This window comes from Lates calcarifer, linkage group LG18 (genome assembly GCF_001640805.2).
Source record: "Lates calcarifer isolate ASB-BC8 linkage group LG18, TLL_Latcal_v3, whole genome shotgun sequence".
NCBI lineage: Eukaryota > Metazoa > Chordata > Actinopteri > Centropomidae > Lates > Lates calcarifer.
Genome location: NC_066850.1, coordinates 9,647,805 through 9,716,805, shown reverse-complemented (window position 1 = coordinate 9,716,805; position 69,001 = coordinate 9,647,805). Strand labels below are relative to the sequence as shown.

General features: G+C 41.6%; 7 protein-coding genes across 11 annotated transcripts in view; 3 read left to right on the top strand and 4 right to left on the bottom strand.

Annotated features, from left to right (window-relative positions):
- LOC108886183 (homeodomain-interacting protein kinase 1) overlaps positions 1-3,004 on the bottom strand; it is a 3,277-nt gene extending 273 nt beyond the window's left edge. Inside the window, exons 1-9 of the mRNA XM_018680895.2 lie at positions 2,817-3,004; positions 2,296-2,486; positions 1,965-2,156; positions 1,614-1,795; positions 1,341-1,461; positions 1,099-1,218; positions 892-975; positions 613-782; positions 1-499 (exon numbers count right to left, since the gene is read on the bottom strand). The exon at positions 1-499 is cut by the window's left edge and continues 273 nt beyond it. Of these exons, the coding sequence (XP_018536411.2) occupies positions 121-499; positions 613-782; positions 892-975; positions 1,099-1,218; positions 1,341-1,461; positions 1,614-1,795; positions 1,965-2,156; positions 2,296-2,486; positions 2,817-2,982 (1,605 nt within the window). The 5' untranslated portion in view covers positions 2,983-3,004 and the 3' untranslated portion in view covers positions 1-120. The remainder of the gene's footprint in view (positions 500-612; positions 783-891; positions 976-1,098; positions 1,219-1,340; positions 1,462-1,613; positions 1,796-1,964; positions 2,157-2,295; positions 2,487-2,816) is intronic.
- A 24,330-nt stretch (positions 3,005-27,334) lies between these two features.
- On the top strand, positions 27,335-30,881 carry si:ch73-352p4.8 (cystine/glutamate transporter). Its single transcript, XM_018680899.2, has 12 exons — positions 27,335-28,034; positions 28,207-28,333; positions 28,418-28,533; positions 28,641-28,766; positions 28,924-29,023; positions 29,114-29,158; positions 29,260-29,383; positions 29,477-29,580; positions 29,670-29,766; positions 30,116-30,265; positions 30,368-30,545; positions 30,697-30,881. Exons 1-12 carry the CDS (start codon positions 27,806-27,808, stop codon positions 30,759-30,761), a joined length of 1,461 nt encoding a protein of 486 aa, XP_018536415.1. The 5' UTR covers positions 27,335-27,805; the 3' UTR covers positions 30,762-30,881.
- Positions 30,882-31,099: 218 nt separating this feature from the next.
- On the bottom strand, positions 31,100-37,313 carry foxm1 (forkhead box M1). 2 transcript variants are annotated; one of them, XM_018680896.2, is made up of 9 exons: positions 37,138-37,313; positions 35,787-36,280; positions 35,536-35,684; positions 35,066-35,257; positions 34,815-34,943; positions 34,618-34,677; positions 34,079-34,127; positions 33,742-33,914; positions 31,100-33,585 (listed from the first exon to the last, which is right to left on the bottom strand). In XM_018680896.2, exons 2-9 carry the CDS (start codon positions 36,241-36,243, stop codon positions 32,758-32,760), a joined length of 2,037 nt encoding a protein of 678 aa, XP_018536412.1. In that variant the 5' UTR covers positions 36,244-36,280; positions 37,138-37,313; the 3' UTR covers positions 31,100-32,757. The 2 variants fall into 2 exon arrangements, with proteins under 2 accessions (XP_018536412.1, XP_018536414.1); XM_018680898.2 differs by lacking the exon at positions 34,618-34,677.
- Positions 37,314-37,396: 83 nt separating this feature from the next.
- Positions 37,397-39,663, top strand: rhno1 (RAD9-HUS1-RAD1 interacting nuclear orphan 1). The gene is made up of 3 exons (XM_018680967.2): positions 37,397-37,551; positions 37,712-37,899; positions 38,130-39,663. Exons 2-3 carry the CDS (start codon positions 37,735-37,737, stop codon positions 38,865-38,867), a joined length of 903 nt encoding a protein of 300 aa, XP_018536483.1. The 5' UTR covers positions 37,397-37,551; positions 37,712-37,734; the 3' UTR covers positions 38,868-39,663.
- Positions 39,664-40,004: 341 nt separating this feature from the next.
- On the top strand, positions 40,005-59,829 carry tulp3 (TUB like protein 3). 4 transcript variants are annotated; one of them, XM_018680904.2, is made up of 14 exons: positions 40,005-40,120; positions 43,871-43,965; positions 45,324-45,464; positions 46,727-46,768; positions 48,971-49,022; positions 52,920-53,082; positions 53,866-54,120; positions 56,884-57,017; positions 57,127-57,318; positions 57,420-57,532; positions 57,957-58,074; positions 58,162-58,260; positions 58,394-58,565; positions 58,738-59,829. In XM_018680904.2, exons 2-14 carry the CDS (start codon positions 43,910-43,912, stop codon positions 58,869-58,871), a joined length of 1,671 nt encoding a protein of 556 aa, XP_018536420.1. In that variant the 5' UTR covers positions 40,005-40,120; positions 43,871-43,909; the 3' UTR covers positions 58,872-59,829. The 4 variants fall into 4 exon arrangements, with proteins under 4 accessions (XP_018536420.1, XP_018536417.1, XP_018536418.1 ...); XM_018680901.2 differs by lacking the exon at positions 45,324-45,464; XM_018680902.2 differs by lacking the exons at positions 43,871-43,965; positions 45,324-45,464 and having other exon boundaries at positions 40,007-40,120.
- Positions 59,830-60,836: 1,007 nt separating this feature from the next.
- LOC108886186 (protein mono-ADP-ribosyltransferase TIPARP) lies at positions 60,837-64,337 on the bottom strand. The gene is made up of 5 exons (XM_051077615.1): positions 62,593-64,337; positions 62,273-62,441; positions 61,972-62,159; positions 61,531-61,800; positions 60,837-61,435 (listed from the first exon to the last, which is right to left on the bottom strand). Exons 1-5 carry the CDS (start codon positions 63,438-63,440, stop codon positions 60,988-60,990), a joined length of 1,923 nt encoding a protein of 640 aa, XP_050933572.1. The 5' UTR covers positions 63,441-64,337; the 3' UTR covers positions 60,837-60,987.
- Positions 64,338-64,467: 130 nt separating this feature from the next.
- Positions 64,468-67,405, bottom strand: LOC108886189 (E3 ubiquitin-protein ligase TRIM35). Its single transcript, XM_018680905.1, has 7 exons — positions 67,319-67,405; positions 66,675-67,126; positions 66,391-66,486; positions 66,067-66,297; positions 65,940-65,962; positions 65,664-65,782; positions 64,468-65,488 (listed from the first exon to the last, which is right to left on the bottom strand). Exons 2-7 carry the CDS (start codon positions 67,098-67,100, stop codon positions 64,944-64,946), a joined length of 1,440 nt encoding a protein of 479 aa, XP_018536421.1. The 5' UTR covers positions 67,101-67,126; positions 67,319-67,405; the 3' UTR covers positions 64,468-64,943.
- Positions 67,406-69,001: the final 1,596 nt, after the last annotated feature.

The following is a 69,001-nucleotide window of genomic DNA, read 5'->3' as shown; positions in this document are numbered from 1 at the left end:
TAAGAGAGGGGGGGGGTAGCGGCGAGAGAGAGAGGTGAGGATGAGAGAGAGAGGGGTGGGGTGAGAGAGAGGGGTAAGGGGGAGGGGGTAGGAGATGGGGTGGGAGGTGTGGTGGGAGGGTTACTCACGTGTCCTCTTTCCAAACAAGGCCCTGATTGTCCTGCCAAAGAACTTGCGGATTCTCTTCATGCGGCTCATCTTGACTCTGGCAGGTGGAACCTCATCAGGTGACACGTCGTTGGTTGATGTCTCTGCTGGACATGCTGCACCTTGGCTAACAGCTGACCCAATGGCATCCATCGCTGCAGCAGGCTCTGCTCCATCAGGTGTGTCGAATACTATCTTTATAGAGAGAAGGCTGCTGCAAGACTGAGGACTGTCTGAGCCTGAGTCATCGTTTGATGGTAGTTTGACTGAAGGCTTCTGCAGTTCCTCCATCTCTCTGCTGTCCAAATTGTAATCCGGCACGATCATCATTTTTTCTGCGGAGTCGTCGGCACTGAATAACACAAGACAATAAATTAATGCATCACTCAGTCAGTAAACAAATTGGTCCATTAATCCAATCATGTATTGATCCAACCCTACTGAAACCAAAAGGTAGTCACTTACTATGAGCCGGTGTCGAGTTCTTTCCACAGGTGGTCCATTTCGACAAAAGGGTGTTTCAGAGCCTTCCCGGGAGTAATCCTGTTGTTGGGGTCGGAACGAAGGAGGCATTTCAGAAGGCTGACAAATGCTCTTCGGTCCTCTAGTTCAGCCTTCTCCATCTCTGGGCGGTGCTGGATTTAAAACAAAGCAGATGAAAGTTCAGTTTAACTGCTTTCTGTCTCTCACCAACAGAGCAAATTGGTATTAATTTGTCCTTTAGTCATGAAGTGGACCACTCACTATTATAAGGTCATCCAGGCATCTTAAGGGACTTTGCCATTTTTCAGGTTCAATGCCAGTTTCAAGTTGGTATTCCAATGGGGTCTATGGGAACAAAACACCTTTGTCAGATACTTCTTTCTCAATGTGTTAAACATTTAAAAAGGGTTGTTGTCAGATTTTTAAGAATTTTTTTTTTAAGTTAACAGTTCAACGAGGTTAAAATACCTTCATCCACCATCTTGGCTCGTCCCAGTAGTCATTCTCCTTGAAGAAAATCTGGGTGTAGTGCCCATCATTAAGGAGGTGGTCAGCAGGTTGGCCGAGCATTTCCACGATGCCTTTCATCTAGAAAGAGAATATAAAGAATTATATATCCCACATCCTGCATCAAGTCCATTGTTGGGTTTTGACATGTGCCTGAGGTACAACATCTTTGTATTTAAATTTAAATACACTGGTTCACTTACTGACTGGTACTCGCAGTCTGCAAACAGGTCTTGGCCATGGTACAAAAACCCAAGAAGACAGCCAAGACCCCACATGTCGATGGCCTCTGTGATGGGGAGGCCCAGGATGACCTCTGGTGCCCTGTATGTAGCATACAAGAATTACAAGAGCTATTGAGTACATTGTCAAATTCAGCATGCAAACTGGAGACTGGCACAACCATTGCTGGATCATCTAGCATAAACACTCAAATGCACACACGTTACAAATCATGCTTTGCAGATTGAACTTACCTGTAGCCCACAGGCTGAATGGTCATCCCCTGCATCTTTTCTGTGGTCTTGAAAGACACACCAAAATCTATTAACTTCACTCTGAAGGGCGTACTTGAGTGATTGACCAGCATCACGTTGTCTGGTTTTAGGTCTGAGTGGACAACACCAATGCCCTTCAGAGCGTCAAAGGCCGTCAGCAACTGTAGAGACAACACAATGTAGACGGTTAAGAAAAACATTTACCAGAGTGCAGGCTTAAACAGACTAGAAGAAATACAGTTATGTTACTTCAGTATCTAACTTCTTTCTCAGCTGGCTGAGAGTATTGGCCATTAATTGTTGACGGATTAAAGCCAAAATAGTTTTTACCTGGTGCACTACTGGCCGTATCTCATTGAGTGAGAGTGGTCTCCCCTCTCGTTCGACGAAGAAGTCGAAAAGACTCCTGTCTAGCTTTTCAAATACTAGACAGGTTTGTCCTTTGTGGTCGAACCTCTCAAAGAACTGAACCATGCTCTTTTTCACTGGGTCCAGGATCCTCACCACATCAAGCATTTTGATCTGTAAGGGAAATAGGAAAAATGACATAAGTACCTCAAGTGACATAGCATGGTATCAGCAGTTCATCTAATAAACAAAACATAAGCAAGAAAATGTGAAAAAAAAAAACTTGATCATCGAAGCAGATTAAATGATCTACCTCTCTGTCAGCAGTGTCCTCAGTTTTAAGGATCTTGAGGGCCACGTCCTGTGATGTGCTTAGATTCACAGCCTTTGCAATTTTGCCGAAGGAGCCCTCTCCAATAAAATCTTGAATGAGGTAGCGATTTGTGCTGCTGCACAGTATGTCGCTCTTGAGCACCTCATAGCTCCCTGGTTTGGTCTCGTCATCTGTGATCCAGGACAGAGAAGCAATACATAAAGAGAAAAGCAGAACATGTGAAGGTTACAACATGGAGTCAGCGGGGATCATTCAGTCAACACAACATGCACAAACGTAGCTGAAGAATTCATTGTACTAATGTAAATAAACATTTGATTCTGATTCTGCAACCACATAAAGAGGAATTATATGTCAGATTGAACAACAATAAGGAAAATATGATCAAATGCTTCACTGGTCTTCAGTGTACAGATCATTTACTTAAGTAAAAGAGGCAATACCAGTGTGAAAATACTCAATTACATGTAAAAGTTGAAGCATTTTTTCGACCTCTTTACCTTCCAAGCAGCTTGAAGCTTTACTTGATGGCAGTGCACTTGATGGCTTTTTGCCACCAAAATTGGTTTTCCAAATGTTCCACTCCTTCATTTTAAGTATATCAACTAACTCTGGTCTGTAAGACGGTGAACTAGGTGAACTAACCAAATGACCTGATACTATCATCTGATACTATTATAACAGAGCATTAGTTCTATTCCAAAAACAGTTCTGTTCCACACACAGTGTCATCACAAAGGCTGTTGTAGTCTAACCACAGTTCTATTCTAAAGACTGTTGGAGGATTCTATTAATTTTTTTATCGGAGAAATGAGGGACGATCACATGATTGACTGACAGTTTGTTAATTTGTGATTTATGCAGTTGACCTCTTTCTATGTAATATATATATAGGATAAGCATTCTTACATAGTCATACATACAAAATACACAAACACAGATACAGTGCCCATGTCAGACAATCTGTCTCCTCAGTAAATGGGTGACACTGTAATTGTGCCCCCTTAAAATAAAGGAAGGTTTTTATTTTTTCTCTCCCTTTTTTAACATTTGTTTCACACTTAGTTAAATAGTCAATCAATATTTAATTATATAATATGTGGCTATTATTTGCCTGTCTTCCTAGACTTTGGGCCTTTGAAATTATACTTGCCTTATTTTTAAATGTTTTTTACTGATATATATTTTCTTCAAATACAAATGATACATTAGTAGCCAAGGAATATGATCTCTTTACCATGCATTACTAACTTCTGCAATATTTTTTTCCTTAAAATGTCAGCAGGGGGGCTCTATAGACCTCAGCAACAGAAAGAAAAAAATATTATATTTTACTGTAAGATTTACAGTAGCTTGCTGTTTCCTCAGAGGCATCAACATTCACAGTATTCAACTGTATTTATGTAGAATGGTATGGTACAAAATTGTCTGCATTTCTACAGCAATTTGTTACAGCGTGCGGTGCAATACAAACACTTGGACATCCGTACACATATAAATAGCTCACAGCAGCTTCTCCTGTGCTCCAGGCAAAGTGCAATCCTTTATATCTCATAGAAAGATGTCATGCTGTGGTAAAACCCTCAACTGCTTGTGTCACAAGGTATAACCCACTGTAAAATTGAGTAGTTTTTTTCAAGTAGTTATAATAAGTGCTTTGTGAGTATAATTTAATCAAAATTTTTATTGGACTTACTGAGATTAAAACACTTGCGAATACTGGGCAAAATGGAACAATTTATGTTTTAATGATATAAGCAATAAGTTTTATTTGTCTATATGTTAAACAACTCCTAAGTCTGCAGGAATCTTATGACACATTTCTGTTTTTCCATGACCTCAATGACACTGGAGGACGAGGGAGCTATTCTATTATTTAAAAAACTAACTTAGATGAATGTGGAGCATGCTCTGAGCTACAGGGAGGTTAAGTGATGCAGTTCAGCTGATGAAAAAGCTGAGGGGCTTGTGGTGTGAATACCACATTTTTTCTTTCTATATATCACTTGATTCTTTAAAAGTGGATTATCAATTAAACTTCAGACCTAAGTGCAGCATACTGAGATACAACTTATCTTAGGTAAACATGAACTTATATTAGTTTAACTATATAAAACATATAGAAAATATACATTTAGAATATAAATATTTCTGACATTGTCACATAATCCAGAAAACAGATGCAGTGATGTACAGGTTTTTCAGAGATGTGGGAAGACCCAGTTAAAAAAAACCCACAGTCTCTTAGCAACATCAGTGCAGGTAGACCTTTAGAAAAATGAAGATCCATTGGTCTGCTCCACATGTAATTGTAATATATCATGTAGCACGCCCGATGAAGAGCCACTGTCATTGTGCTTAAGTGTAGTATGATGGAGAGAGGAACAGTACCACAGAGAAAGGAATATGTTGACTGGACTGAGAGGCAAATAAAACCTTAAAAAGGTAACAGAGAGAAAAATGTCATGACATTGGTCCTTAGAACAATGATGCATTACCTGTGTTCCTACAACCGGGCCATTAGCCAGTGGCCATGGTTGGAAATGATTCACACAGTGCAGGGACAGTTTCTCTAATGGTCGTCTTTACCGTCTTATCTACAGGTGCATTATCTAGAGCAAATGGCCTCAGGCTCTTATTTATTACCATAAGTCACAAATGAATTCTGCAGGGAGGTTTAGCCCTCCTCCTTGCTTTGCTTTCTGCTACTGTGCGTCACATCACCAATGAAAAGCAAGGCTACTTATGTGTACATGTATCACATCTATCGGGTGGGAAGAGCAGCAGAGGGATTCGCAGCTTCTCCTCCCTGCCTCTTTAGGACATAACAAGAGCTCTTTCATGAAGAAGGTTTGTGAAGGTTATGGGTTCCCCTAAAACTGCCCCTGTAAACAAAAGTTTGTTTGCCTGCCTCACTTGCTCAGTGGCAGGGCCCCAGCATCTGCTCTGCCCTTGAAGTGAATGACATTGAGGCACAATCAGCTGAATTGGAGGACGACTCAGTCTCTCTCTTTTATGTGTCAAGAAGAGGACTCCTGTTGCATCCAGTCCTGATTGGCCGAGCAGGGTCCCAGTTGCCAGGCAACCATCCAGCGGTGCATGGGCCCTAGCTGACAGACAGCTGCTAATGAAGCTGGGGCGGCGGGTAGAGGGAGCGTGCTACAGAAAAGGGCTGTCCGACCTCTTTTCTTATGCCTCACACGTTCTGGGGTCCTGCTACACTCAGGTATATGGGTGTAGCTCTACACCCCTACACACACCAGCACATTCACACAGACATTTAATTCCTTGCTGTGTGTGAAGTGTCCTCCCACAGGGACCAGAGTCAGCTTCTTGAATGCAATCATGTCTTAGACATCCCCCACCTCTTACACCATCACCATCCCCCTCATCACCCAGTGACTAATATTTACACAGCTAAGAAAGAAATGGCTTCTGTAAGTGCTATACATGTCAAGAAGGTTTCAGAGGGAGCAAGCAAGATCTCTTTTTTACTCCACTCTATCAGAGGTTTCGGAAAATGGAGGATTCAGAGGTGTAAAGACACAGATGGCATCCATGCAAACATGGCAACCACAGGGCGGAGTGTTGATTGCTGTGCATGAGTCACGCTCAGGTCACACATACAGATCCCTGCACATGCAGTGAGCATCCTGCTCAGCCTACTTGGACACCCTGGAAATTCAATGGGAACAGACACTCAAGACGAATACTATTTTATTTCCATGTTATAGTATTTCAAATCACAAATATTGGCCAAAGGGGATGTTTCCAGTAGAGTATGTATGTGTATGTTTTTCTATTTTTCTCTGTGTACAAATCCTACAGAGTGAGGACATTCTGGAAAAGTGAGGACATTTTGGCCCATCTTCAAAATCTTAAAGGCCCATTTGAGGATTAAGATTTGGTTTTATGGAACAGGTTAGACTTAGGTTAGGGTTAGGCACTCAGTTATGATGGTTAAGGTTAGGGTCAGGGGCTAAGGGCTGCATTATGGCAATGACGGGTCCCCACAAAGACAGGGGTACAAGGATATGTGTGTCAGTTTTCAGGGAGACTGGTGCTTGTAAGGCAAAACTTTTTACCCATGTGCTTTAAGCTTTGTGACACTTCATGCATGTAATGTTGCTATGATGATCCAGTGGTGTACTTTTGTACTCTTTATGGTCTGTCTCTGTGCTCTAGATGTTGCTATTGCACATCTCAGGGATGCCTGATAAAACACACCGTTCATGTGCTCTTAATGTAGCCTGACTATGTCCCTCTGCAGAGCACTTCAGCAGCCATTCTGTGCTGCCACTGAAACAGTGACACCAGGCTGCTGAGCCCCCAGTGACTCGCTGCCTCGGCTGTTTATGGTGCAAATGGATCAAAGCTCAGATCTCGGTAATTCTCACTTTGCCATAAAGTTTCCAAAAAATGTCAATGGAGGGAAGCGCTGGAAAGATGTCTAAGAGGTATTCAACAACCAGGCAACCTAATTTTTAAATGTTTTATAGGTCAAAACTCCGTACTTGCACTCTTTACATGAGCATGTGAGAGTCTTGTAAGACGGAGTTATCAGCATTTTGTAACCAACAATTATCTATGAAATGTGATGTTGTCTCCATTTTCAATCAGCTTTCAGCAGCATCTGAAAATTGCTTTTGTGAAACAGGCCCCAGGTTATAATTCCACTAAGGCAGGCATCATGCAGCTTTCCAGGGTTTGGATGTAACACATAGGCCATAATGGTTTTAGAGAAGAGAAAAATTTATAATTGAATTATTTTTTTTAGCAAAATATATCAAGAAATCTTAACTCATGGACCACTCACTGTAAAATTTTTCAACTGCATCTTTCAGTCTTCTTCTTTAGATGGAGTTTGCTCAGTTATGGTCAAGTGACCTGAGTGAGGAACTTTGGTGACTTCAGTAGCGATTGAGAAATGTAAATTTGTATTTCATCATTATAGAGTCTAAATGAAAGCACACAAAAAATAAATAAAAAATAACCTGTCACATAACCTGTGCTGTTTTTAATGCCTTCTTTTTTTTTTGAAAGGGGTGGTTCTACTCAGGTAACATTTATGAGGTTGACGCTTTTATTCCCATGCATTTGGATTGGGAGTGTTCTTGCTGCAGGCGTGACACAAGCAAAACATTTCGCAGGATAGCGCAAAAGTTTTTAGGGAGAATGCAAAAGTAAGCCTTTTTGGAGTCCCAATTAAACTATTTTCCTTCTATAGCAGAATTCCTTTGATCCTAAGGGTAGAAAATTCTGTAAAATATAATTAATATATTAATAGGCACTTTAATGCAACAAAAAATTAAGTAGAATACATAAATAAATGTGGTTAATGCCCTGATTTAGGTTACTTATTTGAACTATGCTGGCATCAAATCCTTCCAAAAACTCAGTTTCATCTCTCTCTCAGTTGTCATGACTCTATAGTGGCAAAATAGCTTCATAAATCCTTTGCTGTGTGTCCACCTGAGCCCTATTCCGTTTTTCAAAACCCGTGTCATAGACAGCCAGGATCAGCTCTTAGCATCATGTCTGACATCTTCCATATGCAATGAATCTTGTTATGTGGGATAAACAAGATCATCGGCTCTCTCGATAGAAAAGGGCCACCCCTCAAGGTCTTTCAGCACTTTCTCTCCAGGCGACAAGTGATTGATCGTACCCCATAAAGGTTTTATGAGGCCAGTGTCAAAGGGCCTTGTACTCTCACCTGCCGTGATTCCTGTGTTTCGGAGAAATGATGGACCACCTGTCTGGTTTATCATGGGAATACACAGCAAGGGAAGGAATACTTGAAGTCACGTTATATATTTCTGAGTAAGTGGAGGTATTTTTTTTATTCTCACTGTTTAAAATCAATGCAATATTTAGGTGTTTTAAATACACTACAATAGCCTTAGACTGCTTAAACTGCCTATGATTGCTTACCTAACTGACAGGAACTGACTTTTTCAACAGATGGCACTTATAAAATGCACAGCTGGCCCAACCCTGCTGTCTCCTGAACAATGCATTATTTCCTCCTGAATGTTTTGTGCTCTCTATTTCAAAGGCAAAGTGTCTTGGCCCTGCTGAGAGGCCAGATAGGCAGCAGACATTAATAATTCAAGCAGTAGCAAGGGCAGGATACACATAGGGTCCTGGGAGACTAGAAACCAGAACATTTCACCAGTGCAAGACTGGTTATTTAGGCTGATGCAGGGGAACGTCTTCCTCTGAGGCCTTTGAAGGGCTTTGACACAGGATGATTCTTGGGTTGAAAATAATACTGTGGAGAATCTCTGGAGTTTATTAATGGAAAAAGAGCTGTGCCTACAGCTGAGGCTGTAATTGGCTGGGGTTAAAGACCTGGATGGAGAATAAGCTTGGTACTACAAACAGAAAAAAGGAGCCTGCAGCGAGGTGATTACCTATGTGAGTGAAGAGTGCTCCTTGAGGGAGAAGAGGTGCAATATTTTTATGAGAAGCTTCCAGTTGCTGAAATGAACAGATATTTCTTTGTCCTGAGGGATGGATGAAAATAGTTTTAAATTAAGTAGGGTCAAGACATCAAAACATTCAAATGAGCTGGGCAGAGGCATCAGATGAAGATGAAATGAAGAAACACAAGAAACTAAGACTGATGGAGCGATGAATGAATCACTGAATTAATTAATGAGCTGATAATTATGACTCCGCTATAACGCAGGGGAAGCATTCCTCGAATCCTCTGCCAAGGAACTTCCATTCCCCTTCAATAGGCCTAAAATGTACATCCCTCCTACAGCATCAGCAGCACTGGACACTCTATATTTAGTACTCTCAGTGGAAGTCATAAATAACATGCCCAGGCAGGCTGATTAAGTCTTCTCAAGAGTGGAAAAGTTTAGAATTAAACAGAAAGGCTAATTAACCAAATCCTTCAGGCATGAAATGAGAGAGAAGCCCTGTAAAATGTGACTCAGTACATGCATGCATACAAAACTGCTGTCGACATGTAATCAAGAGATATTGCTGCAGAGGGTGATCAGCAGTGGCAGGAAGCAAACAAGCAAGTCAGTGCTCATTGATGTTTGATTTGTTGAGCCCTCAAGACTGTGAGGTGAAAATCAGACGTACTGTTCAATTTCATTTAATTTGGGATGTGAGAGTTCTTAAAGGGTCAGTTAATCCAAATTACAAGAACATATTTTATCACCTAACCCTTATTTGTTTGTGGCATTGAAACATGTCATTTTAAGAAGTTGTCACTGACCACCGCTTGAAATGAAAAAAATGCTCCATCCCCTTTGTATACAATATAATACAAAGGGGAATGCAAGCTCTATTGACTGTGACTAGTGATAGACTGAGCTTAAAAGATACTTCTTAACATTGAAACAGTCTTGTGGTCTTCATCATCAGTCTCTGCTGATGAAGACCACCAGACAGAAGACAGCAATATATATGCAATAGATTAATGTATGTAATGTTTGTTTTCATTAAAAAATGGCCATTATATGTTCGTTGCTAAAAGGTCAAAGTCCATTCGTTAGATTCCTCTAGAGTTTTCAGCCATATCTCATGCCGCTCATCAGCAAATGGCCCATGACTAGTTGTCATGGAGACAGTTAAATTGTCTTCACAGTAAGTAAGAGGTGGGTGTTCATGTACTTAAATGTTCAAAGTTTTATAAACTCATGAAAAAAATTAAACCATTTCCATGACAACTGAGCAAACTCCATCCACTTGACGTAGGTTGAAAGATTTGGTTGAAAATTACGCTGACCTTGATTTTAGATTTTGTGTTTTTGTTTTGTTTTCTTGTAGATGAAGTGCAACCCATGGAAGAACGACTATGTTCAAAGTCAAGAATGAATCTTCAAGCTCAACACAAGTTATTTAGAGACACTGTTGCTTGTGCAAATTTGAGGAAGCATTTAAATCATTCTTTAAGTTGTGAATTAAACAAAAACAAGACAACTGAAGATGAAATAATCAAAAAGCATCTTTGACTTTTATCTAAAAAAAAAGAAACATAAAAGCTTTTGTTGACTTTATGGATTTGCTTAACATTGTTTCTAGCAAATCACACTCTGAGGTAAGTGTGGTATGGTGTATTGTCTGCCGATAAATATTTATCTCTTAATAAATCGGGTAGATTAGAACAGTAAAACTGTTGTTGTGTAAAATATTTCTGTGAAAGCAGGAAGGATGTTATTCTCTCCATTGTTTCCCCAAATCTCATCATATACTGTAGCTGTCTGGCCGACTGTGATTCTGTCTCTCCAACTGTCTCCAGAGCTCTCATTGCTGTCTATGCCAAGAATCTGACAGATACCCTGGGCTTAGATTACTGCCAAGGACTCTATGCTATCAGTCACTTCCCAGTCTAAACCCCAGTGTCCCTCTGCCATCAGCCTGGCCTGGCTCCTCAGAAGAATTTCTGAGTTTGATTCAATAAGGGAAATTGACTTTGAGTTGCTATTCCCATCACAGTCACCTAGGACCAACTGTGTGATTTTTAAACCCTTTAAAATAGACACCTCACCAAAATACATCATTTAAACACGGCTGTGGGTGGGTGCAATAATTCAGAAGAAAGAGACAATTAAGCGGAGGATGACAGCAACAGCAGCTTGCATCTGATAGGTTCATTTTATGAGTGCATATGCATTCAAGCAATGTAACATAGCATGAACATTATATGCCATGATTAGGTGTAACCTCTCATACATTCACTACCTATGACACTTCCTTATGCACTTTTACCCTCCTCACGCAGCATTTCAATTCCCCACATTAAATTTAGTCTCGCCACCACAGGAGATACTTTTTCTGTCCCCTTTCCTTTCTCTTACCTGTGCAAGGATGTGGAAGGGGCTTGAGGCGTTGTTTTAAGAGCAAGTCAAGAAACCAAGATGGAGCCCACTTCTGTCTGCAGGCTTTGTTTTGCTTTGAAGAGGCTACAGTAACTTCACAAATATAAGTGCTTTGAAGGGCCACAAAAAGTCATTCCATCAAAACATGTTTGAAAAGTTTGATATTTTGGGAAGTATACTTTCTTAGCAAGAGTTAGATGAGAACATTGATACCACTCATATATGTGCATTATGGATGGTATGGATGGAGCCAGGAGAAATAGCTTAGCATAAAGAGGGGAAAGAGGCTAAAGTGGCTCTCCCCTGAGTTAAAAAACGCACCTAACACAACCTCCAAAGCAAACTAATAAAAACATATCTTGTTTGTTTAATACATACAAAAACAGAAATGTAAAAATGGCTGTTAGCTTAGCTTAGCCTAGCTTAGCACAAAGACTCAACCCCCTCCCATACAGGCCAGGATAGCTGTTTCTTGTCTTTACACACAGACATGACAATGAGAAACAAGTGTATTTCCCAGTAAAAAAAAAAAAAGTAATTCCAGATATTATGCTAATCCTCACTAAATGTATCTCTAATCCACAGAAGGCTGAGAAAAAGTTAATTAGAAACCAGGATGCTTCCATCTGAATAATGGGTGACAGCTTTCAACGCTATGCCTTGTCTCGATCAGGAATACTATGATTTCCAAGGATGGATTTAAAATTTCAAACTGAGGCCTAGCACCAAATCCTCAGGACAACATAGGCTTCAAAGTCATCTCCTCCAGAGGTACAAGGTCATTCAGTAGTTCTTCCCTTGAGAGTATCTAGGAACACAGCAGGAAGAAAGCTAAATGCATTTTAAAGCCCTGAACATTTCCCACTTAATCATGGCAGGTCAGACACTATCGACCCATGGCGGCATTCGACCAGAGTTGAGCTCCTTCTAGTGGATTTATACTTTGAGCTATTGCCTCCCACCCTATCCCACAGTGACCAGACTACATGACTGGATACAGATTGACATAGATAAAGGAGCTGTATATGTGGCTTAATGCCACATTTTATTGTCATGATTTTAAGATAGAGTTCATATATTAGGTCATATTTCAACAACTGACCATTGTCAGTAGCATAAATCTTATTTTACACCAAATCATTTAGTTTGGCCACAGATGATGTTAAGCTTTAAGCTTCCTGAACTCCTGTTCTAGCTGACAGAGATCCCTGACTGTGCGCTGATCCAAACAGTTGGCTGCAGTCCACCCTTTCAGGCCAATGTTATGCTGGGAATGCAGCTCACTGAGTGAAAACACATAGCTCTGGGAATGGGATGAAATCGACTTCCTCCTCATTAACAGCAGAATAACGTATGGAGAAGCAAAGGTCAGCTGCAGTGGCCAAGCTGAATGCCAATAACCCACCAGTGTGCCCTGGCCCCACATTGAAGCCCAGGGTGAAGCCTGTTAAAGACAGTCATACAGCACTCCTGGTGGGTCTGCCTCAGAGGGCACGACTGTAGCTTAAGAGCAAACTTTTAAAGGCAACTCTGCTCAATCAACCCGTCAAAGACGGTTCTGACCAGATGATCCCACTGAATCAAGAAGAACAAAACTGTAGTAGCCTTCTGGGAAAACTGTTCTGTGCTTGAAGCCTCTGAGTGTGTACAGTAGAAAAAGAGAAGTTAGCAGATCTGTTCACCTTTAGACGCCTGAGTCCTCATTTCAATTTTTCTTTCATGCTTTGCTGCCCCATGATTTATTCATGACTACTCTCTGGTTGGGCCATCCTCACAGGAAGGCCTTGAGGAGAATCAATAGAGGCTGGTGAGAAGAAAAGCTCTTCCTTTTCTCTCCAAATTTATTCCTTTTGCTTTTCTGTAGATGACTTATTCTATTATGTCAGCTATCAAATTCAGAATACCCTATCCTCCGCCTTTAAGTACTGTCTGGCCAATTTCATGAGAACTTTGTTTGGACTGGTTTCTCTGAACAACAGTCAAAAGTCTGAGTTTGATTTTGAGTCACAATTTTCTGAAAAATGCGAGTAAACTTTTGACTGTCATGGAGTACCTCACAGTAAACTAGACAGCAATAAATTACTAAAGAGAGGAACAAACCACCACAAATGGCAGTTTTATTACCCTATCTTGTATTATGATTTCTTTACATATTTTCTTCATGTTCCCTGGATATATACATTTTGAAATTCAAGATAAATACAGGTGAGTTCCCAGAAGACAAGAAACAATGATTGTATTTATTTGATAAAAACATAGTATTGTCTGATATAGTAACTGATATAACTGATATAACTATAACTACTGCTGTCAGTGTGCATTCATAGCAGCTATTTGATGCTTTAACATATTCTGCTGAGACCTAGGAAAATGTTGACTTTAGGAGTGATCAATTTGAGAGAAGAGGGAGCACAGTGAATCACTCTGAATCCATTGATAATTTCAACCTTTATAACAAAATTTAAAATGCAGAGCAGGAAAAACTAGTTAATCTTAAATAAGAAAAAGAGACTATATGTATTTTACTATAAGTTTGCAGCATTCCACAGGTTAGCTCTAAGATGAAACATCTGAAAACAATAAGTTGATCAAATCTGTTCCAACTGCCTGTACCTCACATTAAGTATTGATTGTGGATACATCTCGTCATTTGTCTACCAGTCCACACATGCTTTATTTTCCCAGACTGACACTCCAACACAGTGAAGATGGACAGGTAGACAGACAGACAGAGCGTCCATCAACCGAGGCAGAGCAGACAGGGATGGAGTTCAAAGAGCTGTGTTATTGATCTGAAACTATGAGGTTGGTGACAGCTTGTCAACTTGTGAGACCAAATCTGAGATGGGCAGCAAGGACACTCTATTTATGAATCTATGTGTGTGTTTGTGTGTGGATATAGGATGCTTGCCAGAGGCTGTCACATTAAAAATGTCCCTTTGAGCTACCCATCAACCCATATTTTCTTATCTTACATGATTATTTTTATGGAATTTTGTTGCACATTACTCCACGTATTATTCTAATATACATAAAACTACACTATTTTGTGTAAAAGTCACATTTTCTGTATGGAGATAGTGGTGATTTTATAACAGGGAGACTCTGTGAAAGAGTGAGTCAGCACACAGGGTCAGGGTAAGAAAGTAGGCTTTAATCTGTGTGGGCTGAGGGGCCAGGCAGAAAGAATTGGAGAGACATGACAAAACTGGAATTAGGAATGAGCTCTTGGCAGGATCACACCCAGTTCTACACAAATGGTGGTGAACCCTGAAGCGGTTTCATTTCTGATGCTGTGAAAGAAAAGAGACTTTACAGTATTAAAGGGGCTATATGTAAATATTTTAAATATTCATAAATTAACTAAGATTATCAACAGAATAAGAAGAAATGACAGTTTTGACATTATGTCAAAGATGTCTGTATTGTGATATCTACTGAAGCTACCATGCTAACCAGCTAGTCTCATCCTGTCTTGCAAAGCCACTTATACCTCAGGAGGCAATAGTTGGTCACTGTAGCATTCAGTTGGTCCTCAGTCCAACATGAAAGGAAGGGGAAATAACGTTGCTCAGAGTACGTTTGATGGTAAGCTTGCAACGTTTCCTCTAGAATGGTGAGTAAACAGCTGTTAATGCTAATATTGGCGATGTAGTGAAAACAAAAACGTACATATAGCGCCTTTAATGTTATACTTCTCAAGCACATGATTTATTAAATGTTTGTTTTTCTGAATTTTTCACATAAAGTTCATGAAGGTTGATTTTTTTCCAAAGCCCCTACTCCTTTTCTCTTTACCATGACAACATGCCTAACCCCAAATAACTTTAGCCACATCCCTAAAACTGGACTTTGGACTGGACCCTCAAACTGCCATTTGACGAGGTCCTCGCTTCCCAAAAAGTATGCTCACTCTCAAGGTGCAAAACTCCCCTCTCTCTACTAACTAAAACATTATGACTGAGTACATACTATGAGGTTCTCTCTACAGTCATATACTCACTTTTAAAACATTTGTTTTCCGCCCCTCGCAGGAACCAAAAATTACAACAAAAAAGTTAAACCCTTTGTCTATTGGAACAAACATAATGCTGTGTCCAACCACAACATGGCTCAATACTCCATTGATTGGCTCCGACAGATGATAACTACTGGGTTTGTCACCATGACCAATGCTTCTCACATATAGCCATTTAATCCATTGTTAATATAAAATATTAATTATAGCAGCTCTAATCAATAGCTACCAAACAACATAAAGGCCTAAATGCCATTTTCTCGTTGATTAATTGATAGTATTTCAGGGTGTTAGCAAAGATGAGGTGGACGACTTCGAGCGTAATTGTAGAAAGTGCTGTTGCTGTGAGCTTCACCACAGAGACTGTGATTTAATCTCTGTTATGAGGTGTGTGTTTGATAACGGTGATCTTTGGCTTTTATGAGCTCAGTCCTCTACATCACAAACATATTTCTCAAACAATCTCTGCTGTGCCTCAACCAAATAATAGATAATTCAACCTCTGTTGCTTGTTGATGTAATCAAGGCAGCTGCAGTGGGAATATAGTGGAAGTAAATATGACGTGTACTGCACACTATGTTCAAAGATCAATTGTTTGTCTTGTTTCGCTCTAATATGTGGTTGAATGTCGCTTGATCTACACTGTGGGCCCCACAGAAATATAACTGCGTTTAAGTGGGAAACAAAGAATAACAGCTTTTGGTCCCTCATATCAGTTAAATTACCTGAGAGCAGAGGGGAAGTGTGGTGATAGGAAACATCTGTTTCTTTGCAGAGTATGGCTGAATCAAGAGGTCACACGTACAGTGTGACGACAGCAACAGCCCACACATGCACTTCTGCATCTCCTCCTACTATACATATGCACTCTTTGGGCAAGCTGACTTCAGGACAGACTGCAGGAAAGCTTCTACTGCAGCTAATCCAGCAGAGACTGTTTGTTAGAGTAAACTACTGCGGCTTCACAGCACAGCTTGGCAACAGAAGAAACTGGTGCAGAGTATGAACACACAAATACAAAGATCTATTCAAAAAGATCTCAGACAGACAAGAACAAGTCACAGGAGATTTATGTGTGAGTGTATTAAGATGACAGTGAACAAAACTGCCACATTTTTAGACAAAACACTGTCAAACAAAACCATAAGTAAAGAGAATAATACATTTTCCCAGTGCAGCTGTGACAGATTCAGAAAACCAGCTAAATATCTGCTTTTTTAAAAATCAATTCATCATGCCTCAGGAAGCTATTAGTATTTAAATATGATGACCTTACCACATTTATACTAAGACATTAGAGATTTCACTATATTTTCATAAACAACAGAGAACAACAAGGAAAGTGGCTTTCCTCTGAGGGAAAAATACGACAGTGGATGTGAAACACAGTGGAAAAATAGTTTAGTCAAATTTTAATGTAACTGAACACATTCTTCCACTCATCAGGGTCAGGGTCACTGAAAAGGCATGTCATTGAATGATGTCCAACAAGCCAATGAAGTTAGGTTTCGCTCACACAATAAGTTTTGGGTTTTCTCCACGCTCCTTTGTGTCCATGCCACCCGTGCAGCTGTTGATAAATCGAGCTTCTAAATCCAGCAGAGAAAATAAATAAACATCTGTCAGGACATTGGTCTCGGCTCCAGATGTTTGCTTTCGCTTCTACTGCATCAAGTCGCGGGCGATTTGAACGCTTCACTTTGTGGCTCAACCCCGTCTTATTCCTGCCCAGCTACAGTGGACAGCCAGAAATTACTTGCAGCAGGGTTAACTTTTTGTTCGCAATTTTGCTACTTTTTTCCCCACTAAAAAACAAGCTAATATTTTAGTTTTGCAAAGGCCTAGTGCAGACATTTGTAACAGGTGTGAGACAGAGAGGATATTTCAGCTGTGGTTTTATTTGTTAATAAAACTGCAATTTAGCAACAAGTAGCCTAAGGAGTATCAAACTGGTTCGCTCTCTTTCACTCTCTCTTTCTCCAGCCCAGCCAACCCAGACATCCGCTGGGCAGGGAGGAGGTGTCTCCTAGCAACTGCTTCTCAGCTAAAGCATTTGGTCAGCCAGTGTTTTCTGGAGCAGAGGACACTGGCACAGCGCTGTGGTGGGTCTGATGAACTGACACAAGGACGAAGATGAATTCAACACTGTGCGAAAAGAGAGAAAATAAATAGTGTTGAATTAAAATCAAGGGACACAAGTGATTCGGAGAGCTAAACATAGACCCTGACAGACCAGGACGAATGATATCGCATTGAATGACTCATGCCTCACTTATTATTCTTGGCAATGAGTGAAAATGGTGTCGTTGACTACATCACAGCCCCGTCAAATTAATGCAGCACAGTAAAGCAAAGCACTCCATCATGTGGGACATAAATTCCCCGGCTGGACAGATTTACATTGATTGAGCACACTGAGATGAGCTGAACACGCCCCCCTAGGTAATAAAGTGCCACAGTCAATCACCCATCAGACTCTCATCACAGCTGTACCCCCGCTATCCCGGGCCCATCAGGCAGGTTTCTACACAAGCTGTCCAGCAATATGTGGAGGCTGCGTGGAGTGAGAGGAATGCAGAGCCAGGGCCTATTGTTTACAGGATGTGCTCAGAAGAGAAAGAGCTCAGCAAACTCTGGAGATAGTTGATCTCCGTTGGCAGGATTTCACAGAGCGGTGCTGGAAAATCCTCTGCCACAATCATGTTCCAATTATTTCAGGACTCCAGTACAGGCCATGCAGGACAAGTGGGCTAGGAAAAATGACTAAAATCTGAAGCACAAACTTCTATCCAATGATAAGAAAGTCTACCTCTATCTGATTACATACTTATATATCCCAATAAACAATGCTTTTAAATTCTAATAGCAGGTGCAGCAGCTACTTTATCATGGTACATGAACAGTAAACCTGTGAAGCAAGTTAAATTTTTAAAGAAATCTTCAATGAGAGATTGCACTGAGTTACAAAAGCCAGTGGAAGAGCAGCTAGCCACTCCACTGCTTTTCTGTACCACCACCACATGAGCAAAGTTACTGATTTTGGCTTTAATCATGTGAAAACAGATTATTTATTTCCTTCTCGCATATTAAATCTGTTTTTCCCAGGAGGTGTGGGGGTGATTTTTGCTAAAAGGTTTTAAAAGAGGTGTTATCCTACTGAGATTCTGAACAGAACAGAGTGTTATTTGGGTTTAATCCACAGTGAAAGAACAGCCCTGTCTTCCATTCAATCCAGATCCATTCACAAGAGCCAAAACTCTCAACTCTCTCTCCCTCCCTCTTTCTCTCTCTCTCTCCTTCCCTCTTGCAGCAGTCCATCTCAAGCAGTTTGAGACTATATGATCTACCTGGGCACATAAGGCAAGTCACAAGCAAAGAAGACTGTTCGCTCCCACTGAGCTGGGCTGCAGCCCAGTCGGCCGGACCTGAGAGAGAGAGAGGGACACGTCCTGCGATTGTCATCAATCAGTGGGATCTGCTGGGTCAGCCGCCACCTAGACAAAATGCAGTAAGAGCACTCTAATGCACCTGTCTGCTCAACAGCACTTCAAAAGCCCCTTTCAGAGTGCAGATCACAGTTTAGCTCTTCTTCACTTGTTTTGTTGCTCTGGACAGCTGGGGCCTCTATCAACTCATTAGAGAAAGGAAACGTTTTACAATCCCTTAACTGCATTATTCAATAAAATCAGCACCACAGCAGCATCACCATGGTGAATCCTTAGCTCTTCCTATAACTAACCCTCCAGAATGAGACATTAATTAAGGAGAAAAACTGTGTATATTTAGCTTTTGCAGCTTAATGTCATCATGAGATCTATATTATCTTCGTGACATTTACTTAAAGGTCATTAATTACGTAGGTCTTGAGGATCGTTTGAGTCACATGCATGCTTACACTCAAAGTTACCTGAATGCATCTATGTTTATGTTACGCAAGCAGCTTAACTCTTATCCACGTTCTCAGGTTTTAACGTATAAGTCGTTTGTTACCTGGGGTTTTTATGTGGTTAGAAGAATACAATATGTTTTACAGCTCCCTTAAAGAATTTATACATGTAGTGAATCACATGCAGTATATAGTGCTTGTACATATAACAGCAGCCACATAGGCATGGTCGTTTCTGGCATATATACGGTGTCTGGCCTCTCCAGATGCTTCTGCAGGTAGTCGTTTATCATCTAGTCACATACTGGATGTGTAGGACCTGTAAAATTGTGACAAATGACGTGTTTTGGCGCATGACTGTGGCTATTCAATGTATATGGCAGAAAAGGCCAGAAGCTTTTTTTTTTTTTTTTTTTTTTTTTGGATGTGCTTCAACGTGATTTCAAATCAAATTACTTCAGTGTCTCCTCATGAATTTCAGTAAAAGGATTGTGAAAGTCTTGGCATTTGCTTCAGTAAAGGTTGTTGCAGAGGTTTAAGAAACAGAACATCACCAGGTTGAATCTCCAACAAGTCCTCTGAGATAAATGACAGTGACAAATGACACACTCGAGCGTTTTCTGATCCAACACCTCCAAGGGCAGAACATCATCATTTGCCAGTGCCTTTCAAAACCTTTACCAATGACAGGTGCAAAAAAATTTATATGATAATGTTCTGCTTTTTCTGTCTGCTTTAACAGCTGTGGTTAAGGTTTAGTCAGGCTCAGGCATCAGACATTTTAGAGGATAAGGAAACTGTCATTGTCATGGGTAAATGAAGATCTATGATGGTTAAAAAAAAAAACCATTTGCTATCTGATGGAACAGAAAATGAACAGCGTCTAAGTCACACTCTTTGTCAACTATTACATTAATTCCAACCTTCTTCTTAAAGATTTCTCAGTCTGCATCAATCAGTTTATTTCACACCTTTTGCCCCCACTGCCTCAATGCCCCATCACCCCCCTGCTCATCTCAGTTTACATCTAGATACTCCGTCAGGGAGGAGGGTCCAGCCATTGTCTTGACACCATGGGCACCACATTTCCTGGAACGCTATTTGACTGACAAGTGATCTTTGGGAAACGCAGTGCAAAGAATCTCAAAAACAGAATGAGTCATGGTGTACTCTCTGCATCTGTGTGTGTTCTTGCATGCAAATCAACTAATTTCTGAGGCAGATTACAAAGGAAGTAAAATTACATGAAAGGAAATGGAAGGTACTTCAGTGCTAAAAGCTACAAGCCTGAACTAAGCCTTAAGTATGTTTGGATGGGCTGATTTTATCCATTCCCTTTGCTAACAAACAGCTTACCGAAGCACCTTGAGTCAGTTTTTATTGTAGTGTTTTACAGTGCACGCGTAGACCTTGAAATCTAGCCAGTTAGCTTACATTACTTGAAGCTTATCACCATGGCTTGGCATTGGCAGCAGGAGAGGAGGCCAGCAGAGACGAGTCTGCCACCCCACAGTCCATCACAGTGTAAGTAATACGATGTAATTACACTTTTACTCAGGCCAGATCAATATCTACTGGATGAGAATTAGCTTTAACAAGCAATTTATTATGTTGCAATGAAACGGACACTGTGGGTACATTCCTTCTTTAATGCTCTCGTAAATTCATAAAGGAGTCCTCTGAGGAATACAATGCATGATGGGAATATTTTCCTTCACATGTTCAAGCGCCAACGAGATCTACTCTGTACTCTATATTTCAGATAGCAGTGACACTAACGCAGAACTATTCTGTGTGCAAAATAACAACTGAAAGTGGAAAATAAAGTAATGAATAAATGGTAAAGCAACAAAAGATATTCATATACTGGCTTATAGCAATTGTACACAGTGCTGTAAAGTAACGGTCCCCAACCTGGGGGGTGGGGGGTCAAAATTCCCGGAATATAGATTCAGCATAAAAAACAACAACAACAAACAAACAAACGTAAAGTGTATAATAAATACAACTCACCATAACGCAGCGGCAGGCAGCTTCAGCTCTTCACCAACAGTGAAAAACTTCTTAGCCTTAGCAACACGGTTAGCCACGATGTACGGTGTTCTCAGTGCAGCTACACTTGTTGCCGTGGTGGCGCTGAAGACTTGCTTCTGTCCTTCTTGTTCACGTTTTTCTTTTTCAAAGAACATGGGTTCAGGCTTGTCTTTTAATACAGGGTGCTTTATCTCATTGTGTCGCAGCAGTTTGCTAAGGCTCGTTTGATAGCCTGTAGCCACATATTGTGTGGCGTGGGCGTGTGAATCACCTGTCGCGATAAAGCCGTCTTAATTTGGACTCCTGGTGTTTCCTACTAAATGCAGCTTTGTTTTTCTTGACAGTCTTAGGCTGTCTTTTCTGCTGTCTCATCACTGGGCCGTTTTCCCCTTTCAAAGACATTTGTTTTGAACTCATTTTAGTTAGTTTGCTAACTGGCTTCTTTTGTTGGACATCACAACCAGGCAGGCAGGTGTGTGTCAAGCGGTATTAGGAGGCACAGACCATAGGCAAGACGGATGTGTTGGGTATAACTTCCGGTCATTTTTCAAAATAAAATACCCCGCGGATGTCAATAACATGAAATAATGTAAATTATCTATTCTATCTTTGGGGACCGCTGATGTAAATCATTAAGCAGGAAATCTCAGTCCTGACCTCAGAAATAGTAGCTTAACATCCCAAGTCAAGATCCACTTACTTGCTTTTTCCAGAGCTTTCAATGATATCACACAGTATCAATTAATGTAACAAGTTCCCTCTATTGTCATGGTAACTGATTATTTTATTTGGTATTTACTGCCTATATATCTCTGGCTTTAAAATACTGAGTGTCTCTGAATTCTTAACATTTCGAGTATAAATATAAAATCACACAATTGGCAGACAGACTTCCAGTTACATCATGGCTGCCAGAATGAATAGACATGATGAGATGACACAAATGACCTGCAGGGCAATGTGAGACCATTGTCAATTTCTAATATGACTACACTTCTTTGTGCAGCCATTACTACCATTGAATAACAGATGCATTTAGCCCTATGTTAAGGACACTACATAGACCTGAAGACATGTCAGAGTCAGTGTCATGCTGAGGATGTTGCAGTGACTGATGACACAGAGATATTTCAAAATAGTGCAAACATTTAAACAAGACAATTACATCCATAATTCATGGTGCCATCTATGACAGCAAAGTACATTCACAGCAAATGATTGCAGTCAGTGCTGGCCATCGCATAGTGAAGGTTATGAATTATTAATTGTATTCATTATTTTTGATGAAGATTGACTACAGTGCACTTGAATCACATTTTTCATGTTGATTATTGGTTGTTTGGTGATTTACTGATGCAGTTCTGCAACACAACTGAGACAAAAGTGAAGATGTGGAGAAATTAGTCACAGCAGAGAAGGTGAGTTTGGGCATTTTAGGTTTCACTGCATTCTGAGACATATGGGGCGATCCAGCTGCCTGATGAGTCACCTCTCACACAGAGCAGCATCTTTGCATAATATCACAGCAACTTGACAGAAAGGTCTCGACTGAAAACAGAGAGCCAATCACAACTGCTGGTTCTAATTTTATCTTCATCGAATAGAATGGAATAGAAACGTCTTGCGTATTGTGCCAACAAGTTATTTCTCATTGACAGATAAATAAGCTGACTAAAAGTCTCATAAACACGTTGGATTTCTTGGTGTAAGGAAAAGCTCCGTTGGCCTTTCAAAAGCCACAGGCATGGAGAAGGGTAGGTTTATTAGAGAATACACACTGCAGCACTGTTACACCACCAGCTCTCAAGATAGTTTTACCTGCAGGCAGGTATGAATGTCTGGACTCTAAACACCCAGGATGTGTGTGTCTGAGACTGTAAGAGGAGAGAAAAAGAGATTAGAACGAGAGGGAAAGAGAAAGAGATTTCCTTCTGGGAGCCACTGAGTCAGAAGAGGATGATGTATTGTTCTTTTTTTCCCCTATTTTTTAAAACTGGGTTCTTTGCGTCTTGGCTTTTGGACAGTGGGGGTCCGTATCGGCACACTGCAGAGACAGTGGTGTTTATTTTACACTTCAGACTCTGGGAAGGCCTGAAAATCCCAAAGAAGGCTTTGAATCACAGCCTTTCTTGTTTGCCTACGGGCTAAAGAACCCGTGGTGTCAAATTTGCAGTGAAGTGCACAGCAAAATACAAAGCTCAGCAACAACACATCGCGGCCTCTTCTACATTTCTGTCACTTCTGTCTCCCTTTCTTGGGCAGAGGTGTAATTTCAGAATGTACTGTAAGCCACTTAATCAAACAGTAATCTGCTGTTACCTGTCGATTGGTTTTATCCTCATAGTAACACCCTCCACATTCATCATGTGTAATGTATGTCATCCAATGTGATGATCCCGTTGCACACGCCTGACACGATTCATATGTCTGTAAGGTGAAGTGTGCATGTGTGAGGTGCGCAGAGCAGTAACAGATGGGCCGTCAGGCGTGACCTGAATCCTAAAAGCAGCGTTCATGTCTGTGCCTCCTGACTGTCAATTCAAATCTCACATTGAGGTTTTGGCTGATTTTTCTTCATCAGATTTTAAGTCACAAAAACCAGCTTTGGTGAAATTTAACCGAACAGAAACAAACTAGTTTTCACTCGTAATCAGTTTTGGAGTCTGGGTTATAAACCGGGCAAGGAGAGCTATTTCCCCCGGGATTCACACCCCCAGGAGCTCCCCCAGAAGCCTCAGTTTGATTAAGGTTTGACAAGATGTGGGCCTAAAGGTTGTTGCTGACCTTGAGGCCCTACATCTTGAGCGAAAATACAGCTTTAAAGATATTCAATATTTCCGTTTATGTGATACATATTCCTTAGTTACTGGCTGTCTCAAATTAAGACACCACATCACATAAATTACAAAGCAACGAACTCAGGGCTGTGTAAAATTTCACCACATCACCATGCTTAATATTTACATGGGGAAGATGTAGAGGTTAATAAGGGCCCGGGAGCTTATTTTAGCCTCCAGAGTTGCAAAGCAGGTTAATGCGGTCATGTATTTATTCATTTTACAAAGCAGGAGAATAATAGGTGCAAATGTTATGGGAAGTGCCTTCCTCAGTGATTGTCACAGCCCAGCCTCAACAAAGAAATGTGGATACAAAGAAATGTATGTCAATATAAATGAGGTGAGTGATAAATTGAAATGGTCTTTTTGCACTCATAGAGCTGTGCTGAGGGACAGAGTGTGTTTACTCTGCCCCTGCTAAGATAGCAACACCTGATGTGTAACAGTGTGTGTTTCCATATCCCTGAATGCTCATGAGTGCTGATTGTGTATGCATGTACAGTATACGTTCTGTGTATGTGCAGCCTGTGTGCGAGGGTTAATTAATTCCCAGGACAGGGGCACACAGACATACACACATTACATGCGATAATAGGGTTTGTAATTTGGGGATTCGAGACGCTGGGACTTGTTCCACACATGCAAAGACCTGGTTGCCAGGGGCGATGACTCCACGACGGCAGGGATGAAGGATGACTTTTCTCTCCTTGTTTACCTTGAGAGGGATCATCCATAAGGAGAGAGATGAATAACGTTAACCCCTCAGTGTGCTCTCTTTTATTACATTATATTATTCTCAACCACATTCTTTCATGTCACGTCACATCCAGATCCCCAAAGATCCCATTTTAATCAGAGACATATGCCAAGATTTTAATATTTAATTGCATATGTACAAAAAGCGTGGTGAGAATAAATCCTGTAATTAACATGGTCATTCTCATACATTCTGTAATTGAGATATCTACTGGAGGAAATCATATTAAATTATGATGAAGCCTCATTTTATTGGGAAGCCTTGGTGTACATTTACATCCCCAAACCTCACTTTGACAACCGTTGATTTACGGAATGGAAAAACCCTCCTGTGAATGGCTCATGGGAAACGTCAACGCATATTCCCCTTTGTATTCTGCTCCGCGTGAGATGAGTCTATGGGAGGAACTGTTGGGAGTGAGCGTTCGAGGCTGGTTTGGCCTCCACTTGGTTGGGCAGGGATCTTGGGAGGTCAGGTGGAAAACAGGAGGGGAGTTGGGCTCACGTCTCCTGGGGGCGGGTGCGTGTGTGTGTGTGTGTGTGAGAGAGAGAGCCCACAGTGGGTTTACCCGCTGTGGGGGGGGGGGCTAAATTCAGAGCATCACTGGGATTTCACACTGTGATGCTCAAGATGTCCCAAGGCTTTACGTTGAGAGAGAATCACAGCATCTACCTTTAACTGCCACAGCCAGAGTATACACGAGATTAGGAACCAAAGTTAGCAACCAGTGATGTAATAAATTTCAGATTTTATATGGCTTGAACTCTTGCTCTTGCGCTTTAATATTAAAACACAGGTAGAGACAAACAATTAAGTTGCTCTGATTCTTAGTGACGATACTGTAGATGTCTACTGTGAGATGAGATCGCCATCTTGTGGAAAGATAACAAAGTGCAGCCACCTTGAGTAGGGAAAGATTTAGCAAGTAAGGGCTCCACCTGCTGGCCAAAGGAAGATGAACATCCCAGTGTCTTTATTACTGGGCTACCCATCATTAAACTCTCTCTAACACATACTTTTCCCACGTTGTTTCCCCTTAAAAAGCTTTAAGGTTATCATTCACTTTTTCCAAATTTTCATTAAAGCTATTTGATGTTTACACTGAATAAAATATTCAAACCCAACAACAGAGCAATTCAGATCAAATGGAAACCCTAGCAAGCTGTCAGGATGTTGTTTTGTTGAAGGACTATCCCCACATCCAAACAAAAGCACACATAACATGACAATAAGATCTGGTACAATGAGAAACTTGCTCATCATAATGGCTTGAGGATATGAAGTCACAGTTTTCTCCTGGAGCACAGGAGTAAACAATTACATACCAAAAATACATACAAAAAAGAGAGAGATTGAGAAACAATATGGAGCCTTGACTTACACTGAATGATTTGGTGAAGTGTGACTGGAGAGCCAGTGGTTTAAGTTCTGCTGAGATGATGAAATGATGAGGCTGGCTGCCTTCAGTGGGAGGAGGTGATTGGAGCAGGTGAGGAGCAGGGAGGATCACCACTCACACACACACACACACACACACACACACACACAAATGAAGGGGAAACAGGAGAAACACAAGGGAAAAAAGGGAAATAAACCCGGAGCCTAGACAGGATCATAACAATCACAAGGACAAAACACATGCTAAAAAACACACACACAAAAATTTCATCTTACCATTCATCTTACACTTCTAGTCTGAGGTATAATGTATCGTCTGCAAGATCTTAAAAAGATGAAACTGGTAACTGTAGTCATTTTTGAGGCTGTATTTTGTGTGTGTCTGCACTGGATCACATTATAAAACCATGGATCATCATTATAAGGAAAATTAGTGTAGGACTGACATATTCAGCTACAGTTAGTACCATAACAGTTTGTATGTGAAGTAGAAACTGTTTTCTGGTTAAAAAAAAAGGTTTAAACTCAGGATTTAACTCATCGAATGTCTGTTTATTGGTTTTAACAGCAAGGATTCCCTACAAACATCCCCCAATTCCGCATCTCTCATCCCTCTGACCCTCCAGCCAAACAAAGACGTCATATGATCCTGTTATGCTGATTACACACCAGACATAAAACTCAGTAGTCTTTCAGTATCTTCAGATATCGAAATGCGTCAGGATGACGTCACCTTTCATCTGAATTTGAAGAGGAGCAATCGTTCACACATCATAAATCTTTACCAGAGGAGTGTCTTGGTATGTGCTGTGTGTGGAGGAATTTTAACAAGCAAAGCGGTCGCTGATGAAGTGAAACTGACATCAATACAGTGATCAGTCAAGTGAAAATGAGGAAAAACAAGCTAATAGAGTGGCCTCTGTCAATTCCCCCCTCCCCTCCACTGCCTGCTGTTCTGTGGCCTGTTGGATCTTGGCAGAGATATGGCAGTATTTTAGGTCCAACTAAACCCACGTGTGAGGGGAAGCTGAGATAAAGAGTTGCTGTAATAAAGGGATTCAACACTAAATCACTTGTGTATTGTAAAGCAGAGTTTAAGAGGGGACAAGATGAAAAAAAAAATGCCTGTTTCAGTTGAAAGCAGCCCTCCTGCAGTTTGTGCAGCTGCCTCTACATCACCCTGACCCCTGCACCCGAAAGGCCTCTGTCAAGCTGTATATGAGTGTAAGAGCACACACTCACATAGGCTACAATGCAGGAGCGTCTAGCCTTTAAACTGCTGTGATTACTTGCTGAGAAGAGTGCTGGCTTTGTTCCCTGCCAAAGCTGGGCGGGTGGGGTAAGAACCAATGAGGGGAGAAAAACATGCATGATAAGTTAGGAGGGGGGAGAGGGGGCCGTGTTGCGGCCAGCGTCATTTCTTCCCGCTACAGCTTGTTGCACAGTTACTAAACTGCTGTAAACTTGTGTCCAGAGAGGTCAACAGGAAACAAAAAGACGACAGTTGATTGCTATTTTGGGAAAAGCATCAGAAGGAAAAGTGGGAAAAGGATTCCACTGTCGTTGTTGTTGTTGTGCTGCTGAGCGACATTCTGAAAAGCAGACAAAAAAAGAGGTGAGAACTTCATCTTGCAGAGCTAAAAATCTAAGGTAGACTCAAACTTAAAACAAGCAGAAGACTCCAGGAGACTCATTGTCCAAGCTACACAGGAATGGACGGGATGCAGACGAAGAAAGAGGAGGACGACAAGAAGGAGAGGACAGGAGAGGAGGTGGTTCACCTCCGGAGAGAGATAGGCCTGCTGCCCGCTGTGTCCTTCATCATCGGGACGGTGGTGGGCAGCGGCATCTTCATCGCGCCCAAGGGAGTCCTGATGAACAGCGGGAGCGTGGGGCTCTCTCTGCTGGTGTGGGCGCTGTGTGGAGTCCTCTCACTTTTCGGTAAGACACCTCATGGTATAATCAATCTACATGTAACTGTATGTTATATAGTAGCAACAATGACACAGTGATATTCAAACATACACACTTCTAACAATATATGTGTGATATTAATGATTATTAGTGATTTTATGCAGAGACTGTCAACATCCTCTCTGGTCTGTTCCATCAGGGGCTTTGTGTTATGCTGAACTGGGCACCAGTTTTACAAAATCAGGAGGCCACTACACATATCTACTGGAGACACTGGGGCCGCTGCCTGCCTTCTTGCGACTCTGGGCGGAGTTCTTATTCATCAGGTTTTCTTTGTTTTGACGCCAATAGAAAGAAAACTGACTTCGAGTCAAACCACAAAACACAACAACTATATTTTCTGTCTCCAGGCCGGCTGTGGCCTCATATGTTTCCCTGGCTTTCGGCCGCTACGTCGTGGAGCCTTTCTTTATACCTTGTGCTGCTCCGATGGTGTTAATCAAACTTGTCAGCATCCTCGGAGTGAGTGAGTAGTTTTGTGCCTCCTCCTTCTACCCACAGCACCGCTATACCACTCTATATGTCCACGTGGTGCGAGAGATAAAGATCCACAAACCCTTTGTGTCTCTGCAGCGTTTGTCGTGGCAGTCAACTGCTGGAGTGTGACCATGGCCTCTCGCACTCAGGTCACCTTGACTTTCATTAAGATGTTCGCTCTGGTCCTCATCGTCATCCCTGGTGTCATCGCGCTGGCCAAAGGTGAGAGGATGTAATTGTTCCCCCTCCTGAGGATACAGGCAGCCTTTGACCTGTTAGGTCCCGTCAAATGGATAATGATCAGTCTCTCTCTCTCTCTCTCTCTCTCTCTCTCTCTCTCTCTCTCTCTCTCTCTCTCTGTGTATCTCTTTCTCTTCAGGACAGACAGAAAATTTCCAGAATGGTTTTGAGGTCGACTCATTAACACTGGATAGGTTACCACTGGCCTTCTATAATGGTCTATATGCATACGGTGGATGGTAAACAATACACTGCATTAACCAATAATATTAGAAACAATAACAAATTACAATCATACAAAACAGACAAGACTCTCTTTTTCCCTTCAGGTTTTATCTGAACTTTGTCACAGAGGAGGTCATTAACCCAAATAGGTACTTTCCATGTGACATCTGCTCTCCAGTCAATCACTTTTTAAAGCCATATTGCCTTGAAAACACTGTTACATATCTGTGTGTGCATGCTGTCTTGTCAGAAACATCCCGCTGGCAATATTCTGCTCCATGGTGACAGTGACGGTTTTTTATGTGCTTGTTAATGTGGCCTACTACACAATGATGACACCCGCTGAGCTCCTGCTGTCTGACGCTGTGGCTGTGGTCAGTGCTGGAATTAAGAGGGCAAAATTGGAGGGTATAGATCCACTACTAATGTAAGAGTGTGAGTCTGATCCTGTGTCTATGCCTGCGCAGACATTTGCCAACCGCGCTCTACAGGGATTGGCTTCTGTGATTCCAATTCTCGTGGCCCTGTCCTGCCTCGGGGCGCTTAACGGCGGTTTCTTTGGAGCGCCCAGGTAATCTGGGTGCTGGAATATTATTATTCTCCTTAAGTACCAAAGGTTGGCAGCCTGAATATGAATTGGACTCGCTCACTGAATTGCAGGATGCTGTTTGTGGGAGCCAGGGAAGGCCACTGGCCACCAATCTTTTCCATGATCCACATCCGCAGACATACACCTCTGCCTGCTGTGCTGCTACTGGTAAAGTGCTTTCTACACTGTAAACCAGCACTATATAAAAAAGCCAGTTTATAATTACACGATAACGTAAAACAATGCACTGATGCTGGATAGAATCTCAACTCAAGAATTAACTTCCACCATTAATGTTTGGATGCCTTTGTGTCCAGGGGCATGTAATAATAATTGATTTAGATAATTCATTTTTCTCATGTAAAATACAATGCATGTACTTTATGTTATCAATATTACTTATGTGGATATTTCCCAATTTCAGTGGTTACAGTGTTTTGATTTTTTATAAGAAATCTTGAAATTATAATTATCATCTCTAGTGGTACAGTCACAGCAGCATGTTGTCTGTCTCCAGTACCCCTTGGTGGTGCTGATGTTAATCACCGGAGAGATCTACCAGCTCATCAACTTCGTCTCCTTTGCTCGCTGGTTCTTCATCGCCTTGGCAACCTTGGGGATGCTCATCCATCGTTATCGATTCCCTCTCCACCCAAGACCTTTCAAGGTTAGTGTCTTCAGTTAAGGGCAAAAGTAAATGCTTTTTTATGCTTATGTACACTAACCTGACCAAACACTGTCATATTTGCTCTTTTTCAATAAACCAAAGGTGCCCCTGGCCATCGCAGTCACCTTTACAGTGGTTTGTTTCTTCATCGTGGGCCTGTCTCTGTATTCAGACCCCTGGAACACAGGGAGAAGCTGCGCTCTCACACTGACTGGAGTCCCAGTTTACTATGTGATCGTCTACCGCTATCGTTTGCCCCATAGATGGAGACGCATCTTCAGTAAGTCACACCAAGATCTGCCAGCTTTGGTCAGTCATTGCTCTGGTTCTCAGCCTCTAGGGCTGAGGGTTTGGGTTAGACCGGGGGGAATGAAAAGAATAAAAAGCCTTCTCAGTTCTTGTTCCATTCTGACTCTCCTCCACATTACCAGACTACTGCAGCAAGCAGCTGCAGATCCTTCTAGAGGTGGCTCAACAAGAAATCCAGACGTATTGAGGACCCCAAAGACATCCTGCTTTCTACACACACACACATCCTGATAACCACCTTTACAAATCCTTGAGCCTTTTTTTGTTTACATGTGGAGTATGCTGGAAACAGGTAGAGTATCTGACGTAATACTATACAACTGAATCAACTAAAGCTCTACTCAAGAGTCTTTTTTTTTAGTTCTGTATGAACCAATAAAATCATTTTTGAACCAGAGACAATCTATGATTTATTTTAATATATATAAGTTGAATGTGCACCTTGTCTGTTTTCAGTGGTTAAATGTGAGCTGATCAAGGCAGATTCAAAGCGTACTTAACTACAAATATGACTGAAAAAGCAGCTTATGCTGTATGAGGCAGCAACACCAACAGTTTTATTGTACAGTCTTAGAAACACCAACAAGGCATATGCTGTGAAAGCTGTCTGCTAGAAACCACAACATTCCACTCTTGCAATTGTAAACAGATCAAGTTACTGCAATGTAAAAGCCCTCACATAGGAACACACATGCTACCAAATCCGAAGCCATACATTATTATCGTGGCATCTTAAAAATGGATTAATATCCCATTCTATCTTTCAAAGATGGTGCTGATAAAAAAAAAAAAAAAAAACCTGCTCTGCTCCCCTATTTTCCTGTTTGCACAAAAAGCAATATGCATTCTTATTGAAAACAAATACAATCTGTGCTGGATAGATAACTAAATATTAAGCATTTTGTTCCCAAAGATGATGTAAAATGTCCTGGCATGGAAGATGTCCCTTTTGCTGGTACAAAGTGCCCTGGAGTTGATACTGACATACTGAACAATTACTGCAAGGACCTTTAAAGCCAAGTGATGAAGAGAGTTTCACAAAAAACATACAGACAGTCCTATTGCTGTTAGTGCTATTTGAATTACTTATTTTCTTTTTTTATTGCTAATAATCCTGCATTACAATCTAAAAGTCTACAAACTGATTCCAGGAAGCTGACTGAGCCAAACAGCACAGAAATATTTCGCTGGCTGATTTGGCCATATAATGTCTTACCATTTACATATGTAAAAGCTAAATTATATATTAAAATGTGCAAATCAACATACATATACACTTATTTTTCTTCTCTAGCGATTCCTTCAAGAGTACAGACAGATACAACAAGTAGGACAGAAGATAAAAGAGAAAACATGAAAAGAAAGAGTGACATTGAAGCAGTTAAGGAGTGATACAACCAATAAAGAAGAAGAAAAAAAAAAGTGAGCCAGAGGTGAAAAACATACAATGTGAGGGACAACAAGTAAGCAGCTTGCTAATTTTACCTGGTAATTAAAATTAAAGTGTCCCTGCCATTCTTTAAAAGAAAAAAAAAAAGAAGTTACTTATTTTCCAACGGCAGCCAGAAACGTCCGAATAAAGCAAAGCAGATGCAAAAGAAAGCAAACTCAAATGGTCTTAAAGCAAAAGAGGCTGAACATTTCTGGCATGCATTTGAATGTTAAAGGTTTATGAACGACCACAGCAACCGAATGGAAGGTTACATCCATTACGTTAAAGCTCCAATTCGCAAATTTAAAGATTGTTGTTCTTATACAGTGAAAATGAATTTACTACTGAAGTGAGGAAATTTGCTGAGTCAACCAGACAACCACACTAAAAGTGGATATTTTTATGCTTTGCAACAATCTACCTGAACAATACTATACCAAACTATAAAACATGGATTCTGCATTTAATCCATGCGTGTACTCACATGTGGTGTCTTTGGTGACTCACTCTGACCAAGCTGATTCCCTTCAGTTATCATCATGAAACAACAGTGTAATATTCCCTTTAACCTAGCTGCTATTGTCCTGATAGACCCTCTCAAAATCTGATCATTTCCAGAGTTTTTGGTGTATGTCTTTTCTGCATTTGCACCTGCTTTGCTGTTTCTGTGTGGGCTTTCCTGCCCATAGTGTTTTGGAAAACATATGACGCTGCCATGTAAATGATACGAAATGAGTTTTTGGCCCTCTGGCTACTTAAATAGAGGAATGAACTCGGACCAGCTGATGTTAGCCATACCTAAGTCCTCATCATCCAGACCAGAGAAGCTAATGTCCACTAGTATCTTGCTCAGGCTGTCGTTCATGGTATCGAGGACGAGGCCCTCTGTGATGGAGCGGTTAACGGGTGTGGCGCCTCCTGCCTGAAGCAACTCTCTGGAGCAGCTGCTTTGGAGACAGTCGCTGGGTGAGTCAGTTGGTCCGGTCGCTCTGGGAGGAGCAGCAGATGTGAGCAGCTCTCTGGGGGAGCTAAACAGAGGCCAGTCTTTAAAGGGAGTGGTGTTGAAGCTGAATGTGGTGTAGTCGTGCCGTGGGGTGACGGCGGGACCACCCGGCGTGCGAATGGGGCTGAAGTCCAGGACATTTTGGCTTCCTTTTCCTACGGGGGTTACTTTCCAGGGCTCTGGTAAGACATTTGAGGAGGGGGGCTTGCTGGGGGTAGAGGAGGTCAGGTGGCTGCTACTTTTTATGGGGGTCTTAAAGGAGTACTCCCGGTCGGGGCTGTGCTGCTCCTGCCGGTGCTCCTCCAGCTCAGTATTTTGCACGTCGTGGAAAGTCGAGGTGTCCGAGGCCACGCCAGAGTCAAAGAAAGTATTATCAGGACAGAGGAGGACAGGCTCCTCGTGCGCAGAGTGAACCAGGCGCTGTTTACGCCTCGAGCTGCTGGCTTGTCTCTTTGGAGGTGCTTTAGGAGTCTCGCATTTAATCGGAACACACACTGGCTCCTCCTTCATCTCCACCTTATGGTCTTTGCTCTTGTCAGGATACGCTACCACAGCTGGGGCATCGCTTTGTGTCACCTGTCCGACATAAAACCAACCAACTCAAACAGTGACTGTGTACATCAAACACACGTCAGCACATGCTGATATGTCTAAAATGTGTTTATGTAATTTAATACTTCAAGAGTGAGACTTTTTGGCTGTAATTCTGCAGTGCACGACAAGAGTCTTTACCTTGGGTGCTATCCGTACTCTCTTGGCACCTCGTGAAATGTTCCGTTTCTGCTGCGAGCAGGACGGAGGAAACGGAGCTGACGACGAGGGCAGGTAGACAGAAGAGGTGACGGGGAGCTGGATAGGGACCAAGTAGGATTCGGTTCGTGGGAGAAGAGGTTTCATCCTTCTCTCTGAACACAGAAAAGATGGCAATGACTCAGAGAACCGCATCTTTAATGACCAATTTTCAAACTAAAAAAAAAGGTTTTCTGACATTTCAGACCATTTGCAAGCTTCAAGGTACTTTTCCCATCTTCCTATTTAACTCAAAGTTCTTTTGTCTTTGTTAACTCACCAGAGCCAGTTGGTGTCTTTCTTGCGTCAGGAAGCATCCTCTTTTGTTGCTGTGAAATATAAGGTAAATATAAAATAAATATAATGCTTTAGTAGCCTGACTGTGCCCGCTCACTCCTGACTACACTTTAGTTACAATCTGAGAAAACAGCACAGAGCTCAAATTCCTTTACATTGTTTTAAGGTGTGGCAAACTAGAACAATGGAAAGTCAAGATTAGCTCATATGACTGTCCCTACTTTATAGAGGAATGATGGATATATTAATTCCTTGTTGGACAAGGAATGTCCGCTGAGAGCAGATTAGTCTGTCCATGTGACTTCAGCCTCTCTGCTGCTCAAGCCATCTCCTCCTGCAATGAAAAGATTTCCCTGGACCTTAGATCACCAGCTGCATCTGCGCTCTTTGGGGTCAAAAAGTCAAACAGGCAACTGAAATCTTTAGTCCTTTCTTTTTCTGTCCCTTCTTTGCTGTCTGCTGCCTGACTGCAAAGGTGTAGACTGGTCCTAGAGAACTGAGAGGAGAGTGAATCAATCTTACTTGATGGGGAAGTAAAAGCATGGACACCGGGACAGGATCAGTCATTGGGTCACAACCAGGCTGTAGAGAGGGATGTAAAGTGAGAGGGGAAAGAACATAAATACTAGAAAAGATGAAATCCAAAAACGCAGAGTTTACCCCGAAACATCATGAATGACAGCAACAACAATACACATATTCACTTTGTTTGTGCTCACCTTGTAGACCTGATCAAGAGTGAGGCATCGATTCACCTCAGGCCGGATGGTCCAGAAAGAAATCTTACCATCTGGTGATGTCTCACGAATGAACATGTCGTGCAGAGAGAGGTTATGGCGGATGGAATTCTGCAATAATAAATTAGGGAAATAATCTTAAGTGCATGTTTCAGTAAGAGGTACTCAGTGGGTTTGATCTGTGATCTGCTGCAGTAGATGTGCGCTTGAACAATACTCAGGTTTAAAAGTACCTTCCATCCAGGTTTAGCCACCTCTCTGAAGTAAGGGAAATGATCCTCGATCCACATGTAAATCTCTTTCAGTGTCATCCTCCTGTTCTTCCTACTGTTAATAGCAAACTGGATCATGGCCATGTAGGAGTATGGTGGTCTCTCTGACATGGGTTGCTGAGCAGCCTCTGTATTCATCTGTGTATTGTGTGTCTACAAAAAACCAAAAACTTGCTGATGTTAGTTTTCTTACATTTCAGCTGATATTAGTTTTTTGTGTAGAATTGGAAATCTTAAACATCTGGAAACACACAATCCACAATCCAAATACTATGGAAAATATGGAGGTCATAGGTCACAGTTTAGTGAGGCAGGCTGGGTGTTTAGCGGACATGCTAGGACATGCCTGAGATCAGTGTTCCTCCACACAAGCATCTGTTTGCACATCAACAGTAACAATCACACTGAGGCGGCAAAAAGGAGCAGCTGACCTGGAAAGCTTGTGAATTTGAGTTTTGGTTCTCCTTGTTGGTTGTCTGCTTAGTAGGATCTGGTTCGAAATCACAGGTGCTCATTCTGCCCAGCCACTGAATATTGGTGAGGCTGTCATCCAAAGGACCACACTCCAATTCCTTATTCACTAATAAGAAAAGCAAAAAACCCATTATTGCTTAAACAAAGGAAAGATTAAGGATAGCTTTTACTTGTAATATTATCTCAGAAAAAAATCTTATTTCCATACATGGTTTAATTCTAGTGAGAGGTTTAGCATGGGGGGAGTTGAGCATAGTGTCCGCTTTCATTGGCTGTCCATCAGTACTCATTGTAGAAACGTCATTCCCCTCAGCTGCAGTCTGACAAAAAGATCCATTGTCGCTACTGCCATTCTCACTCAGAAGGATGAACTTGTTTGGTCCCTGGACACCACATTCTTTGCCTTTAACAGTGAGGGCTCCGATGACACTTTGAAGGTCTGCTGTTTTGGGAATGACAACCACCTGAGTATCAGACATGGAGGGGTGATTCATAATGCGGATCCCATCAGGGAAGCACTGATTCGCAGCTGATTTCGAAGGCTCTTTGGAGCCTGATGAACCAGACTGGCTTTGTGGTTCAGCTGCTGTTGGATCATTTTGCTGAAAAGGCAGCTTTCTTCTTTTGAGGATCAGGGGTCTCCTTGGGCTCTGTCTCATGGTCATCAGATCACTGAAAAGCCCCTTGGTCTTTACTTGTATTCTGTACAAAAACAACAAAGAAAAATACAAATAGTTGACTCTCCACAGCATAGATTTGGCTAAGAATTGGATAAAATATGCAGCTTTTATCACTGCCTTTATATGACACCAACAAACCGTGCTAACTGGAGTTACCGGTAGATAAACGTTTACCTGGCACAAAGAGCTGATGTCGATGCTAGGTGACTAGCTAGCGAGTCAAACTGTTAACCTAGGCTGAATTCAAACCGTTCCTCTGTACGCTAATCGATTTAGCTCGACACGAAGAAATCAATTTCTGTCAAACACCAGCATACTCTACAGTGGGGAACCGGGCTAAAGATGAAGTTCAGCTCCACATTATCCGTGTTTCAGTTTTTGAGCTCTGCCGTTGTTAGCAGCCTATTTTCAGGTATCAGTTGGTGATATTCCCTTCTAGAACAACAGTCGTTAGCTGTCTGCAGTTGACGACGTGTCTTATGTAACGTTTACCGCTAATTTTCTGGCAAACATCCAAATCTGACTTCAAATATAATAATAAAAAAAACAATAAACATGGCAATATCATATTGCATAAGCATTGCATTAAGTGCAGTGTGGCGTGACATTCCCTGGACACATAATGATATGAATCGTGTTGATAAGTTCGGTTTACAAATATTAGGAGGAACAGTGCAAGGAGCGCCTGTTTTGTCTAAATAAACCGAGAGGTAACACAGATAAGCTACTTGACCAGGCCAGTGTAAGTTAGCTAATGTAACAACTTTCCCTCGGATAACGTTAACGTCAGCTAACTGTGGTTGGAAGCTAAGCTAAGTTCGCTAGGTGGCTAGTCATGTACGCCATTGTAACGAACAGCAAATCAAGACAAAGCCAAACCTTCATATTACTGCGGTAGCTCGGGGAAATCCGCTTGACTTGTTTGCTACTTGTAGTTGAAACAGTCTACTCATATTCGACGTTGAATCAAAGAATCCATGATATCTGCATAACGCTTTCATTTAGTGTTATTTACATGCCGTCTCCGGTCGACTTGAAAACGTTTTTGAATTTTGGCGCTGTGGGTGCTGCCCCCGTCAATTTCATCACGTGGTACAGACTTGCACCAATAGCAGCCACACAAAAGAATACGCTGGAACCAATCAGAGACGCCAATCGTGGAGACTAGGAAATGGTAAAAAGAAGACGGAAAACTAAAAAAGTTCAGAGTAGACAATGGAATAAATAACGTTTACATATAAATAGTAATTGTATGTTGCAAAGCCTGTTTCTTACACAAAAAAACACGTCAAGGTATGTATAATATCGAGCTAGTTGCTACGAATGATAATACAACGTTCGAACGTATACAGCTGGTTGTGGACGTAAACAGTAGTGTGGGTCTGGGAACAGTAAAGATTTAATATTCGAATGAGACGTTTTAACTGATTTGATGATGTTTTTATTTCACCAGGCGTTCGGCAATGATCTCTATTAATGCCCCGTAAAGTCATAAAAACAGAGAAGCCTCCGCTGCTATTTCTGGACCGGCCTGTGTGTGGAGCCAGACTCCAGAATGTGCCCGAAGTCCGAGCAGCACTCAACCCCAAAGAATTTTTTACAGAGACACAAGCACACAATAGATCAGCTCTGAATTCATGGGTAAGTTGTTCATTAATTTTGAACGCAATTTAAGATGAGACATGGCTCTGTGGTTGAAAAACATTGCCATTTACTGCTGAATTGTCCTTGAGCATGCCACTCACTCTATTTTAGCTCAAAGGGTCTGCTGATCAACCTGAATGTCCTGTACAGTTATTTCACAGCATAATAATTCTTACATGACTCAAATTTTATACCACTGTTAATTTGCTGCATTGTTAATCTTTCAGGTAACCCCACAGTTTGACACTTCAATTGCAGCTGCACCTCCAGTGAGACGGGGGAGGAGAAAATGCCAGTCTGCCACAAGCATCCTTGACAGTTGCAGTCAGCTGTCCAGGAAAAGCAGTGTGTGCAAATTCCCCTCATTATCGTTTCAGACAAGGTCAAGAGACCAGTCTCATCAAGCAAGGAGCACACGCACAAAGAAAGCTACAGAGTCTACTGTTGCGTCTGATGCAGGAAATCAACCACAGGAATCTGGCCAAATCAAAAAGACAGTTCCAAGTGCACAGTACTTAGACACACCAAAGAGACAGCGGGCCTCAATCAGAAAAAGGAATGTGGAGAGATTTTCTGATGGTGCTGCATCCTCCAGCAGATGTTTGGATCATCCTGAAACTCCGTCTATTCGAGGGGAGAGATGCAGAATTACAGCAGATGGTGTTTCAACACCTGCCTCCAGTGAGCTCAGCACCACTGAGGTCAGCAGTGTTGGTCCAGCACCTGATGTGGACACTCCAAAACTAATACAAGAGCGGAGTAGTTGTCCCTCCTCCTCCTCTGTACACTTGCTACTGGCTCAACCATGTACACCGCCATGTGATCAGCCACCTGACATTTTGGTGGCTAACACACCAGAGAGGGATTATGGGTTGAAGGTGACATGGAGGAGGAGGAGGGGTCTGATGCTGTTGTTAAAAGAGAGGGGCCATCTCTCTGATTCAGATGTGCTAACTCACAGCTGATGTTAAGGTTTGATAAGAGCAGGGTTAGGCACTGATGCCAACAGAAAGGAAACACTTATTATTCACTGGACCACTTCTGTGATCAGAATTCTTTATATGAACTCTTTTTTATTGAGCTGAATAGGGCTTCTGCATTCTAAAACGATTATCTCAGTTCACTGACTGTTTATGTCTTTGTAGTTTGATTGAACCTCATAATGATAAGCCAAGGATGTAATGAAATAACACTCTCGCCAACCTTCGCACAGCCCTGGTAGTTATGACTGTATGAGTCAAATCAAATACTGAATAAATCAAAATTGCAGTTTAATTACTGCAATATCCAAGTAGCAAGCCATTTTCCATAGGTTTAGATAGATTCCAATTATACTGTGCTGTTAAAGATTATGTTGCACATCAGAAGCAATCAAATCCGATCCTTTTATGCAACTGCATTTAAATATTGATATATGGAAAAAGGCTGTGCCTACGTGGGCTGTAACTGATACCACAGTACCAAAATCGAGCAATCTCAATACAGTTTTGTCAGTGACATAAAATCTTGGGTCAGTGGTTTAATAAAGCTGGGTGGTGCAGTGGTATTATTTGAACACTGTTTTTGGTGATTGTGGACAATGCTGTGTAACTTAGAAAGATCATGTTTTTCAACTATGTTGCAAAACAAATGTGGAATAAATATACTGTATATGTGCAAAGAGAAAACTGTATTCTTGGTCTATATAGGAGGCAGCAGTTATTCCTGTGCAAATAAAAACTAAACATAAATACAATACATATTGCTTAATAAAATAATCTAAGGAAATAATTTGTTTCATGCTTTCAGAAATGAAATATTTTGTGACTATTTCAGAGAGGATGGACAGGCAGTTGTGTAAGATATTGAACTTAATGTCTTATTTGGTTCCTTCAGTCTTTAACTCTTTGTTGCCATGGTTACTGGTTACAGTAGAAGACCAAACCCTTCTCTGTGTATCTTTTCCGTGACAATAGGTTTGCTTTTTCATGCCAGTGAGGTAAAAGGAGAAAAAATCAAGAGCGCTACTCAGCGAAGAGCACTCTCCACCCTTGGAATATCGTCCAATCAGCTTCCACCTAAGTAAATAGCAGACCAATAGCAACGTCAATTCTTAGTGTGTTCGGTAACTAAGGACCGAGCAACAAGAGTCCTCCCCAACAGCGTCCACAAAAAGTGTACTGCCGCACGAGGACCTTCCTTAGCAACCGTGGACAAACATGAGTTACTACAGCATAAGGTAAAATAAAAGATACAGTGCTTTGACGTTATGATCATATTTGTTCTATTTGGTCAAATGTGGAACGAGAAGCCAACCGGCGTGGCTGCCGTTTTCTTTTTACCCGAAAAACTTAACAGTCGCCCACAACTTTTATAAAGGCACCATTGCATTCAGCAGAGGCTGGGCTGAGGCAGCTAACGTTAGCTTCTAACGGTAATAAGCTAGCTACAACATTCCACAGCTGGAAGATGAAAACAAATGACAGTAACCGGGTCTGTTTTTCTCATTTCGACGATAAATGTTACTCCTTGAACGCTAAGCTTAGATAGCGAGCGGATACACGTAATGTTACAGCACACAATCGCTTCAGAGATTTCTGAACGTTTTAGCTGCACAGTAGAAAAGGAAAACATTCATCTTTAACCCCAAGAGGCTAACGTTATTAATATCAGTTTAGCTTTGCTCTCTGATAAATGTATTTGTCCTCTATCCTGATGGAAAGGAGCGATGACATAGAAACACAATGGACTTTAACAATAGTGGGCGACCACATCGTAGCTAATTCTTTAAAAAAAAACCATCCCATGTATGCTTTAGGTACATAACAGACAGTTACTCTTTGTTTATATAACCTCTTGAGAGTGTTTTTGTTACACATGTATGCACCACTGTATTTTGACGAGCGATGTCCTGCTGTATTTTCCTCGATACAATGTAGGTAAAGTCCACCCACCTCCCTAAATACGTAGAATTTAAACATAGGATGAATAGACGCAAATCCAGTACACTCTGTGTAATTACAGTGTATCTAAATGATTTGTATCACGATTCGTGGTCAGGCACTCAGCCTCTTCAGAGCTCTGACTAAGCTTGGCTTTGAATATAGGGAATGAGAAGCATAAGGAAAAAAAAACGTTTGCATGTCATGTTTGAACATGCCTTTCTGAAGCCTAAGGTAGTATTCATCTTCAGCACCCTAAATAAGCTATACAGCAACAGACATAATAACATAATAATTAATTAGTCAGTAAATGTAAAAAATATATTTTTTCTGACATGTATTCTTCATTTGAAAGTAACAGGAGGAACTGAATGTAAATATGTAGCAAAAGCTTGACAGCCACAGGCAGCCTCAGCATAGTGCACCATAGTGTTTCCTCTGATACCCACTCTGCCGGTCATGCAAACAGGTGCTGGGCAAAAGGGTCATACTGTATGTGTTTGTGCGTGTGCATGATGGAAGCAATTTCAAACACTGGAGTAGAGGTCTGTTTTCATTTTGCAGAGAGATAAAAATCAAAGCAGCTCCCACCCTTTCCTGTTACAGTGGCAGTCTGATTATTAGATTTTTGTCAGTTTGCAGACAAGGGCTGTCATTCAACACACAGACACATAATGCTGGAAAATGTGTTTTACAGTTACAGTGATGCTGAAAAATGTCTTAAATTGCCCGTTGCAGTACAAATAAGTAGGTTGTTTGCTTTATCCAGGATTATTCTTGTCATACTGTCTTTGTACTACATAAATCCATGATCTCAGTGGTGCCAGTCAGCGTTAGTTAATTCATGAGATAGAAAATGACTTGGCCTAGCTGCCACTCTGTTTATCTTTTCCCCAGATATCTAACAAGATTTTCAATTTTACACAGATAAAACTCTAGGCCTTGTAACTGTGTCAGTATAGTAATGTGAGACACAGCAATGGACTCATTCCTGAATAGCACACCAGCTGTGATGCACACAGTTTGTGTTAAAGTTCACAGATGTGTTACTCAGCATACTGATCAACCCTGAAAGACAACTGAAAACTGGCTTTGCTCTACTTCTTAATGCCTTTTTATTCATCTCTCTCAAATGTGTTAATTACTATTAGTATTAGTATTATTATTCCTTGTGGCAGGGTGTCACTGCAGATAACAGCATCACAAGTGTAATGCTGCAAAGACTGTTTACATGGGTGTAGTGTTGAATGTGGGAGTCTGATGATGTTTTTTTTTCCTTTGTTGCACTGCACTCACATTGCCTGACTGATGCACACACTGTAACCTACATGAGAATTGGGGCATCTGTTTTTAAATGACATGTAAAAAACTCGAGCTCAGTTGCTTTTCATTTATCTGTGGTTTACAGGAATTGTGAGCACAGTTGGAACATGTAGTTGACCAAACAGGGTTTAGCTGAACCTTTTAACTGTATAATGTGTCTAGCTCCCTTAAAAGGGAATTGGTATGACACTGAGATCAGCATGACTTCTTAGTTTAATATTGTAACACCATCGTTATAAATCAATCAATTAAACTAAATTCTCCACGAGGAAAGCGGTTGACCTCTGCAGCTACAAGCATGGTTTGTGGTTGAGATGCGATTTACTGATGTTGTCCAGTGGATTCCAAACACATACGGCCCAGATGGCCTGAGTAATACACTCTGTTTCTCATGTGTTGAGAGATTGAAAAAAACATTTCTGGTATTTGTAATGGACTCACTTTCCTCTTTTTGAATGCTACTGCATTACATACATTTTTACTAAAGTTAGAGTTTCTGTTGTATGTTCATGATGAATCTTAGAGTTTGCATGTGGCATTATTATTGCAGAATGGCTACCTCTACCATGAGAAGACAAACATTCAACGGACAGCAGCTTATATTTCTTTAAAGCTGCCTCAACAAAATAAAGCATCATTGTAGAGTCATGAGTGGAGTGTCTCCCTTCAGGTCCCCAAGGGAGATAGTATTATTATCTCTTGTAGCACATTTCCATCATTTGTTGTGAGCTCAATAATTACTCCCTCTGGTGAATAATTCCCATGCTTATCATCCATTGACTTATATGCAATTTTACTGTTTGTCTGTTGTCTCTCAGGACAAACATACACAAACACACTTAATTTTCTCTGTTCTTTTCTCTCTCTTGCCCTTGCAAATAGGCATAGGAAAAAAAACAATTGGGAGGCTCTGGTCTCCTAGCAACTAGATTAAGTTCCCCACACCGTGTCTGTTTTTAGACATGGTAATCTATAGGTTTCAGTTTATTGAGTTACCTTTTAAAATCAGTATGCACTTTTAACTATTGTTATGGGGAACACAGACTGGAATATCTTAGTCATATGCTGACAGTGGAATACAGAATAATCCAGTAATTTCTTAGAAGAGATCTGGGCTATTTAAAGCTTAATAAATTCCCATTATTGCATATATAACTCAGACGCCAGACAGAATGTGCATCTGTGGTTTGATATATGCCCCCCACCCCCCACCCAGTGAGTCAGAGGAAATGGGCTGCGACTGATTGCTGAGTCTTTCAGAAAGTTACTGGAAAGTAGTCGGGTTGTAAATATAGGACCTTAGGTCAAATTAGTCTGACTGATATTTTTAGAAATATTGGGAAAGAGTGGTTTTATGTCATACTCCAGCTGCTTACCTCTTCTTTTATAGTGTCAAGCCACGTTTAAGTAACTTTGCTGAAGTTGCATTCAGACTTTTCTTTGTTAAGGCTGATGAGACGATATGCTAGCATTTGGGCCTGACACTTTCATACCTATCCCTAGTGCGTTGCCTTAAGTGTGAAGTCATGGTAACAGCTCCAAGCCTCCCGACCTCAGTCTGCCTCAGCACTGGTAGATGTCACTCCCCTGGGTGGGACATAGCTACTCTTTCTCAGTGACATAATAGCAGAGATCTTGGAGCTTGTCTGCAGGGCTGACTGCTGGGTAGGACTGCACAGTAACCCTGAGCTCCAGTGTAAATGAATATTTTTGTGATACTGTAGATAGGAGAGCCCTGGACTAGCATTCCTGCAGCTGCATCCATGGACACTGTTAAGAATGGGGGAGCTCAGCCTGTCTACAGTCGCTGGTCATACAGGTAGCTGCACACGTACATACAGTATATAATAATCTTTGTGGTAGAAGTTGTTGCTTGTTAATAGCCTTTCTGTTGTTTGTCCTTCAAGACTCACAATTTGTTTGTTCAGGTAGAACAGTTAACTCCATCATCGACACATGCACACATGGACATACATTTTGGCTTTATTTCTTTAAGCTGTATTGGGTTTTCAGGATGGAGGCTATTCCAGGATGGAGGTTAGAACCACTATAATGTTTCTTCCAGTCACTCCATCTCTCAAGCCAGCTGAATGGCTGACCTGCAGTCAAAGATGTGTGTCTTGCTCATGTTTCTGCCACCATGTCTTTACTTATTCAGAGCATCAGGCTGCGACTGTGTGCGCTGTAACCAGAGTTGGTGATTTGTGTGTGTGTCTGTCCAACTTTTTTTTTTAATATGCTGTTGGCTGCGTGACTGGAACACTGATATCACTCAACTCACATGTAACTAAGTATGCACTCAGAATATCCATCCAACTGATTACTAAAACAGCTGAAATGACTTTGACTCTTAGATTCACAGCATTTTCTTTGTCAAGGTTCAGCGATGTCTAGAATCTATGATCACCTATGTACTGCTTTTAGCGTCTTGCCTTCATTAGTGATCCAGTTTGGGAGAAGTTCATTTCATTTGGAAATGCTTGGGGCGGCCATGTTAAGTTTTCCTCTCTCATATAAAAGAATGGTATCTAACTGAAAGAAGAAGATAATAGTTGTCATCAGATCCTTGTTCCACATCTCTTGACGCTGTTTAACAGTAAAAGCCAGACGTGTTAAAGGAGCAGTTCAGCATTTTTGAGAAATGCACTTAAAGAGTGAGACATTGCATTTCTTTGCTTTCTTCCAGAGAGTGAGATGAGGTGATCAACATTAAACTTAAAGCTTTAAATAAACAATAATGAAAACAATTGCTGAGTTTTTTGTTGATTTGCTAATTTATTAATCCACTGATTGTTTTTGCTTTACTTTTATCTATACGTCTTTCACGTCCAGCACATGAACATGATCAGTCTTGCTTGAATAATCTCTATTAAACAGGAATGTAAAAATGACTTATTGTAGTTTCAGGAGAGGTTACACATCATAACTATTTCTGGTGAACAACATCTGAGTGCACTGACTTTGACTTTTGGCTTTACAGAGTCTTTGGTGTGCCTGTACAGAGACATGCACTAAAACCTACAGCTGCAGATGCTGCGTAGATGTAGACATCGTTCACTAGTGAACAATTTACCTTCCTTCCTGCCCTCCTCAGAGTGGATGCACACTTAGCTTAGAATGTAGATTCTGAGTTTTACTCATCTTTTTTTAAGGGTATTTCTGCTTTATTTTTGACAGCAATAGTGCAGAGAGACAGGAAAGGCAGGGAAGAGAGAGAGGGGATGAAATGCAGCAAGGGGCCCGGGGTGCTGGATCCAAACCCGGGCCGCTGCAGAAAGGACTCAGCCTTAGAATATGGTATATAGCATGCTTAACCAGGTGAGCTACCCCTACAAGTGAGCTGTTTAGGTGAAAAACTAAAGCCCACCAGAGACTGCCTGGCCTGGCAGATAATCTACTTGTCCCTCTTTCGCGCATGTATTTTGGTATAATTTTTCCCTCTCTGGTAACCACACGTCTGAGCCACAGGGAATTAAGTATTTAATTTTATCAGGCCTCATTTTATTCTGTATCCTCCCTAAGTTGGAAATTGCCTGTGGCAGAAATTATGTTACGCTCATTCAACTTCCAAATTTCTTTTTGAAGTGGCAAAGTGGAAAGTTTTTAATTAAAATTAACAACAGACAAAATGGACTGTGTTCCGATTATAAGATCCCTCTGGTTAATGGCATGCAATTTTTTAATAGCTTTGATACTGCCATCTGAAAAGAAAAAAAAGTCACTGGTCAGCTTGTCCTTTTTTGTACTCTGAATTAGCAGTGGCCTGATAGACAGTCATTATCATTTCATTACTCATAGCATTCATAGCATTAAAATCACAGTAGGTCTGAATAAATATTCAGATTTTTATGTGCAGCTCAAAAACAATTACACACCTTGGCACAGCCCTCCCTCTGCCACTCACTAAATCTTTACAGCACAGTGCTAAGGCGTCCAATTACAGTGAAGCTGTACTGAGCTGGCTGCGGGTTTTTAATCAATGCTGGTGGAGGTGCGCTGTTGACGGAGCCGAAATCTCCATGGTTACCTCGGTCTGACACACAAGGAAGGGACAACAGTGCCGTGTCCTTCTCTTGTCACCCAAGCTGTGACGGACTGATGAAACATTGATCACTCACAGCTGTGATGAGGCACCTTCTAAGTGTGTTTGTGTGGGTTTCGTGTCCGTGTGTCCCTGTATGTGTGTGTGTGTGTTTGCATATGCGTTTTTCCAAGAACATTCGTGGCAGAGGACATTCTGTTGAGCCCCAGCAGATTGAAGTCTTTATGCTAATACTCTGAGGGATTTTGTCTTTTATTTTGACTTGCACCTGCTGTATGACCGTCCACTGACTTTATTATCAGCTTCCTTGACTTTATATGATGATCACTGTCCACTGAAGTAAAACCTCTGTTATTAAACAGATGGCAGTAGCTTCTTTGTTGAATTCAAGCATTAAAAAAATCAATAATATGAAATATGGGTTATTATTCATATCCCATAGATTTCTGATCTTGTTGTTAATTTGTTTCACTCTTTTATTCTCGGCATGTCTGGTGCTTTTGGCTGCCTCGGTGTCAAATCACCATTTCCCCCGAAGACCCTCCAGCTCTGCCAGCTTCTCCTCCAACTCAACAGCAAGGTAAACAGTAATACACACTGCAAAACACACACACACATACAAACACTTTTCTTTTTCACATCTGTCAGCTGAATTACCTGAGGGACAGAAGGGTGGGTTGAATTCCTGCTGTTTTAATTAAAGATCATCGTAGATTTATAGCTTTGGTGTCTGTGAAAACAGTGTTTTTTTCTATGTGCACAGGGCTGCAAGTAACAATTATTTTCTTAATCGATTAATATGCAGATTATTTCCTCAGTTGATTAAGGTCCGTAAAGTTCTAGAAAAAAGGGAAAATTCCCTCTAATTTCTCCAAGATAATGTCAACTGCTTTTTTTGACTTATCACATTTTTGAACATATGGCAATCCAAGTGCTTCATGACATGTCATAGACTGTTTCATCAGTTATGATTGCTCTCTAGGCTACTAACAAACTTAATGTGCTTCATCATGCGAGTGACATGTCTTTATCTGGGAAAACATTTTTAAAAGTGCCCTGAAGCACAGTTTAATCACAATATTCAAACAAAGATTGCCTCAGGGACATACTGCAGCACCACTACAACAGAGAGATTGTGTCGGAGGTTGAAAACATCAGGGAAAATCTCATCGAAATGTAGAGGGTGTGTCTTCAGTCATTAATCAGACTATGCTCTGTACCATGGTAACGGCAATATTAATGGTACAGACCAGTGGGAAATCTAAGTAAACATTTTCATCATAGTTATTTATGCCTCAGTCTTATTATTGGATAATCACATTAGTTTGAGACAAACTGTGCAGATCTGTCAGGCCCTGGCTAAAAGCCATTCTGGTAGATGTTACTTAACTTAAAGTCTCAAGCCTCTACAGCCCATGCAACACACGGTGGTGGCCTCTCCAGGGTCTTGCTGTTCACTTCACCTGCACAACTTTCGCTCATCTCTTCCTCACCATATTAATGACAGTCCTGTACGTGTAGTTAACAACTATCATCCTCCACTCTCTAGCCCTTCTCTCTGTCACCAGCACCTGTTCTCAGGTGCCATATACGGGCTCCCAGGGGACTCCATCTGTTTGCCATTGTGAGAGATACTAGGGATTTACGAGTAATAATATGAAGCACAGGTGGGAGATGACTAATGTTGAAGCAGAATGTACATGATCACGATTCAAGCCCATGATTGTGTTAATTGTTACTCTGTGGGTTTGATAATAGTGGAGCAGGCTTTATTAAAGCACTTGTGCGCTTCTTGGTATATAATGAGTTTCTGGCGCTCGTCACCATTTGCTATGCAGTGACTGTCCTTCAAAGAGCAGCTGTAATGCCAGCCTGCATTGGGCTGGAGGTCCTTAAGTAGCTTGTGTTATCACCTACACACTAGAGCTGTGGAAAGGATGTGAGAGCGACTGAGGGGGATGGAAATAGGGAGCGAGGATGAGTGAGTCAGATTTCTGATGAGCTTACCTGATGGAGGAGATAGACAGGGTGATTTGAAGACTTTTCATTCTATACCCTTAATCCGTCTCTATAAAAAACTCATTTCAGCCCAGCAGAACATGTAATATTTAAAGATTTACCTGACAGGGAAAGATGGATAATAGGAGAAATGGAGTCAACGATCCACACCTTAAATCAACCCTGTATGGCGGACTTGTGTGTGCGTGTTTGACAAAGAGACAGGAGTGGAGATCCTGTTGGTCTCTGACTCAGACACTGACAGTACAGACTCCTGCTGTTGCCCTTCTCTCTCCTCACTGTAGCCAAGCAACATGGGCCCAGTCCCTTCAGATAGGAGTCCGGGGTAAATGCCCTGAGGACCCGAGTGCAAGGCGTTCTCTCAGCTGGAGCTTTGTCCTTCTTTTTCTTGTTTTCTTTCTCTTTCTTGTGCAACCTCGCTTTTCTTTTTTCTTTCTTAAATTTTCACACTAAGTGTCTGCTCGGTCATTGTTTGGGTTTAAGTTTTAGTCTAATGTAGGGTCACTGTTTGGGGTTTTAATTATACTATAGGCTAGATATTTAATTCTCTATACATTGCTGAATTAGCCTTTTAAATCTGCCACTACTGTGACTAAAACCTTTTTAATTCTTTAAATGGTTTATTTCATAGAAGACCATACAGGATAAAAAGCAGTGGTGCCCTCTACTGGTTTCAGTAGGAAAATCTAATTCAGTTTGATGGTTATAGAGATTAATGTGTGAAATCTCTAACTCTTCTTAATGTTTCCTCTCTTCTCTGTAGTGGCATCGAAGATGACGGTGTCAGTCTAATGCAGCAGAAGCTTGAAAAACAGGTAGGAAACCGAACTTCATTCACAAGCAAACACAAACAGCTCGCTTTTTACATTTTATTCTTCTGTTGTTTGTTTCTCTTCGTCATTTTCTCATTTTCAAGACTTTGGTGTCTCTGCTCTTTTGTCACTGCACTTTCAAAGACCAACCGGTGTAGTTCACAGCCGTTCTACAGCTTTAGTCTGGTTAAGCCCTGTAACTCACACAAAAATTATGTTTTAGGTTCATTGCTAACCTCTGTTGTATTTAAGCACCTGCTAAGATTTTGCATAATACTTGTAAATGAAAGGGCTGAGATAGCCTTGTTGTTTCTCTGTTGTCACCATGGGGCGCCTGCTGTTGGCAAGAGCAGCTTCAACATCATGCAGCGGTGTGCAATTTAGTGATTAATGTTGAAACAGGAAATCTCCTGTTTTTCACCTGCTCAGTCACTTGGAATTTTAATGCTCACTTACTCCCGAGGCTTGTTTCCTTTTGTCACCCATTACCTGACATAGCCCTTCCTCTGTCACACATTTGTACCTTTTTCATCCTTTCCTCCCGAGGCTCTGTGAGACACTTTATCCCAAAAACCTTGCTGTAGAGCTGCGGTGTCGAGCTTTGATTAAAGCTGGAAGCCGTGCACCACTATCTCACACATTAGGCAGAAAGACACAGGAGGGCCAGATTGGTGAGTTCAAAGAGAGAGAGGAGGATTTAGTGTGGGGCGCCTGGCTTTGTGTGTGTGTAAGTGTGTGTGTGTGTGTCCCGTTGTCCCACTGTGGCTCAGTTGTGCCGCACACTTTCAGCTGAGTCCAAACAGCCTCACTGAGAGTCTCCCTGCCTTACATAACTCATGAGGACAAACTCACATGCACTTATGCCCAGAGGGGGATCAGATGCAGGTTATGGAAAATATGAAAAATGTATTTTATTGAACAGTAAAACCTATATCCACATTTTCACCGTGTTTCTACTCAATTTATCATTTCTCCCTTTATTTCAAATAGTCACATGAAAACCATTCAGACAGTAATTCCAGGAGCAGTGTGACTGTGACCGTATCTCACTTGGAGCGTACCTCACAAGCCCCCCCCCCACCTCTATCTCTCTCTCCTGCTGGAGCGCTAATGACTACTGATTCAGTTAGCAACGGTGACCGCGTACACACACACACACACAAACACACGTACACACACTCTGGCGCGCAGTGTTTGGCGGAGCGACAGACCCTTTTCTGCCAGAGGACCACATAGTGCAGAGGAGGCTGTCGGTTTATTGATCTTCAAACTCAGCTCCAGAGGAGGAATGAGGGACAGGGAGACGGAGTCAAGCCCAGGAGGAATGCTACTGTTTGGAGGGGAACATAGCTTCATCTGACCTCAAGACTAATGGGACCTGTAGTGTTAGCTCTGTAGTGAAACTTGTGAACTTGGGCCAACGCTTGTTCAGGATGTCAATGGAACGGGTTTGTAACTTTTAATATTTCTCTTTCTGATATATTTTCGTTGCTTGTCTGTCTCAGGAGAACAGTTTGTATGAGATAAAGATTCATACTCCTGTCTGAACGGAACGAGAAATCCAGACAAAACTGACAAAACCTATTAATATCCAACAGTAACAGTACTCAACTTTAACTTAAACTTCTCTGTGTGAGTTTTGCATGGCCTCATTTTTTATGTCATGTAGCTTATACCGTATTATTGTTGGCAGATTGTTTGCAAGGACGCAGTATGTTTAAGTCTCCTCCACTTCTCCCATGTTTTGGCAGCCAAAAGGAAGGACTGTAAAAGCACAAATGAAGTCACATCCTGGTCTGAAAATGCCAAGCACCAAGTCTTTACAAAAGACGAGAATATTACAATAGACTGGCTTAAAATAGCACACTGGGAGGCAAGACAAAACATACTGGTCAAATGTTGATTGTTTGAAGAATTAATCCAGTGTGTAGGCTTACAATGCAGGTAATTTTAAAAGGTCATTTTCCATTCCAAAACACACCAACTGAATCTAGCTGATAACAGACCATAAAATTTGGGAGGAAATTTGTAACCACCAAGAAAAAAATTGAAGAAACATTTCAGTTTTCACATTAGCAGTCTTCTGTTTTTTTCTTCCCATCACCATTTAAATGCTTCCTGAAATTTGGCAGTATTTCAACATTCATTTATTAGACTATGATGATGATTATGATAATCCTGCTCTATGTTTTATTCATTTGTCGCCTTTATTTATAACCATAAAGAGAGCATGCAAATCCTGGTCCTCTTAAAGCATGGTCCTTTGAAATGATAACAAATCTGGGTCTGGATTATAAAGCTCCCAGACATGACCTTGTACATTGAACAACTATTCAGTAATAGTCTCTCTCTGACTTAAATATATATATATATTTTTTTTTTTACTTATTTCCTTTGTTACCTCTTCTGTGTTGCTAATTATCCCATCTGTTGTCAGTGCACTGTGCCTCTCTACACTTGTGGAGGTTGTTTTTTGTTCTATTCACATTAATCCAGTTTTTTGCTCATAAGTCATAAGAGTGGTAGCAGATGTCGCTGTGGTTGCACAGAGGGGAGGAAACAGTGAGACAGATTTCTTAGGAGACATTTTCTGAACTCCAGCACAATGACTGGTGAGTTCTGAAAGCTTTTTTAGTCTGACAAATATGAGACAGGGCCTCCTAGTATCTTCCAGCTCACTAAACAGCATCACTAAACAGGGCTTGTTGTTTTGCATTTGATGCGCTAATTAACGCGCTTGCGTAATCGCATTGGCTGCCCTGACCACAGAGACTGGAGCTCAGGGGGAGAGAATACAACATGACCAGAGCACATTTTCAACAAACTCATCGTGCACCATATCACAGTTCCTAAAATTAGCATAGCAACCTTGTCATCAGGAAAAGGGGAAAAAACTTAATGTCGCTTGTCACATTTTGACGATCCAGAGAGACCAAATCCTTGTGGAATGTTAGTCAATCTTCAATATAATACAGCAGGCAGCACTACTCTCACAGTGCCCATTCTTCTGGCTATTCAGTGAACCTATTCAGTGCACACAGGAGCCTTGGCATGATTTTTGAGTTTTATCATGGCTTTATTTTTCCCCTTTTCTTTTAGCTTCACTCTTAAGGTTATTCTTCCGTTGTGTGAGTCCCCCAGTGTTCACAAAACAACATCTGTACTGTCTGTCTGCGTTGTCCATGCAGTGTAAGTGTTGATCAAAAAATTAATCTAAATAAAAGGATTTTCAGTATTGTACATCTTGAAAGGATTTTTCAAGGTTGCCATTTCTATTATGTGAAATATTTATACTTTGAGGCACTTATTCATCATGTAGCTATGCAAGATTTATTCTGCTGCCTAACAGGTCTAGACAGGATGTCATTCTCTTTCCTCTTACTGTAGCACCAGGTTTATAAAAAGTGTATATTGTATCGTTGTGTGACTAAATGACTTGTCAATTCAGATTGGCTCATGAGATGGCGGTGTTGGTCTGTTGGCTCAACACTTTGCTCCATAGTAAAATCTTAAGAAGTACTGGATGGATTTCTATCAAATTCATGGTCCTCAGAGGATAAATGACTTTGATGAAAAATGTTCATGTGATCAATACTTCAGTTTATGATGAGACTCTAAGAATAATAATCAAAATCCCATCAGCCTCAGTGCCTTTTCCAAGGATTTAATCTTTAATCGTATCCTCCAGGGTGTTTGCTGTACCTTCAGACAGGCACAGGTTGTAACTTATCATGCGTACTAATGTAATTACCCTCAGCTCACAGAATTGATGTTTTCCTGCACTCTCTTGTATTATTCAGTAGACGACTGTTATTATGTATAGGGTGATTTTCCAGCCACATTGCCATAGAATATAGAATAAAGTTTGACGGCATTTCTGTTCCCATGTTTGGTCCACAGAGGGCGTTGCTGGAACAGAAGCAGCGGAGGAGGCGTCAAGAACCTCTGATGGTCCAACCCAACACAGAGGCCCGGCCCCGTCGCTCCAGGACACGACGCGGTGAGGAGCAGGCCCCGCTGGTGGAGTCTCAACTCAGCATCATCAATGATGTCATCATGGATGGTGAGGGAACGCTGGAACTCATCATCAAAACATCCCCTCCTGTTTTTTTAGTTGCATTACATCTGTATAACTCATGAAGAATATTTTTTGTTAGGCTGTGTAAAAGCACAAAGCACTATTTGCATAAAGAGGTGGGCATTAAAAAAATAATAAGTAGGCTACATTCTTATTTACAATGTGAAACAGACAATAACAGGCAATAATTACATCATGCTCCATCTCTTAAGACTTGATGTGCTCCATTTTGCACCTTGTTGCTATTGCATCATTGCTATTGCAATAATTAGTACTATCTCAATAACAGTACTTTTGACATTCAGCTCAGTTAAGTTTTCACACTGGGAGAGATTTATCTCAATATTTTATACCCATGAGAACTGACCACAGTACAGTGACTCTGAGAGACTATAAAACACTATAATCAAATTCACTCTCACTCTGCAGGTAGAGCTAATTTTATGTGCCAGTTAAAGAAAAATCAAAGCAGAAAGCTCACAGCACACCTCCATTTGTGCTGCAGAAAGACGTAATAAGGAAGTACTACATACACAGGAGTGCATGTGGCACTGTTTAGAGATATGTGACACCAATCATCTATTAGGTACCTGACACAACAACACCCCAGGCAAGCCTTTAGCGAATTAAACTAGTGTAGCTTTTCAGTCACAGCAGTGACTTATGTCCAGCTCTGACACAGACAGTTGTGTGTAATTAGCACAATATGAGAACATTAACAACTAATGTTACATCTACCTGACTTGCAACTGTTTTCGCTTACTGTAGGTATTGACGGCCCAGCCGCCTTCATGGGCTCAGAAGCCCCTGATCTAGGGATGAAAATCCAAATCCTGTCGGTGAGCCAGTCCCAGCCCCAGCCCCAGTCCCAGTCCCAGTCCCAGCCCCAGCTCCAGTCCCAGTCTCAGTTTCAGCTTCAGTCTCAGCCACAGTCCCCTCCTGCTGAGGAGCCTGAGAGAGATGGAGACACTGAGTCGTTGCTAGAGCCCAAAACAGATATCCATGAGCTACTGCAGAAACAAGGTGAGTCCTGCAGAGTTTAGCACCTGGACTTTAGACAAAGGTTCAGATTACATGATGTAGACATTGTCAGTACATATGTTATATAATGTAGTAGTTGCAGTTTAATCATTGCTTCGGGATGAAAAGGAACACCTAACTAAAATATTTAATGTTTGCATCTTATGCCACATCCAGACAGACATTTGAAAACAGTTCAAGGACCTGTATTGCAGGGGGTGTGTTGTTTCATGTCCCAGTGAGACAGTGAAATATGATCTGGGAAGTTCAGTTGGAGTTGCGCTTGCATGCGCACTTGCGTGTGATTGGCCAAGGTAGCACCTTGCTGGATGACGCCATGCTGCGTTGCAGAAAAAGTTGAATTGGGTTCAACTCGTTTGCTGCACGACACATCGTTGTTTTGTTACTGTGCTATCGCTTGGTCTCATTCCCAGGCTTTACAGACAACACAAGGACAGTGTGATATGAGGTGGACAAAGCAAGAATAAAATATAAACACTCAAGAGGAAGTTGTTCAGATCAGGATGACAGCCATTCAGATAAATTGTCATGGGTGTTTTTTTTTAGCATTACTCTACCTTTTGTTAATATAATTACAGTTCTTTAAACCTCTCCAGATTAGTAGCTATTGTTAAACAAAGTCAGACTTTTTGACATCTGAAGCATTCTCCTGCTGCAATATAGAATAGGGATGCAGACAATGGTGTGATTGATGGGGACGCAGTGAGAAATGGGTCATTTAATAATAGGCCAGAATACTGTTCACACTGCAGTGCTCATCTATGGCATCATTATTGCTACTGCCACCCACCCACACTCACCACCCAGCTGGCAGCGATTTATAAAGTTACTGGAAGGTATATTAAAATCTAGCCTGGAAGTGGGCTGTGGCTCTTTTTTAGTCTACTTGCCATTGTAGGGCAAAAACTAGTTCATCAATCAAAAACCATTAAAAAGGCTGAAACTGGTGTCATACAATGTTGGTATTGTTGAAGCACTTTGCCAGTTAGAGTTGTATCCAAAGGCTGAAGATATGAATTGTGCAGACTGTTGATATCTTTGTTCAGATTTTATTGTGGGTCAAATGAAACAAAAGCTGCTCTAGTTATCATATCTTTCTCTGGGCTTTAATGTGATGTGATGCTGCAGAAGAAAATGTCATTGTCCCTTTCAATAATGCAAGGCCTCATTGTTAATGTCAGCCCAGCTTAGCATAGCAATATGTCCTCAGGAGTTCCAGCAGGTATTTTTGGCTTCCTGTCCTTGCATATTACCCTAACCCCTGAGGAAATGGGAGAAATAGAAAAAAATGAGGTACATTCATATTTGATCAGCTCATTCAGTCAAACTCTGTATTTTTAGCTGTGAACTCTAGTTTTTCTAATATTCTTGTCCTCCTCTGTGATAATCATATGTGGATGTGTATCTTATTTTGGTTTTGTTTAGTAGGTCGTTGGTTAGCCTATTATGAGTCCTCACTGACATTTCCAGATGGTTGATTTCATAAGCCACCGGCTCACACAACTTTGTTTGGTGTTTTAATTGGAGCCCTGGAGTCAGTGTTAGAGGGATGCTAACATTTGCAATCTGTATTTCATGATGATTCGTACTTTCTCCCAGGGATAGCTGCATATCCAGGGTTCATCTCATGTAAATACCCCAGTATAAATATTGTGTTTGGCTGTGTTGTGTGCTGCATTATTCACCTCGTTCAATACGCGAAAAGGCCAATGTCTTCCCATCCCTACCTCAGTCTAATCTGCTAAAGGTATGTTGGCCCTGGTGACTGCTAGCAGGAGGAAGTGGCAGAGATGTCTGGGGTCAAATGTAAACACATCTTAAAACACTGCAAAGTTCTGGATGACACAGTCTCCCCTGCTTACTGAGTTTGTTTCCATGCCAGTGGACCGCTGTCGCCTTCTGACAGCACATACAAATGGACCTTAGCTGCAGCTGAGAGTTTGCACCCCGGCTTATAAATCCAATTATCAATGAAGAGACAGATGTCTCAAGCAGTCGAGACTGGCTGCAGTCAGCCAGGCTCATTTTACATCTGCATGGCTGTATGACCTCACAGAGCTGTCTCTGCATAAGCACATATATGCAAGCCATGGCGGGACGTCAGCCTCATCTCTTGACATTAAACTCACCCTTGCAGAAACTGACTAATAAAAAGATGCATTGGCTGTGACAGGTAGGGCTTCAGCTGAGGCCACTGGCCAAATGTGGCCTTTTGGTAGGGTGAGCAGGGCATAACTGAATTATCACATTGTTCAGTTTGATAGAAAGCGATTTTAAGATGGCTCAGTTGGATTTACAAGTAGAACTAAATGTTTCACTTTTCACTTTTTTTGCTGTTAGGGAGCTGAAATCAGTCTGTCTTGTGTAAAAGAAATACCTATCTAAATATTTCAGAGAAATATAAAAAGGAGTGATTCTAGCTCTATAATGTATTATTTTTTTGCTTCAAGTATTTCTTGACTATTGCATCAGTGCTTGAGAAATTTGTCGTCACATATCAAAGACCCCAGATGAACCGAAAAACTTGAAAATACACCTTAGGGACAATTTTGTACCAAAACTAAAGAAACCCCTGGGAAGAAATAAAATGAAGTCTTTGAGATTTCTTTGTAGTTTGGGATATGCACAGAGCCTCTGGGAATCCTTTTCCTCCTCTGTCGTGTGTAAATAAGCTTCCCAGCAGGAAAATGGTAAAGACCTTCGTGTATCCTTAAAGTGCTCTCACACTCTCTGCCTCCTCACCAGGTCTGTCTGGCAGTATGAACTTCGATGAAGCCAGCGAGCACGAGGACGATGCAGAGGAAGAGCGGACTCGTTCTTTGTCCCCTCACACAGACACCACCAGGCCTGCCTCTGCTGCCAGTGGCAAGGATGCTTCAGTGAGTAGCCCAGTAAATTTACTCACAAAGACGCCTCTAATATAGTCTGCATAATCCCAGTCCCGTCCAGGAGTTATCCTCATTTAAGTTCACGTATCCCACTACCCAGGAGGTCGTAACCCCAGGATCACCCACAGCAGAGAGCTCACTAATTGATGTCGCCAATCTGGAGGAGTTTGTCCTGCGTCCAGCTCCACGTGGCGTCACCGTTAAATGTCGAATCACTCGGGACAAGAAGGGTATGGACCGCGGCCTCTACCCCACCTACTTCATGCACATGGAGAGGGAGGATGGCAAGAGGGTGAGTGTTTGAGACATAAATGGAAGGTGTGTCTCAAACTTTTTTTCACTTAAGGACATAATACTTGTTTTAAAACTAAAGGCAAATCTCTCTGTTTCCAGGTATTTCTGCTGGCAGGAAGGAAGAGGAAGAAGAGCAAGACGTCCAACTACCTTATCTCAGTAGATGCCACTGATCTGTCACGAGAGGGAGAGAGCTTCATCGGTAAACTGAGGTATAATCATACGCCCTCTTAGATTCACCTTTTATTATAGCAGCTAAAATCTGCCTAAAACCCTCTTGAATATCTTGGTAAAGTATTTCATGTTTTTTGTACATGCTCACATTTTGTGCTTATTGCATGAAACAATTTAAACAACCCACATGTATGTGATAAATAGCTGCATTAGCCTGAGCTATGAGCATATTATATAACTGCAGCTTTCAGACACTTAGCAACAACTCTTAGTAATTGCTGCGATTACCTTAAACTAGGCCAAGGTGTAAAATTGCACCTTTTAGCAGTTATGTTTGGTTGGTTTTAAGAAAAGCTGAGCACAGCAAGCCACTCCACACAACTCAGACGTTAGAAAATGCTGTCAGCAGGCAAAAAATGTGAAGTGCTAACAGCATTTCATCACCGGTGTGTACTCTCACAGGTCCAACCTCATGGGCACCAAATTCACGGTGTACGACAACGGCACCAACCCCTGCAAAAACCCCGGGGCTCTGCTGGAGGAGAGCAACACACGACAGGAACTGGCTGCCATCTGCTATGTGAGTGACTGACAGAGACAAGCCATGTGTTTAGCGTGTCTCCTCGTTCATTATATTAAGTGTAACTGTGGGTGTACCATTTGGCAGGAAACCAACGTGCTGGGATTCAAAGGACCACGTAAAATGACTGTAATCATCCCCGGCATGAACATGAATTTTGAAAGAGTCCCTGTAAGACCTCAAAATGTGAGTGCAATGGCCCTGTAATGTCCTTATTTCCAGCTTGACTTAAAGACACCATTAGGACTATGCATTATTTTGTGCAGGCTATACAAATATGTCTATACCTTGTTTCATAATCAGTATGTTTGTATGACAGGAGCAGGAGAGCCTCCTCAGCAGGTGGCAGAATCACTCACTGGACAACCTGATAGAGCTGCACAACAAGGCCCCTGTGTGGAATGATGACACCCAGTCTTATGTGCTCAACTTCCACGGCCGGGTCACTCAAGCTTCAGTCAAAAACTTTCAAATAGTTCACGACAACGACCGTGAGTATCTCTTCTTTTCTTCATGTTTACACTCCTTTTACACCATCTCTTTGTTGCTGAGCACTTTGCTTGGTGCCCTGCATAAATTAGCCATTCACTATTCACTATGTCTTATCCTCTCATGACATATTTCCTGCACTGTTCTGATTGACTCTGTTTCCCCACACTGTAGCGGACTACATTGTCATGCAGTTCGGCAGAGTGGCTGAAGACATCTTCACTCTGGACTACAACTATCCCATGTGCGCTCTTCAAGCCTTTGCCATCGGCTTGTCGAGCTTTGACAGCAAGTTGGCCTGTGAATGAGCCGCCGGTTTTACTTCCACGCCCACACCTTCTTCCTGCCTATCCTCAAATCTCTTCTCACGAGATTATGACAGCAACACTGCTTACAGCATCAGAAATCTGTCCACACTGATGAAAATAAACACCTATGAGACTGAGATAAGGACGTGCGTCAGAGGTGCTCTGTTGGCAGATCCAACAACTCTCTTGGTTCCTTTCTTTTTTAAATGCAATTTTACCATCACTTCAATATGAGTTCTAATATATATATATGTATGTACGCATGTATACAAACTAAAAGGGAAAAAACAAATCAAAACACATGGATCTCATCTGTGACAGAGAGGTGCTCTTCTTAGACACCCAGTGCAGAAAGATCTGATGTTAAATGTACGGCCCTGTATAAAGATATGTGATCTGTGTATTAATCTTGTATTTTCTGTTGCTTCGGTTGCCTTTAAATGTCATTTCAGTCAGTGTTTTTGGCCACTAATGGGGCATATCTGTAAGAATTCTAATGTCCGCTGAGATATCACTACAAAGCATAAACCATTTTGAATTTCACAACAATAAGGCCTTTCCTCTGGCGCCACCCGCTGGCCAAACGTTAGATTATTGTTTTTTTGTCCTGTCGTGTAATGAGCCTTGCAGTCTCGCCACTAGTGCGGCTACAGAACTTTTAATCTTGTTTACATCTTCGCATGTGACTGTATGATTTAATCTGCCATCTACTAATTTTGACATCTTTCTTTATTATCATGTTGTCCTCCATCTTTTTTATTCTCATGTGGAAGGTGCATTATACAGAACTGAGCTGTCTTATGGTTTTTGTGTTTTTTTGTGATTAAGTGTAATTTTTATCTTGTGGCTGTGATTTTTCTTTGTCTTAAAGATAAGTTGGATTACCATGAAAAAGAAAACAAATGCAGGAATTGCACATTTTAAGAGAAAAGAAATACATATTGTATATAAAAGACAAGGTAATGCCTTCTTATTTGTTTTATTTACTACAGTCTTTAAACATAAAATACTAAATGTCAGTTCAAGGAAAGGATTTTTTAAACATTGGATGAAGCTGAAGCTGGAGGCTGATTTAAACTTCTGTCTCAAAATCTAACTCTCCATCTCCTCCCTTTTGAATTATAATAGTGAATTGAACTGAAATCAGTGAGGGATAGTATCGTTAACAAGACTTTACATCATCGTAAAATGTCTCCAATAGTTTCAGTGTCCTGTACGTCTGTGAAGGACACATGAAAATGGAAATGAAAACATCTGTATATTGCCCATAAGATTACTACAGAGCTAACACTAAATAACACTAAACCAGTTTCATCCAGAGCCTTTAAAGAAAAAGTCTTAAGTGGAACTTCCTGCTGAAGATGTTTTTCAGAGATGGATGCGATCGCTGTTTGAGCAGGAGCCTGACATCAATTACAATCCTCCTTTCTGTCAAACTCCAATATCTGGTTTTGAAAGGAATTAATGTTACAAATATTTTCAAAATAATTGTGTGCCAGCAGTTTATGAAAATCCTGTTTTGTACTTGTGAAGAAAGTGTGCAGTGGTGTTTTGCAGAGAGAAAAAAAAAATTTATAGAAGATATTTTGAAATATATATAAATGATTTTAATACAAGACTTGCTATGAAACACATTCCAGTCTGAGGTTTGAAAAACATACAATCAAGTATATGGCTGTACTTCAACAAAATATGATGATGGATGATCAACCTTGTTTATCATGTTAATACAGAGAGGTGAATGTATTCAGTGAACAGATTATTTTCATAAAAATAAAGTGACATGTCAATTTGATTCAGAACCTTTAAGAGAAAAACAAAAGTGCTTATTTCCATCGATGTAAAATGTTGAAATAACCAAAATAAAGACATTTTGAAAAACAAAGTGCATTGGAATGCAAGTTAACATCTTAGCTGTCTGCTTACATGTCTTTCTTGCTTCAAGTAGAACGTTATTGCACGTAACCTACACATTGTAAACTGAACATTTGCTGCAACTGTGCAACACTTGCTAAATTTGATAACATGTCAGGTCATCTTACAGCTGGACATCTTCAACAGTGTTTATGTTTTAACAATTAACATCAACACTCCAGCTATCCTGTTTTTTTCTTCATCAAATGTCAATCTCTTTGGACAGGTCTTTGTACTTGATCAGGTAGTATGGGTAACACTGACAGCTGTCAAAAACTACAAACATGGTGGGTTTGTCCATGTTGTCCACGCATGTATCGTAGAGACGGTACAGCCTCGTCTTGGAGCTGAGCGGTGGCGGGCGGCGGTAGCTATTCCTCCCCTGACTCACCTTCCCCACCAGGACTTTGGCCAGGAACATGTGGCGAACCTCGGCCGGCCCCACCGTGCCCGAGTAGGTGTGGGAGAAGGAGGCGGTGGTTGCAAAGTAGGAGCCGAAACCGAAGGCGGCTCCATTGGCCCCGGCCATGCGAGGGTCGAAGTTGTTGTGGCAGATGTCTTCTGAGGCCTTTTTGGTTGTCCCGTGGAAGAGGTGTCTCTCCAGTGGCTCCTTAAACTTGGTGCGCTGCTTCAGCATGTATGCCTTGTGCCTGCAGTGACAAGGTAGATAAAAGAGCGATGAGATGTAGCTCATGTCAAGCTCCATTTTGGCTTATTAGACCAGAGACACAAACAGCAGCCAGACCTTTGGAACTTGTCCCAGTGGAGCAGGTTCTGGACCTGTTGGATGCTGATGATGTCTACCTTGGTCTCAGGCAGAGTCTCAGAGAAGAGGTTCAGGATCCTACAGTAGGCCTGCGTCCCCAGCGGAACGTCTACCAGGCTGTACTCCTTCTCTGAGGCCAGACACCACACCGGAGGATACCAGGAGCTGAAATCCTCTAGAGGGTCCACATTGAAGTTTGCCCCTGGCGGATCACCAGCAGGCTCAGTGGGGTCAGTCTGGATTCCTGTCCTGAGTGTGGAGAGAAGAGGAATCGGGGGGTATTAATGTGGTGAAGAAGAGAACAAACTGTTCAGCACCACCAACAAAATTCAGAAGGGAGGACATTTTCTTTTAACTGAAACACTCTACTTCAGTTGTGAATGGAAAAAAAACAATAGGACAATGATCCAGATTACAAACTGCAGGTTAGGCAGCATGGACTCAGGGGAGCGGTAGACCGGTCTGCAGCGAACTTCCCTCTGAAACCCTGTGGTGACGTTGGTCTGGGTCATGGTGGTGAAGTCCAGCTTGTACTCCTGCGAGCTGATGTAGAAGAAACACTCGGGCTCCTTTTCTCTCATGCTCTTTAGCAGCAGGGTGGACACACTCTACGAAGAGATGAGCCAGTAGGTGAACAAGGAGCTGCTGAAAAATGGCACTGGGTGGAACTTAGGACAAAAAAGAAAATGGTGGAAAAACAGAATAAAAAGAAAACATGAACCTTGTTGTACTCTTCCCAGCTGAGGTTATTCCACCAGTAGATTTTCCATTCGCTGGCAAAAAAAGGGTTCTTGACCTGACTGTCCGAGTTCGTCAGTCTTCTCACTCCGTCATACTTTGATGAGTCGTCCAACTCCATCGTGTTGAAGTTCAGACTGTAGCGAATATGTCTGTATGATTTACAGCACAAAAAAGAATCATGGTTTTGCAATTAAAAGCCACAAACTCATCCAAAACCCATCCATCCATTTTCAGAGATTATAGAAACATGCATTACAGCTAAAACCAGATACCTGACTTCAGGTTTTCCTTCTTACTCACCCATCCTTGATGTAAACCACCTCTTGGTTGACATCACAGTAGTTCCTTTCTAGTAAGACCTGAGAGCCAGGGGAGAAGTCAACCCAACTGTGGGCGACCACACACCACAGCTGCCAGAAAAACGGGTAGGGCGTGTGGTGCATCTTGCACTTTTTCCCTGCACGGCACATGTTTAAGAGGAAGCTGTCGCAGATCTGGACGTCAGATGAGCTCTTTGTGTGGAAAGAAGACGGGACGGGCGTTTTGGATGGGGGTCGCAGCTTGGTGGGCGTAATCGTTGGGGTCTGGACGGAAGGCAGGCACCCCTTCGCGGGACTGGTGCTGGGCTGACTGGCAGGCTGGAGATGGGTGATGACGAGAGGCAGGGAGGCGATGACGGAGGCGGTCGGTTTATGGTCTGGAGGTATGTTCTGTGGTTGGTCTGGAGGGCATGGCAACGATTGGTCGCCGTTTTGGAAGAAGGTGAGCAGGACACAGGTGTTCTTGGAGGTGTCATGTTGCTGAATGATGGGCTGGATGAACATCTGAGGCTGCAGGATGGGAGAAAGCGCTGAGGCCTGTCCGACATTAGAAGCACTCTCTCTTTTGCTCGAAGTCGCACCCTTTCCTTGCTTAGAGGTCACAGGGGTTAAATGAACACTGATGCTGTAAGGATTGACAGTCCAGGCAATGTCAACATGCTGGGATTTCAAGGCTTCCCATACTGGGAGGCTGGTGTTGGTGTCGGGTGGGATTTCCAGGAGGAGGAGGGATGGGCTCAACAAGGTGACTTTGGAAGATTTGGATGGGGGCTCTAAAACACTGGCCATCTTTCTCTTTGCTCCTCTGCTGAGTGAAACATCTGCCATCTTGAATTTAAAATTGTTAAATCAATTCAGTTTCAGCAAGTTGACATCAGGAGTGAGAAGGAAATCGAGGTTAGGGATTAAAGTTAACCCAGTTAGATATTGCACTGATTTGTATCAGTAACACTTGTATAGCATGATGCAATATATTTCATACATTTGACAAAATGTGTTAAAATACTTTATAAACAGCACAAAGATACATACATTTATATATTTTAGAGGCTGTATTGATGTTCATCGACTGGAGGTCATAACAAGTGTAAATTGAGCTTCTCTCACCCTCTAATTAACAACCTAACCTTAACTTTGTAACGTATTTGTGAATTTAAAACCACATTATTAGCTAATTTGCTGCACGCGCTATTAGCATCGAAGCTAACTTTAAAGCTAACGGACAGGTTGTTAAGTAGCTAACTTTACCTTCGGTCCTGCTCAGGCTTTAAACGGTAGAGTCACCTTGCTGAAATAAAAGCAGCTTCATAGAAATAAACTGCTCTCCGAAAATTGTACAACACCAACAACTCTTGGTTTCTTCAGAGAAGAAAAGGAAAGTTTTTTTTTTTTATTAAGAAGAGCAGGAGGGGGAGGAAGACGCGCCAGTGGGGTGAGGTGAGGACATCAAAATGCTGCTAAAATACCAATAATGACTGAATAACAATCGACATAAAATAAAGTAAAAAGAAAGTGAATGAACAATAATGGAGAATTTAGAGAACTTTGTAGCATACTGACTAATATATATATATATATATATATATAGCTTAAATGGACATATGAAATGTAAATTTACCCCATAATTTAACAGTTTTTTGTTAGTCTAAGTCTACTGAGATGCCATAATATGAAAGAGCAATTTCCTCTCTAGTTATTGCAATGAAACTACTTTGAAATGCTTGACACTGACCTATGAGTCTGTAGTTTAATGTATTGAAATGCTACCCACGACTGATTCTATAAAATACTATATGTAGTAGGTCTAGACAACACAAGAGACTTGCAGGTTGCACAAAATCAAGTGAAGTCATGATATTTGCAAGTTATTTATTTGGAAATGCGTACTCTCAAATTTCAGTGACATCAGTAGTATACTAAAAGCTATTTAGTGTGTGCCACAAACCAGTAGTTATAAACAGGACTCGGCTCAAAGCATTCAGAGTTTGACATGCAAATGCAGAATCATTACGGACTTGAATCCATACAAATGACAATTTTCTTTAGGTTACCACATTCCATTTTGCATCAACAGCTCACACAATTATTTCTGGAGAAATAGTGGACCGTATAAGTGCAGAGATCAAGTTCAAGTAAGAAATCACTGAGAAATCACAAGTGTAAAGATAAGGCATTCATTGTAGTTTAAACTGAAAAAGGTTGGAGGACATTATACTGAGCCAGGAAAGAAAAGCACATATGATTCAATTTTTCAGATTTTGTGCACCCTCCTCATATGATATGAAATTCAAAAATGTTCCCCCTTCAAAGTTGTGAAGCTGAAATATTCTCTCAACAATACTCGACAGCCTTCACAGAAACCTCCTGTGGTTCAACAGTCAGAGGACACTGCTGACAGCCCACCCAGAAGTAGGGAAAGACTTTCTCAGAGATGGTGTGTTTGAAAGTGTAGATGTGTGTGTTGTCATGTGGGTTATAGAAGGACACCTTGCCCTTGTCACAGTCCAGCAGCACTCTGACTCTCTGTGGGTTCTTCTTCAAGTTAAGGCGTGTCAGAGGAGAGGTGCCTGCAAAGTACATTTTGTGGTAGAAGTACACACACAGGTAGCCGTTCACCAGCACTGAAGACACTTTCTCTTTCCTCACAACAGATTCTTTAGCCACGCCGACAACCCACGCCGTGTTATCGCCCACGTTGACATCCCAGGCGTGCTTGCCTGAGGTGAAGCCCTCGTGGCCCAGCACGGCCGTGTCCGGGTCGAACCTCTCCGGGTTGTCGGGCAGCCTCTGCTTCTCATCACTGTCACAGACGCTGCTGAGGTCGTCTGACAGGATGAGCCACGGGGCGGCGGTGTTTGGATCCAGAGTCACTGGGGCTGAAGAAAACATGGCAGATTGTCAGCTGTCTTACATGCTGTGACTGTAGTTCATTCAAAATCACTACCCACCACCCCCCACCTTGGGAATCCATGATGTGAGTGAAACTGCAGCTAAAACTTTAAAGAATAAACCTCACCATGACCTGAGAAGTAAGCTAGAGTATGTGCTCACTGTATTTGACTATTTTATGCATCTTCTCCCATACGCGGAACGCCAGAGAGCCCACATATTTGGCCACATCTAGGAGAGCTGCTGGAGCCATGACTGGATCTTCAACTGGACTGTTAGCACTGCAGATAAACAGAAAAAAAGGTATTTATGTCTAATGTTTTGTTGTGATCCAAAATTATATTGTGATAATTATCGTTATCATTTTATCACCCAGCCCAATCTCACACTGCGAAAGAAAAGAAAAACAAAAGTTGAAAATATAAAAGCTTTTTCTACCTTGCTAGTGTCCTCTTGCATTTCTGGGAAAAGAGGAGGCAAAATTCACTAATATATCTGACGATGAACTTTTTTTTATGCATGTATCCATGCATGTATTTTATATTTCAAACAGTGACAAACTTACATGAAGGACAGAGATGTCTTCTAAAGCCATCTCCTCCTCCAAGGCTCTGATGGACGCAGACACAGATGCTATATTCCTTTCCATTTCTTCAATCTTCTGTTTCATCTCTCGACTTTTCTGCTCCTTATCACTTCTCAGTGCCTCCATCCTGGCTTCCTCCTCCGCTTGAAGGAAGCTGTGAAGTTTTTCAAACTCCTCGCGGGTCCGCCTCTCCACAAATTGAGCCTGGACCTGAAATGAAAAGCTGCTTAAGCATGGAAAGCTTGGAAATGACCGGCACAGCCTGTAAACGGTACAATTTCTTAAAAATAAACAGCACTACACCTGAATGTGTGCCACAGTGTCCTCATAGTTTTTCTTCATTTTGTCAAAGCTATCCCTCTTCTCCTGCAATGAGCTCAGGGCTGACTTCATTTTCTCCTGAGAAGATAATTAAGAGAGAATTCATTCGAAGGCCTGTTGAACAAAAACAGTTTAACCTAACTTCAGGCTGGTAACATCCTTGAACGTAACAGCTCACGACAGCTTTTCAGGGAACTTAGATAAACAGCCCCAGGGAACGCATATCATTGTTCCACCTTAGTTCAGCTTTATCCTCAAGTATTTACCTTCACATCCGCCACAGCCTCACTGACAGGGCAACAATCATGCTGTTTGTGTTTCCTTGAGGTGTGGCAAACCACACAGATGGGCTCCTTGTCCAGCAGGCAAAAAAGCTTAAGCCTCTCCCCATGAAGAGGGCACATCTCCCCCGGATCACAGTACAGCTCTCCCTCCTTTTCCTCCGGGCCTTCGCTCTCCATGCTGACGTAAGACTCGCACAGGTTCTTGAGGGCAAGACTAGGAACAGGATCGTCCAGACTCTGGGTTCTGCACAGAGGGCAGTCGCGGTTTCGACCCCGGCGACTCCAGTACTGCTGCAGACACGGTGAACAGAAGCTGTGGCTGCACTTGAGGACTACCGGATCCTTGAAGATTTCACAGCATATGGAACAGGAGAGGTCCGCCTCGGGGAGCGAGAGCCTGCCTGCCATACTGACACTTAGCCCCCTGGTTTACACTGAAAACGAAAGTAGGGCAAAGATGCTGATCAAACACAGGAAAAGCTCTTGTTTATACCCACAATGACTTGCTGTGCAGACTTTTTACTTCACCCTCTGAAGACTACTGAACACACATCAGTGTCTACAGCCTAAAGAGGCAAACTGAGTAACTGTCAGTTTCACATAAGATAACGTAGAGCCAAACATACCTGCCAACCAAAGTCCTGTGACAGAAATACGTGCGTATCTGTGAGCACTTCCTACTTCCTGTTTTGTTGAGTCACCCAAAGGAGGCGGAGTCTCAAAGGCAAAGCAAGCAGTCTTAACCCTTAACTGCCCCCAGTGCCTCACTTACTGTGTAAATCCCAACCAGAGGGAGGAAATTAGGAATGCTTGTCAGATGATTGAAGGATTGAGACATGACAAATGACAAAATTCTGTCTTTTTTTCTTAGTTTTGTGTTTCCTCAATGCAGCTGTTTGAAAATAAAAGACATATTCCTTGGTTGAACTGCTCATCACAGGAGGAGTCACAAATTGATTCTGTGTCAGTTTAAAAGATTCACACACTGGAAAGGTTGGGAACTGGTCTAAGTAATGGGTTAAATTAGATCCATATCAGCATTCAATAACAATGAAAGCAATAACTCACATTTATCACATCATACAAATGGCATGAATATTAAATCTGACAAAGCCGAAGATAAAATGAAAATATACCAATAATGAAATACTGAATTTATCATGTGGGGTGCAGTATCTCAGTGCAGCATGTTCTCATTTGTCTCCGTTATTAAGCTCTCACAGCTCTCAGCATGTGATGCCATCTAGTGGCAAACTGCAGCAAATGGCCCAGTGTCAGTGCACTCACTTTGTAAATACTTTGCGTGTTTGTCACTATTTTTATGCTCCACAGTCCAAATAATAAAAACAAACAGACGGAGAAAAATGGACTCTGCTCACTGGGGTTCTTGCTCTGTGATAAATGTGTTGCACAACGACAGAGAATCAGTGCACTCACTCTATTAATCTTTATTTTTCATGCTGTCCACTTGGAGTCCAATTGCAGTCATCTCCAACCATCACCTGAATTTGATTGGGAGCTCTTCATTAGGACCATTTGACATCAGTGACCTGAGGCCTGATAACATGCTGTGTTTGGCCCTACTGTGCCCTTCTGGTGTCTGATTAGAGCCCCCAGACTCCTCATCAGGTCAGCGCTGTAATCACTTGAGTTACAGTGAACATTTTGGGCAGGAGGAAAACACTTTGGAAGGAGGATCACATTCAGGCATCCTCCTTCCAACTTTGCATTTAAATGCAGGGCATTAAGGGCTGTTCTTTCAAATGTAGGAAAGGAGTGATAGAGACATTGGCGATATCAAGTAGTTACTAATTAATTTCTTGCAATGGCCATTTAGGGGAAATGAAACTTCCTGTAGAGGCTATATTTGAAATATGAGTCACTATTTAAATTTACTACATAGCTGCGGTATGAGAGAGATAAAGGTGGAACTATGCAACTTTTGAGAGAATACAAAACACATTCAACTCACAAGTAACAAAACACACCATTTCTCAGTTCACTACAGCCTGACTTGGTCTGGTTCGACCAGAAGCTTAAGGTGACTAATGTTAGTTAATGATTGCTAACATTACTTTTAATTAACATAATATTTATGCGTAATTTACTGGCTGTAGCAGTAGTCTAATACGTCATTATTTCTTTAACATTTACACTTTAGCTGTTGCAGCTGGTGTAAAGGTGGGGATCTCGAGCTTACATTTACATTTTGAGTCAGAGCTGCAGAGGGTGATTTCACTGATTGATTGGCATGGAAACCTGCTGTCTTACCCCTGACTGATGGAGCACTTTGCCCATTCTGTCACCTT

What these genes read in the sequence shown, in the direction of transcription:
- LOC108886186 (XM_051077615.1), bottom strand. Translation starts at nt 63,440, where the DNA reads ATGGCAGATGTTTCACTCAGCAGAGGAGCAAAGAGAAAGATGGCCAGT. An exon ending in GTGGTTTACATCAAGGATGG is followed by an intron (nt 62,442 to 62,592) that starts GTGAGTAAGAAG and finishes TAAATCATACAG; the next exon opens with ACATATTCGCTACAGTCTGA. An exon ending in GCTGGGAAGAGTACAACAAG is followed by an intron (nt 62,160 to 62,272) that starts GTTCATGTTTTC and finishes ATCTCTTCGTAG; the next exon opens with AGTGTGTCCACCCTGCTGCT.
- si:ch73-352p4.8 (XM_018680899.2), top strand. Translation starts at nt 27,806, where the DNA reads ATGGACGGGATGCAGACGAAGAAAGAGGAGGACGACAAGAAGGAGAGG. An exon ending in TGTCAGCATCCTCGGAGTGA is followed by an intron (nt 28,534 to 28,640) that starts GTGAGTAGTTTT and finishes GTGTCTCTGCAG; the next exon opens with CGTTTGTCGTGGCAGTCAAC. An exon ending in TGTCTGACGCTGTGGCTGTG is followed by an intron (nt 29,384 to 29,476) that starts GTCAGTGCTGGA and finishes ATGCCTGCGCAG; the next exon opens with ACATTTGCCAACCGCGCTCT.
- tulp3 (XM_018680904.2), top strand. Translation starts at nt 43,910, where the DNA reads ATGGACACTGTTAAGAATGGGGGAGCTCAGCCTGTCTACAGTCGCTGG. An exon ending in AGCTTCATCGGTAAACTGAG is followed by an intron (nt 57,533 to 57,956) that starts GTATAATCATAC and finishes GTACTCTCACAG; the next exon opens with GTCCAACCTCATGGGCACCA. An exon ending in AACTGGCTGCCATCTGCTAT is followed by an intron (nt 58,075 to 58,161) that starts GTGAGTGACTGA and finishes ACCATTTGGCAG; the next exon opens with GAAACCAACGTGCTGGGATT.
- LOC108886189 (XM_018680905.1), bottom strand. Translation starts at nt 67,100, where the DNA reads ATGGCAGGCAGGCTCTCGCTCCCCGAGGCGGACCTCTCCTGTTCCATA. An exon ending in ACACTGTGGCACACATTCAG is followed by an intron (nt 66,298 to 66,390) that starts GTGTAGTGCTGT and finishes TTTTCATTTCAG; the next exon opens with GTCCAGGCTCAATTTGTGGA. An exon ending in GCATAAAATAGTCAAATACA is followed by an intron (nt 65,489 to 65,663) that starts GTGAGCACATAC and finishes TGTTTTCTTCAG; the next exon opens with CCCCAGTGACTCTGGATCCA.
- rhno1 (XM_018680967.2), top strand. Translation starts at nt 37,735, where the DNA reads ATGCCCCGTAAAGTCATAAAAACAGAGAAGCCTCCGCTGCTATTTCTG. An exon ending in GATCAGCTCTGAATTCATGG is followed by an intron (nt 37,900 to 38,129) that starts GTAAGTTGTTCA and finishes TTAATCTTTCAG; the next exon opens with GTAACCCCACAGTTTGACAC.
- foxm1 (XM_018680896.2), bottom strand. Translation starts at nt 36,243, where the DNA reads ATGACCATGAGACAGAGCCCAAGGAGACCCCTGATCCTCAAAAGAAGA. An exon ending in CAAATTCACAAGCTTTCCAG is followed by an intron (nt 35,258 to 35,535) that starts GTCAGCTGCTCC and finishes GGTTTTTTGTAG; the next exon opens with ACACACAATACACAGATGAA. An exon ending in CTCTTGATCAGGTCTACAAG is followed by an intron (nt 34,678 to 34,814) that starts GTGAGCACAAAC and finishes CCCTCTCTACAG; the next exon opens with CCTGGTTGTGACCCAATGAC.